At 37.2% G+C, this 72,089-nt stretch overlaps 1 long non-coding RNA gene across 1 annotated transcript; it reads left to right on the forward strand.

Annotated features, from left to right (window-relative positions):
* The first annotated feature begins 3,388 nt into the window (after window positions 1-3,388).
* LOC113974865 lies at window positions 3,389-35,777 on the forward strand. The gene is made up of 4 exons (XR_003536665.1): window positions 3,389-3,601; window positions 23,996-24,121; window positions 24,386-24,453; window positions 35,580-35,777. It is a non-coding gene; the product is annotated as an uncharacterized LOC113974865 (long non-coding RNA).
* Window positions 35,778-72,089: the final 36,312 nt, after the last annotated feature.

Consider the following 72,089-nt stretch of genomic DNA (forward strand, 5'->3'; position numbering starts at 1 on the left):
TTTGCAAGTGCATCCTGAGGAAGTCGATTAGCATTATTGAAAAGCAGTGCCTCGTGTTCTCTCTCTCTTCATGTTTTACTGTTTGCTGTGAACTGCAAACACTGTACTTAAGGACACTAAGATCAGACATGTCAATTGAACTTTGCATTCAGAAGTGTGGCTCAGCAGAATCTCTGGTTAATCTCCTTAAGACTCCAGATATTTTCTCCATAGGCTTTTTCAAATGGCTACATGAAAATGAAGGTGGTTGGTTTTAAAATGCTTTTAATTGAGAAATGAGCTATCCACTGCATTAACACTGCTTAACTGTATATATTGATTTCTAACCTCAATGTCATTGGTTGACTAAGTATACTAAGGTTACCAAATGTGAAACATTATTCATTTTTAATTACACAAGCATTACTTCTCAATGGCAAAAAGGACATAAAAGAATCACCTTTCATCCCTAATATTTAAAAGTAAGGCCTTTAAAGTAAGATGTATGGTTATCAAAGGTGAAAAATGTTTGACTTTTTTTTTGCATAAGACATCTAAAATATTAATTTGGTGCCAGAGCCGCCATCCAGCGGGAACATCAAAGGGAGCAGGTCTCATTAGCAGAGCTCTCCCGACTTTGAAACATGCCTCCAACATGCTGGGGAAACTTTCAGAGCAGTGTGAAGAGATTTATCATCCTGACTCCCAGAAATGGCAGTGTGAGCTACACAGCTAAATCACTGCAAACTGCTTTGAAATTCCTCTGTGTATTTAGGGAAGTTTAATTGGGATGGAAATATAGTTAGAGCAAACATGGGGATAAAGCTTTTCCTCCATCGCTTTTTGACAGGCTTCTTTCTTTTTTTTAATATCAAATACCTCTGATACCAGATACATGAAATGCTGCTGGTGGGTGCCTCCATGGTAAGGGCAGGTGTGCTGGCATAGATTCCACGGTCTAGTGGATTAGAATGCAGATTCCTGTGTATAGAGGTGTCCTTAGAGGATTACAGCATTATTACTTCTGCCATATTTTGAGCAGCTCTCCTAAGGAAGAAGTGAAAGTAATGTTTAATTTGGATAAATTAGTCCAAACCACGTTGTTTTTCTGAGGAATCTGGTCTGTGCTAAATTAGAGTTTGAACACATCATTTTTTCATAATGTACTTGTGAGGTAGGGGTGAGTGGTGGTGCCTTCATTTTAAAAACAGAAAAAAGAGGAATAAAAGGATTAAAGATGATTTCATTTTTTTCTTAGGGACACAGCTTCTTATTCACAACTGCTTTCATCAAGTTTGGTGATTGATTAATTTGTTAAAATTCCTGGATTTAAGATTAATGAAACATTAGACACAGCTTACTCTCAGTGGGAAAGCTGATCTTCTTCATGCTCTGTACTTCACACTTTCATAGCTTCTCTTTGACTCATTGCATTGGACTAGGAGTGGGGAACTGAAGGAAAGACACAGGTCAGGCTGAGTTTTCAGAGCTGTAGCTGGGAGAAGCAGACACAAAGCAGATAGGAAAGGCTTTAGCCCCTGAATTGTAGAAGGAAAGCTTCATAGACACCTTTTTTTAACTAGGACTGAAATGCCCTGTGAATGTTTTGGGGTTTTTTTTTTGTTTTCACTTTTACCTTTTTTTGCCTTTTTTTTTTTTCTTTTTTAGAGTTAAACTGCTCCGAACTGAAGCCCAAATATTTGTTTTAGAGAAAATATTTCATTTGATACCAATCAAGTTGTTATTTGTAAAGTTTTCATGCCCCACGAAAACCCAATTATTATTAATACAGACTTTTCTCAGCAGTGCTTGGTGACAGGATGAGGAGCAATGGGCACAAAAGGAAATGAAATGTTGATGTTTCAACATCAGGGAAAAAACTCATCCTCCTTGTTTTCCTGTGAGGGTGGTCAGACACTGGGCCAGGTTGTCTAGAGAGGATGAGTCGTCTCCCTCCTTGAAGATATTCAAAAGCCACCAGGAGGTGGTCCTGGGCAGCTGGCTGTAGGTGGGCCTACTTGAGCAGGGGGTTGGGCAAGGTGACCTCCAGAGGTTACTTCCAACCCCAACCATCCTGTGATTCTGTGAATAAATGTGTGTAGACCCTGTGCTGAAGGTACCACACTTTTTAATGACAGAAAAAATTGTGTGAGGTTTGCTCCTAGCAAGGTTGCTCATTACCTTTAGGAGTGATAAAGTAGTATCCCGTTGTTACTATAGGAACCCAAAGGTTTTACTGGGAATAAATGTGATTGTACAGTATTAGCAACATAAGGCTGCACATTTTTATATATGTGCGAATATCAAAACTGATCTGTGTTACTACTGCCTCAAAACTACTAAATTACATACTTTTAAATTAAAATAATTGGTCCTCTTTCTTTGCAAGTGCTAGTAAGAAGAGGGGTAGGCCAGAATAATTATTAGCTGAAAATAATAGTTGAGAACTGTCCACCCCAAGAAGCCTTGATTTGAGGGACACTCACCCTTTTGCACATAGTGGTAGAGTACCCTAATGTGGCAGTTCCTGTGCTTTGGATGTTCCATGAAACCCAAACTTTTCCTGCTTTTGTCAATCAAAAATTTCTTTAAAATTTTCTTATTCAGCTAGAAGTCTAGTCTTAAATTCCTGGTTAGAAACACCCGAAATTGTAACTGTGTTAAATCTATGCAACCAGGGTGTTAATTCGAGCTCTGGGTGAAAGCTGATGTATATATGCAAAAGCATAATTGCTCTGAAAATTGGTTGTTTACCTGCTGGATTCAGACTTCCTGTGGACTTTTCTATTTAAAACAGAAAACAACTTTCTGCAAATTCTTGCAAGTGTCAGCAGTTTCCATGCATTTAACTTTTCTCATTTCCTGGGAAGATGATGGGATTCACTTTCTAGAAGCCAAAGAGAATGTAATCATCTTCCTATATCCCAAGGCTGCTGCCAGGTCTCTTTGGATCCTCCAACTATACCTACTGAAGACAGTGAGAGCTCACCTTTAGCACAAGAGAGCTGCAAGATTTTCCCGAGTGATTGATTTAAAGAAATTGATATTAACCTTATACCAGCCCTTATGTCACATATTTCCAAGAGATAATTTAAATGCATTTGGTAGACTGCAGTGACTAGTGGGGATGAATGTCATGAACATGCCCCATGAAATCACCGATGTTTCCAGACATGGGGAGGATTCTGGGGAGACCGACAGCACTGGTCAGAGCTCATCAGCTCAAAAATACTTTCTGCAGCTGCATACTTCCAAGACACCTTGGAACAGCCAGGGAGACAGAGAAAAGTTTCCTAGGAAACTGGGGATGTAAGTCCAGCCACTGCTTTTGTGGCTTTTCAAGAAGTAGCTAATGTGAGCTGAAGTCTTGATATTGTTATAATATTCCCTGGCTTCTAATGCTGTTCCAGGCTGAATGGCTGCCACATACAGAAAATGTGCTTAGAGTTTCATCCCTGGCACGGTAACACCTCCTGCCTGTCTCACGCCCTGTACGTCAGTAAGGAACTATTAAAACATATCTCAAGTGTAAAATTTGCAACTTACTGTATCTCTTGAAAGATTTTAAATTCTGGACAGCTGTTAATGCAGCCTGGAGGCTTCTGAATTCATTCAGAGACAGGTAAATAGTGTGTTGCTTTGGTAAACCAATTTATGCACATCAACAACCTGCTGCAGCTGTTGCTAGAAAAGGAATAAAATATATTCAGAATATCGGGTGGATTGGTCTTTTATTATAATTTAGTGCTGTTTGTAACACAACACATATGTGATATAAGCAGGTGAAAATCAACTAAAATCAAAGGAAAATATTACAGGTTTGGGGTTTTTTTTACACTGCATTTTAGTTTCAAATATGCACACTGTGCTTATGTGAAGCCTTATGTACTGCCAAAAGAGAGGATGTTTCTCCAGATTAAATCAAGTGTCTATTAATAAAAATTTTAGTCCACCTCAGCTTTTCTGTGATACTGCCTATAACCATACCACTTATTGAATGTGGTCAGCTGTCAAGATATGAGACTGTTTTCTGTTCTCAGGGAGATGTAGCTTAGTTCCTTCCTATTGCAGCTATTAGCAGGACTCAAAATCAGTCAGTAGATCATAAAAAAGGTCCTTTGCTTCATAAACAAACAGAAATGAAGCATTTCTTATAATTTTGATGAAGTTGCTGCGTTTTCTTATTTTTCCAGTTGCTCGTGCATAGTATAAAATAGTCGTATCTGAAATTTGCCCGTATCTCATGTTTCAGTCACATCAGAGTTTGACCACAGGCAGTGTTGTGGAAAATATTGAAGAGGAGTCATATGTGAAGAGTAGTAGAAAATTGTATTATCAGTTACATATATATGTATGAAAAATTCTGTGTGTACCCAAGTCTCATTGCTGCTTCTCATTTTGTGAAATGTTTTAGCTTAGTGAACTGTTTTAGCTGGTTGAGGAAAATCTACATCCAGCAATCATACTGTGACTTGTGCATGTTATGCAAAAGGACTGGTCCCCTAAATATGTGTTCTGTGTGGATTTATCACTCCTGTGGTCACCCAGAGTTGCCTGCACAGATACAAAGCAAGGGTTTGCAGAAAAAGCAGGCACATGAGGGGAATGAATATGCAAAATAAATACAAGCTCTTTTGTGCAAACTGTTTGTACGCAAGTAGTTTTGAAAAGTGTGGAACTGCTAAAGTTCACCATCTTTTTAAAGGGTTTTTTAGCTTTTGTGTGATAAACTTTGCATCCATTTTTTAAACTGGCAGTAATATCGTTCTGGTTTTGATATGCTGCTATATATTATGAATGTTCCTAATAATCTCTTCAGATGGAGTTTCAACTTTATCTGCTTCAGCTATTAAAATGGGAGATCAAACAGAATTTTGAAGGCCAGGATCACTTTGTAAAAAATATCCTTGTCCATGTGGCATATTCAGACATTGTAGTAGCGACTGGTGGAGCAGTAGGTGTTTAAACTTCAGCACACTTAGCTAAAACAGTATCTTTTGCTAAGAAAAACATTCTTCCTCTAGAACTGTCTTACATTGTGCATTCTACAATTGAATAGAATAGAAATTGGAAAAAAGGCTATTAAGTCAATCCAGCCCATCATTCCACGGAGGCAGTATTGTTTGCTGCATTGAAGTTTTTAGCTCTAATTGGAGCTAGTTTTCAATTTCCCATACAATGGGGTTTCAGCTGCATCCCTTGGGAGATTATTTCACAGTACAATAACTCTGCTGCAATGTTTTGCTGATATCTGGCCTAAATCTTCCCTCTTAATTTCATCCCATTTTTTGCTGTTATAGCCCTAGGTATTGGACTAAACAATTCCCCTTCTTCCTCAGCAGTTAGCTCGTCAAATATTTCTGGACAACTGCATTCCTACTTAGTTGTTGCTTGTTTAGTCTCTAATCTTAACATTTCTGTAAAGATTTATGCTCAGTCCCCTTAAGCTTTCTGTTGTTGATCCTTTTTCACATTTTTTTTTTCTTATTTTTTTTTAATCTCTTGTCCCACCACCTCTGGCACCCTTTTTTGGCAGCTATTGGGCTGTAGCATCACCTGGCGTGTTGCAGAACCTTATGGATTGGTGCTCTCACCCCGCTCACAGAGCTGGCCATAAGTGCACCAGCTCTATCTTTGTTGCCCTACCACATCACCATTTAGGCTGAACTGAATCTAAGATTCTTTTTCTCAGGTTTACTGCTTCCCAAATCTTACTTTCCACTTGCAGTTCTGGATTTTTTCTTATTAGGGAATTCGGGAAATACACGCAGTTAAATGAACAAGTATTTGTTGAATTTTGTCCTTTTCAATTTTTTTTCTGATGTCTTGCTGCAACATGGATGAATAAATTAACATTTGTCACTTTACTGCTCTTCAGTACTGCTAAAATACTGTTTAGGATTCTCACATCAGTTGAGATAGTAAATAAAACAGTCTTGTTATGCCACTAGACAGATAAAATAAGTACTGCATGGTAATGAAAACTGTCTTGAAAATATCAGTGAGACTGATACTTTTTTATCTTTTGAAATAATTCCCCTCTAGAAAATTGTGGCTTTTGGAAGAATAGGAATACAATTGAGCCTGTGAATGGAATTTATAGAAGTCTCACATCTCTTGTAATTTCCTATCAAATGAATCTTTAGGAATTTTTTTTTCATGAGTCTTGCAATATTTCTTCACTTGCTAGAGGCACTTGATGATGTAAGAATCTCAGCTTTCATTTTTAAAAGTATTTCCCTTTCAGGCTTAATTGACTGCTGAGGAAAGCCGAAAATATGATTCAGGTCTTTCCAAAAGCAGAAACAAAAATGCAGATAAGAGGAACTGAAGCCTTCTTTCCCTCTTAATTTACTGCTACTTAAGCAAGTTTCAGATAATTTAGATCGACCTAAATTCTTCCATGTGGCTTCATAACTACATGAGTGTTTGTGTTCCTCTTCTAGCTTGGTTTAGAAATAGGTAGTTGCTTTCATATCCTTGTGTGGTGTGACCCTCTTTAGTCACAAATAACGACCAAATTCTTATACTGAAAGCAAAAGTAATCAAACAGGAGACACTGTTTTGTCCCCAGCACAGCTTCCTGACTCTTTGATTTCTCGGTCCCAAAGACTTATTTATCAGGATTCATTCCCGGTCCTTACTCAAACTCCTCAGGCTCCTTCATTGTATCTTCCTGTTGTTTCTCAACACCATTCCTCTTAAATAGATATAGAAAGTGTGTAAAGGGGTCACCACAATGGGATGATAGCAGTGTTTGAGAAAGGTTTGTGTCTCAGTGTATCTTAGAGCTGACCCACTCTATCCTTCCTGTCCCATGAAAGTCTCACGTATTTTTATTTGTTAACTAAGTTTGCTTCCTATACTTTACCTCTGAGATGAATCATCTCCTACCATGGCAATTTTCTCTGGCATTGGGATTAGGTGCATAACTAAACAATTTAGTAGGCTAGAGGAGCATGTCTTTTCATCTTTGTATAATACATTTGAATATGCACTCTCTCTTTGCAAGATGTTTTATCCTGAGTGGTAAGCTGAAGTAAAGTGCTTTGCACATGTCATAAAATGAGATTATAGCGCTTAATGATCCTATAATGTACATATTCCTTCACACACTGTTGTGTATTTTACACACAAACTGGGACTTGTATTTGTATGCAGTACTAAGTAAATGACATACTTGTTGCGTTAGGAAAATCCTGCATTGTATTTATAGCTCACATTTATAGCTTGTATTATGCATTGCAATTTTCTCAGCTGTTTTATGGATTTTCTGCAGTAAAGGACAAACTTATTGTGGTAGACATAATTCTCTAAGTCTGTGTTTACCAGATCACTAAATACCCAGCGATAAACCATACTTAGGGATGTCACCTTCAACCCCTGAAGCTATGGGGCTGTCAGCTAGACACGGGAAAAAAAGACATGTTGTTACAGTCATGATCTAGTTCAAAAGACACAGGAAACCAAACATCAAAAGAGGAGTGGCTTATGAATTAAGACGTTGGCAATGTTGCTTATGTAGCTTTGAAAGCAACTTCAAAAGTTTCCAGAAGATTCATTATATCATCTGCAAGCTGTAGCAGGGATCACGGAAATCAGTTTTATTCACCTCACATTTGATCAGAGCTGCTCAAACCCACCAACAGCTGCAGCTTCAAATAAAAAGATCGTGGGCTCGTGATGTTTCGCAGGCACAGGGAAGGTACCTGGGCTCTGAACACAGACATTGCTGGTTACTAAATGAATAGAAGTGAAAACTACTGAGAGATCTCGACATCAGAACCTCTTTATTGTATTTCATTGTCTTGGATTAGTTATCATGGTGTAAAATTCATCAAGGTAGAGATGGCTTTTATTCGTGGTGGCCTGTCAAAATCGGCTGTGTACCCCATCAGCTACGATTTCTTTTTGCTAGTTAAAAATCATGCAGAAATGATATTGCAGGATTTTATCATGTAAAAAAATAGCTGTTTGCTGTAAAGATATGGCTGAAAAGATTACTCACTCTGGCTTTGATGGCATCTGGTGGTTAGTAGAATGAATGCATTGTGCAGCTATGAATTAGAGTAGTCAAATACTTTGTTTCAACCTAGACAGGTTTTGGATAAATTTGTTCTTGAATAGCTGACTCCTCTGTCTATGTGGGGTAGCATGTACTGCAAATCTGCAAATCAATTCTATATCAGTAACATTTCTACTATATCAAGCTGTTCTGTTATCAGATGTACTTATCTTTCCCAAATTGCATTATTTGTTGTTTATTAATGGTAAGAACTGTAACAGTATGAAATGGTGATCATTCATATTTGTATCAATAAATCAGGCTTTCAGAGAACTTTTGAAACAGAGATAGGAGGACAAAACAAAAATATAAGACTATCCGTGGGAGAAAACCAAATGACTAAGAAACAGTAAATGCCTGAAGCTACTGGAAGAACAGCCATTGTTAGTAACAAAGTTTATTAATAGAGAAAAAATGGCTAAGAAAAACACAAAAAAGCATAAACCTAAGTCTTAGAAAATAAGCATTTAGTAAAAGACTAAATTGTTCCATGAAACAATATTTGAAAATAAATAGTGAATTGAGATCAAATTTGAAATTACCATTATTTGAGGAGTCTGTTAATAATATATACACCAAATCAAGGACCCCAATATCATGAAGTACTCTAGATTTGGGTTTCTATTGCTCTCCAGGTATAACTGGTGACAGAAAAAGCACATTTATGCAAGTACACGTCTACTACTACAAAACAATGTTGGAAATAATCCAAATTTATACTTGTTTTCGCGTTTTATATAAAATCACCATGGGATTTGAGAACCTGATCATGCCTGGAAAAGGTGCTTTTCACATCCAATATGACTGACTGCCTGCTTGGTGCATCCTGGCAGGGGCATTTTTGACGTCTGGGGTTTAAAGAGGCCAATCTGTTTTAGTGTTGGGAGTGCTGCTGATAGTTACATCAGAACTAAACGTAAACACTTCGTTTTCCTCTTGTTGTGAAGTTAATCCTGCATTATTGAGATCAGAAATACCTTTGTGTCTCTGGATAAAACGTATGAGGAGCTGTGAAGGCTGTAATTTGTATTGGCAGCTGCAGAAGATCATGTCGGGGTAGGGACAAAACAGATCTTCTGATTAAAATATGGATGGTTACATGATGGTGATAATGGCAGTTACCTGTACAGATGGGTAAAGCAGCAGAGCAATGTCATGAAATAAAGAAATTAAGCTGTAAATAGTGAGGGTGTTATGTATAAAATCCTAATGAATATTCATATAATAACTAAAGTGACTGCTGGCACTGAGTGCTAATCCTTTTGCAAATAACAATTAGCAGAGAGGTTGTAAAATGGATGCTAATTTGCACATAGTATCCAGAGTTAAGAAATATCCTGGCTAAACACAGGCTTTTGAATCTGCAGGAAAAATTCTGCACTGTGGATCAGATTGAAAAATGATGGTCTGAATCACATCACAGTTCCTAAATAGGTTCTTGCAGAGGCCCAGTCATTTGGGTGCAAATATGAACAATCCTGCTAAGTACTAGCTAAGAAATTGTCTATTATCTAAGTATTACCTATCTGTTATCTAAATATCTATAGAGAAATCATCAGTAAGAACACATTGCTACAGGATTCAACTCATTTGCTGAATTGACCTGTAATGGAAGTAGCATAAAGAAACAAATACAATTTTCTTTCTTTCTGTAGCAGTGTTTGGGAATGACAAAAATGGCATTTTTGTACTAAATCTGATGTATAGATTACAATTATTAATGTTTAGTGCATGGTTTGTGCTGTTGCTGTTGGTGGCTTGACCTTGGTTGGCTGCCAGGTGCCCACCAAAGCCACTCTGTCACTCACCTCCGCAATTGGACAGAGGAGAGGAGATAAAACAAAAGGCTCATGAGTGGAGATAGGGACAGGGAGAGATCACTGATTGAATACCATCATGGGCAAAATGGATTTGGCTGAGGGAAATTGGTTGAATTTAATACCGATCAAAATCAGAGCAGGATAATGAGAAGTAGAACAAATCCTAAAAACATCTTTGCTCCACCTCTCCCTCCTTCACAGGCTTAGCTTTATTCCTGATTCTCTGCTTCTTTCCCCTCAGGGAATGGGGGTTATGGTCAGTTCATCACATGTTGTTTCTGCTGCTGCTTCCTCCTTAGGGAGAGGAGTCCTTTCCCTACTCCAGTGGGGATTTCCTCCCATGGGAGACAGTTCTCCACGAACTTCTCCAACTTGTGTCCTTCCTGTGGGCTACAGTTCTACACAAACTGCTTCAATGTGGGTCCCTTCCACGGTGTGCTGTCTTTCAAGAACAAGATGCTTTAGTGTGGGTCACAAGTCCTGCCAGCAAACCTGCTCCAACGTGGCCTCCTCTCCTCACAGGTCCACAGGTCTGCCAGGAGCTTGCTCCAGTGGGGGCTTCTCCGTGGAGTTACAGCCTTCTTTTAGACATCCACCTGCTTGAGTGTGGGGCTCTTCCATGGGCTGCAGGTGGATCTTTGCATCCCCTTGGACCTTCATGGGTTGCAAGGGCACAGGTGCCTCACCATGGTCTGCAAAGGAATCTCTGCTCCGGCACCTGGAGCACTTCCTCCTTCTCCTTCCTCACTGACCTTGGTGTTGGCAGGGCTGTCTCTCTCACTCTCACTCCTCTCTTCTCTGGCCACAATTACAGCTGCACAGTAACTTTTTTTCCCCACTCTTCTTAAATCTGTTATCCCAGAGGTGTCACCACTGTCTCTGATGGGCTTAGCAGCAGGTCCATCCTGGAGCCAGCTGGCACTGGCTCTACCAGACATGGGGGAAGCTTCCAGCAACTTCTCAGAGAAGCCACCCCTGTAGCCCTCCACCATTGCAACCTTCCTGTGCAAACCTGATACGGTATGTTTTGAACTGAGGAGATTTTAACAAAAGCTAGTACATGTATGTGACGTGCTTCGTTTCTGTGAAGCACATTTCTATGATGCAAATCCAAAGTATTTTGAACCAAAGAATAAATGGCTTTCTTAACATAAGAATGTTGAGACTATGCATGCATGACTGCTGAATATAGCTGGATATACTGGTTGAGGATGTGGACCAGATTTACAGAGCTACAAAGATATGTTAACAGTTGAATTGACATTTAAAATTGTCATGTAGAGGCATTTAAGTAAAAATTATGTGCCTGACATCAACTAAAATTCAAGAGATATCCCAGATTTTAATGAGTTCACTCCTTTTATAACACTTACTATCTGTGCAGATATGCCCCTAAATACTTTTAAGAAGTAGTACTCATGGCAGTAACAATTGTTTATTTATGGAGCTGATATGGAAAGTTAAGATAAAGCACAATGCAATGTATTACATTATGAAGATACACTTTTAAGCTGCCAGTTGTAGATGAAACATGTCCTTTGGAGTAGGTCTAAATCTAAACAAGATTGACCCCAAAGGACACTTGGTGTGTCCCATGTCAAACTCTTGCCAAAAAAGGGAGATAGGGAGTGTAAGAGACAGCAAATGTAAAATGCTGTGGTTTCTTCTGAATAATACATCAGTTTAGTGGCTCATCATGCTTAATAGCCACTAAGGGATGAGATCTCTTTTCCATAAATTTATCTAATCCCTTTTTGAGCTCCCTTCAATAATAACACTGCAGTAATATGGTGTGTTCCGTGTGCATGTAGTCTGTTAGCATTATTAGCAGTACAATATGTTCAGCAGTGTCTGGAACTAGTATCTCAAACTTTTTAATGTGTTTGTGTTTGTTTCCTTTGTTTTCCACTGGCTTTTGTGTGTGTGTGTGTGTGTGTGTGTGTGTGTGTGAATAAATGAGTTAAACCAGTTTATGCAGTTTGTGCATAAATTAGTTGAAACACCAAGGAATCACTATATTCATGGTGTTTTAGTGATTCACTAGAGCGTAGGTGTGCTGCAAGGAGAGCAAAAACTCTTGTTGTCTTTAGAGAAATATCTATAGAAACAGATATTAATTCTATTATCTTCCCTTCATTTCTCTGTCCCCCTCCCCCTGCCCCAAAATACATATATGGTTTTTCTCTTGCCCCTGTGAAATTAGTCCAGTTATCTATTGATGATTGAAACTAGTGGTTCATGTTCTGACATGCTGCAGACTACTAATTTTTAGCAGCATGTAATCAGTGTGCTGGCAAAATTTGACAACAGAATATGAACCTTCTGAGAAACTATTTGTCCACGAGAAATGAAGTTTTGAGGCAACTGAAAAGTATCACTTTGAAACTAAAGTACCACTTACAAAAATGAGACCAAAGATATAATATCATCGTACCTGACATTGGGAAAGTTGCCTGATTTGTACCTGCCAGGTTTGTACCTGCTACTCACACAATTAGGGACTCAGAGTAGCATTTATATTCCTAGTTTGAGCTATGATTTTTTTAGCTGTTGTCAGATTATTAATCAATTTTATTGACAACTTCTGGCATTAAATCAGCATAAAATGTGCACATTATGTATTATTTTAGTATGGTCCATTGGTAGTCGTACTACTCTACTTCCTGGATGAAAGAATTTTTGACAAGTGGTCTCAAATTATCTTGTCTTCACCAACGAATTTTAAAGAAATAAAAAGCCAGTGAGTATTTTAAAAGTAAACACATATGCCAAAATAGCTAGAAATTTTCATGTTCGGTCCAAAACTGTCCCCGTATAAGGTAGTTCCTGATTAATTGGAATGCAAGGCCCTAATTAGCTGGGTGCTACAGATGGGGTGCTTACAGCCACATCCGTTTAAAAATGAGAAATTAGGATTTCAGATGCGTGCTTGAAAAATTTTACTGTAAATTTTATTATGATGTTTTTCTTAAATTTAAAGGTTGAAGAAAAAAGAATATCCAAAGCCAGATTTTTCTTTAAAAGAGAAATTGATTCATTGCATTTAAATGTAATATTCATTCTCTGCAGATAATGAATAAAATTTGAGATTTCATTTTCTCTTCTATGCAGAAAGTTGGACACTTCGGAAATTCTTTGAAGAAGTTTTCCAAGTGAAGGAGGATTCAAAGTAAACCTCAAGTCTCACTTGCAAAGCCTCGAGTCTCACTTGCAAAGGAACCTCAAGGAACAGCATGTTTGCCAACTTTATTTCTAGGTATTGTTAACATAACCACTTTTCCAGTGGCTTATATTAAATTGATTATCCTTGATTCAAATAAAATAAGATAGGAAGCGCTATCCAGTAATTTTCATGTAAGAAATAAAAAGCTGAAAAGTTTTGGTATACCGGTAAAAATATTTATTTAAATTACAAAATTGACAAGTTTTTTAATCCTTCTGTTAGGCCAGAGCTTAAGCCAAGTTCCTTAAAAAAATCCTGAACATGCTGTGTTTTAATACTACCTGTGTAAATCAAAACTGGGGGGAATATTTTGACTAACATCTTGAAACAGAAGCTACATGTCTGCTATCTTTATGGCACGAATTTATGACAATTTGTGTTATAGGCTTCAGCTCAGCAGTGATACAAAAATCCTCCTTTCATCTTATCCAGATGAAGAGTAAAATTGCCTAGACGTATTTAAATGAAAAAAGGCTGGAATTGCCTTGAGAAAGTTAATTTCAAGATACGAGTAAAATGTTTAAGTCAAATTTGCTCTGTGCTATCAGTAGGGTTGAAATAGTGGAGAGACATGAAGTAAGAAATTCAATATTTCAAGAACTAATATCGTAAGGAAAACAAAGCATATATAGAAGTAATCTTTCAATCGGAAATTTTATTTGCTGAGATGTATCACCTTATGCAGACATACAGGAAAAGATTGCTCTTGTTAAAATACAATGATGTTTATGAAGTACTTACTGGACACAACATAATATATCTGACAACTTCCAGGCAGAATATAAATGTGAAATATGATGTGCAGATAAGCATACATCTACACAGAGGGCACTGCCCCTTTTCACTGCAGTGCCGAGAATACATTTAACTCACATTTATGATAAGCACAGCTAAAACACTGTCAAGTTATTAGTTAAAATGGGATGGAAATTAATTAACAGAGCGAAAGTGAAAAAAACAGATTTCAAAAATAACAAGTATGTTATTACTTCCCAGTGAGATTTCAGGACGTGTGGAAACAGGCCAGCATGATACTGTTTATTGTGCCTGTTCAGGGAAATACATAGTCTCACCATGCTTTTCTCAACTGGCTCTTTTGTTCCACTTACGAGCACTGAAGTAAGTACATAGAAAAATGAAAACAAGAACAAACAGCAGTTATTTCCTTTGCACAAGTAGCTCTGTGTGGTGTGCTGTTGGACAGCATCAACCAAAAAGACAAAGACAGAGTGCAGCTCAAATTGAGCCTTGGAAGAAATGACTGATAGTGCTCGAATTCCGTGTGCAAAGAACAGACATTTTCTCAGGTAGCGCCGTGAACGCGGCACTAAATGGCTAAACCTGCTAATGAGGGGGTCTGAAAGGGATGGGACAAAGAGCTTCAGCAGTAGGAGCCAGACTGCTGTTCTGTCTGGCAGTTCAGATGACTCCTGGGTCTATGTTTTATGGATGTCTTGGCTATAAATAGGAGGAGAACTTTACTGGGACACAGCATGGCTGTGCCATGATGAGGAGCCACATTTGCAGAGACCTCGAAGCGTATCAAGTGCAGGAGTGCTGAAGGAAGTGATGTTCTGTAGATGGGTGTTATTCACTTGTATAGGCTGCAGCACGAGCATTTCAGATTTAGAAGGTGACATCCAGTTTTTCAGCATGTTTATTATTTTAGTGGGAAAAATGTGTGAAGTTCAGAGTCGTATCTCTTTTGTTTTGCCCACTTTGGTGGTCCACGTACATCACAGTGGTGGGAGCTCATGGCAAGGTGTCTTTTGCCAGACCTAGTCCATACAATATTTCAGTTCTGTAGCACAGTGTAGATACCTAAATGTTCTTTTTGAAGACTTTTGTAATGTGAAAATCCCCTTCACCTTGCCAAGACGTATTCTGGAACAGGATCTCTGACTGTATTTTCTCTCACCTCACTTTTGATGTCTGCTCTGCAATGTCTGTGTCTGATATCTATGTCTGAGCCACTTGCCTCAAGCTCCCTTCAAAGATAAGGAAAAGAAAAAACATTCTTAAGGTATGGTTAATTTAAGTGTTCCTTTCTTTCTGCTGCCTATGAATGGAATTTAAGATGAATAGCTGATGTAGAGGCTTTTTTTTTTCTAATGTAGAACTTTTTTTACAGTTGCTGTCCACCGTTGGCCAGATGAATCTTTAAGTGCAAGATGACAGCAGTGTCTATTCTTTTTTCATTTTTAAAAAATTTTTGGATTGGAAATGTTAGCCTTCAGTAATGATAATGTGTATTAATCCAACTGTTTGATATTCTTAATATGTAGTGAATTATTCATTTAGTGGATAAGTTCTTTCAGAGAATTCTATCACCACTGAGTAAGGTATTCGAGAATTTCCTGTTGATATTCCATAACTATATTTTTGCACAATTTAGTCAGAAGTACAGAGCATTCAGTGCTGATAGTATCTCTTTTAATAGCTTTCTGTAAGCATTACATTAACTTAGGCAATAGAAATGCCTTGTATTTTGGAACTGATCTGCTAAACAAACAGGCAAACAATATGAAACTCTTTAATTTATTAGGTTAAATCCACAATATTGCCACAGTTATGAAATTTAAGCGTTGGTCTGTGAACATATATGCTCAATAACATACCAAGTGATATAAGCTGATTCTTTTTCTGGCACAGAGAGAAAACAAACTGGTTGATGTGTAGCACACACCTAATCTGTGCAATGCACAACTCTGAGCCACACAGTTTGATAATGATCTGATAAAAATAGTATAGGCTAAAGGCAGTTTAGAGAGGACTGTTGCTGTCCCAGTCATCTGCTTTTCAACAGCAGACGTGGAACACAGTTTCTTGTGTGTGTCAAAGTGCTGGTATTGTAGTGGGGCTGTTCTGTTCGTATGGATTGCAACCCAAATCTGATATGAATTTGATTTATGTTTTACAAAATATAAACGTAAGTTGAAATACGGTTTAATGACAATTGGGGACTGTGATTGTATTTATTTCTAGGGAGAAGGAGCAAGAAACTCAGAGCAGAGCCTTGAACAACTTAATAATAACCATCAAAATAGCAATAAGGAAATGTAAATGCAGAAGCTTTCCATGATGTTCAACCATAAGGTGAGCTACCGATGCAGTTTATAAAACTGATGGAGCACAAAGGATGACAGTGGAATGCAGATGTGGAGAGTGTTTCCAAGCCCAGAGGGTTTCATAAGCAATGCATATTAAAGATGCAAGGCTTTTCTTCTAAGGAAATACATGCGAAGTGTTCTAGTTTTTATCTTCTTTCTTTTTTTTTTTTTATAACCTCCCATAATTATAATTTAGCATGTCTATAATTTGACATTTTCAAAACACTTTCTTGGAATGACATATATCACTAGGACTTAGGTCTACTAATTCTGAATTACATACGTGAATAAAAATTTGATTTGAATTTCAAGTGATCTGAAGAGTCCTATGGATATAGAAATGTCTGTATAAATATAAAACGTAGAATATGCTTTGAAAATAAAGCAGTTCTAGTGATGTCTTGTATTTCCCAAAGAATCTTTGGATGTAATTGGATGTTTCCGTATTTCTGTCCTTTTTGATTGTGGGAATGCCTCTTATGGAGACCTTTGCATGCTTGCCCCTGGGCATGAAATAGGGTCCATTTAGATCCATTTAGAATTTTGCCCTCTGTGTTCCTTACTCTAGTAAATCAAGGCTGGCAGGACTTTTCAGAACCTCTGAAGCAACAGGTTTAGCATTTTCTTTTAGCTTCTGGATGCAGTCTTGGTTGAATCATGGATCAGTGACCTGGAACAGCTACTTTTTTGTCCATGATTCCAGGAACAAGCTTTCCCAGCCACTCTTTCTCATCATGCTAAGGATTTATTCCCATTTCACATTGTTATTTTGTGTTTGGGACTGCCATAAGTACGCCAGTTCTCTTTAAAATTGCTTAATATATTTGTTCACTGTACACAGGCGTCAAAATTGCAGAGCTGTAAATTGGCTTGAAAGAGGGTCAGACGTGAAACAAAGACTTTTGAGTGGATGTAACGTGATGATAATGTTCCACAAAATAAAGGAAGTCGTAAGTTTATGCCTATTTTTCATGAGTTTTCAGAAAGAGATTGGAGCTTTCTGAGACATGTGTAGTTCAGCACAGTGGTTGGGTGTGGCAGCACTCATCGATGGAAGGTAGAAAATTCCTTCACTACACAAGTTACTGTGTGATATTTTATTGCTTGAACCACTGAGTAAGCCAGACATAGAATTATGGTGTTACCTTTTCTTAAAAATTACCACACCTGAATGAGTCCCCTGCTGCTTCTGTCTCCCCGTAGTTTAGGTCTGAACTTTGAAGCCTTCGTTGCTTCAGTGGAATTTTACACGCCAAAGGTAAAAATTTGAAATTGGGTTACAAGATTGCCAGAGCTGCCAGAAGAGGGTATTTTTTTTCTCGCGTCTTTTTATTCTTACCTGTGTATGCTGAATTAGCATTGCAGTAAATGTGAGCACATATTTGAAAGCTAACTTGATTTTTAGATTCAGAGCTCTGAGCTGTATTGAGTTTGGGTCTCTTCCTCCTAAAAGAATCACAGAGTAAGCTGAGACACTGAGAACTTCAAGCAGATCTAAGCCAGTGAAGCTGCTGAATGCTTTTAACACCATATTAAGGATGGGAACTGATAGAGAAGACTTCAGTTAAGTTTTAAGTGAATGAAATGCATCTGCAAAAGAAAGAGTGAATATTGCTTTTCAGAATCATAATGACCAGAAAAGAAGCAATCATCCTTAAACTGTTACAAAAGCAATTTAGAAAGTTTAGGCATCTAATTCCCCTTAAATACAGCAACTTAATGTCTACATTTATTTTTTAAATTGACTTATTAATAAAGAGGAACTGGAAACTGTTGGAAGTGTGCAATACCCCCTGGAACGTGATTTAGAATACTTCCACAATTTAAAGAACCGAGTTCTAATTTTATCTGCTTGTGAATTGACAACAGAAAAGCGTTGACATTTTATGCTATTTCATCTTTTGGGGATCTCTGTTAAACCTATAGGTCTGTTGGTTGCACACCTAAATTATTTTTTTTTAAAGTAAGGGTAGATTCTTAGACATATTGGATCGTTTACCCTATTTGTGATCAATTCTGTATTTAAGTCTCATCTATCCTAGATAATTCTGTTTCCCCAAAGAGATTGTCTTTTACAGGTCTGTGTGGATCGGGAGAGTGATGAATTGCTTCTCTTTCCCTTATCCATGAATAGTTATATTTAATATTTAAATTGCACGAGGTAATAATGTTGTGAAAGATCAGCATATTTCAATACTTATTTTCAAGACTGAATAGCCATACCTGAACCAATAATATCTATCAGTTATGTCTGGTAGTGTAGCAGAATTCCATATCTGTGACTTTGTCAGGGACAGTGTTGGTGGTATCCATTGTAAATTACTGACTATGAACCAGCTGGATACCTTTGCTTCGTGGTTCACTTATGGTTTTGTGGTTTTTAATGCTACTTAGTAGAAAGCAGAGACATTTCTACATAGAAATATTGAACTAAAGAGTGTGCAAGAGCAAACAGAATATTCTATTTCTCCTGCTTCTATCCTCATTTAGTAAAATAAATTGATTTTTTACCATTGTTGCATGAACTACTTTTTTTTTTTTGTGAAGAGTCTACATTTCTCCTGAGTAGTATTAAACATCTCTGCTGAGGAGAAGGCACATCAGATTGCAATTAAAATAATAGCAATCTTCCAACTGGAACATTAATAACTTTTTCTTCAAAGTGCTACATTTAATGTTCCAGAACAGGAAGTCATGTAACATAACCGAGTTCAACAAACAGTACAGAAGGCATAATGTTTATTATTAGCATCACATCACCATATGACAGTGACAGGTGGTGATCCACAAATGGCATCACAGTCATCAGTAACTATGTGGGGAAATGAAGGGCTTCAAAAAGTGCAATTTTGTGGCAGTACAAAACAATTCAGACCTGTTATTGTTAGATAACTGAAAGATAAATTTCAAAGTTAATATTTATAGTGTCTGAAAACACGCTTTGTGGATTATTGGCTGTGTAGGATGCTGTATCCTGTATTTATATTGATTTGCAAGAGCACTGGTGCTGCAAGCAGACCTAGCAGTCATGTATTCCAGTTTCCTAAAATAACCCTGTGTCCTAATTTTTCAAGAGGTGGGAGGGAAGAAATTTATATTAGAGGGTCTCAATTAGAAAATGTAAAATTATGTTTAAATAGAATTCCCTTTCACAATTTCCCATTAATTTTACTATTTTGTTGAGCTGTAGTTAGCTATTTTAATTAATATTATTTTCAAAATAAAAATGCCTCTTGACTTTATTTTTTGATATATGAAATTACACATTCATAGTGTTTACTTCTAAAATAAAATATTATGTGAATGTGGTGATGATAAACACAAAAAAATTTTCAACTTCTGTGTATCCATCAGAATGAGGAATTAGTATTTGTCACTGAGAAAGAAAGTGTTTTAGATTTAAATGTGAGTCATTTTGTGTTTGGAATATGGTTTTCTTTTTAGGATGTCTCAAATGGGAAGATGGTTAATATCAAATTTTGCCCGCTTCCCTTCATACTTCGCTTTCTTTTTTTTTAAGTTGAGGCATGCTACAGGTACTTTAAGCTAAAGAACATAAAATTAGGATTAAGGCAATGCTTTTATCCACCAATGGTGGGTGTGAATATGTTGGGAAAAGAAGAAATGACAGCAGTAGGTGCTCTGCCACCTCCTCATCTCTTTTGGTCATTGTGCTGTATCTTCTGTGACATTTAGGGCTCAGCTCCATCCCTTGGCTAGAGATTGCATTAAATCCTGAACTAAAAAAATAGAGTTATAACTTCAATAATGGTACCTGTACATCAACTAATATTTTGTTGTGATGCTTATCTCTTATTGCATTTGGTTGGTAAAGTTCTTTAAAGCTTCCTCTGATGTAAAGGAGAGTAAATTTGGAACCGGCCTCAGTGTTTCTGTTCACCTTCAGAACCTTGACGTGTTGGCAGATTTACTATCAACGTATAAAAACTAATGAACCACTTTAAGCCCTGTCATAAAACTGGAATTCTTTTGTACTTAATTAGATGGCCTGGAAGAGAGGAAATTGGATCCAAACCCTATAAAATTAGCTTCATCAAAAGAAAGTGGAAACAGATGAGCAACCCACAGTAATTCTACAAGAATGATGCCACAATCCTTACAACCCTGTCTTGGCTTACTTGGGTTGCTTACTCAAGGCCCTGTTTAAGTCTTTCCCAACATAATTAATTTGTATATTATGGATGGAACTGGTGGTGATGCTTGTGGTCAGGATCGTGTTATGCTCATAGCCTCGTCAGAGAGTAATTTTTTGGACAGATACTTTTCCCCCCTTTCCCAAGGTGTTTTCTTCAAAAATTATTTTATTTTTGAGAACAAGGTTGATCAAACCCAACCTTTTGTACCTTTTGTACATTTTAAAATATCATTGGTAACAAGTTGCAGAGAAATTTGGGATGTTAATAATTTGGAGCAGAGTTTGAAATTGGACAGGGAATCAGGAATGTGACATTTGCTGAAAATAGCCCGATTTTAACCAACTTACAAGGTTTCAAAAATTGCAGTTTGCACACGTGCAGTAAAGGTGTGTTAGATGGGCAGCTTAAATCTTTTAAGTCTTTTCATCTGTACTGGGCGTGTTCGAGGCTGTAGCTGCAGAACCTGAGCAGGAGTTTCCCTCAATCAGTCCCAGATGGTGGGAACTGAGGATGAGAAGCTTCCTGTCCACGTTCCTGGTACAAGTGCCTTGGCATCACAGGGATGCCAGGGATGACTGACTTGAAGTGGATGACTTTGGACTATCAAGTTTGGCAAGTTCTAGCTTAATGTACATGCCTGTCAAAGCTCACAAAATGAAGCCAACCAAAAAAAAAAAAAAATGAAAATCCATTCTATAGGATGTTTTTGATAGCTCACAAAGTGCTATTAACAAAGAAATTACAACTTTGTGTTATTAGAACTCTCTAATTATGGTCTTTGTGGTTTAGTGACCTATTTGCAAAGTACTGAATGTTCCTAATGGCAACAGAGGCAACGGAAATGCTCCAGTGTAGTGTTTTATATGATAAGAGTTGCTCTCAAAAATCCAATGGGAGGCCTTCAAATTGGATCCACAAATTAAAAGGCATTTTTGATCACAACTTCTGCAGATGTCAGCTCCCCATTTTCAAACTGGCTCTGCTGTCCCCTTGCCTCCTGGTAGCTGTGAAACTACATTAGGGCTTGTGAAAACTATCTTATAAAATCCCATGAGCAAGTGAATAATTTTATCATCAAAGTTTGAATAGTGTTTAGCAAGTAGATTATGGAGCTGGTTACTAGTAAAAAAAAAATACTGAAAATACTTAATGGCTTCTAGCTTAATGAGAACAATCCATCTGTAAATGGAATTAGCCAATGATTCAGTGGGAAAACGTGACCATAACACTATTACAGCAATAAACACAGGTTTTATGCTGGGGCTTGATGGCTTTAGCATGATTGACGTTTGCCACTTCAGTATTCTTCCAGTATTCCTTTTTGAGTGATGATTTAATAACTATCAAAGTGAGACTTTGATTCTGTACATGGACTTGCTCTTGCATATTTATGAAGATATGCTTGCATATTTGTAAATTTGATTATTCACTTGAGGAGAACTCATGTGTATAAATGACTTGAACGGCATCGTCCACAAGCAATTTGTTAAAAAATAATCTACTCTAATTTCATCTCCTAGGAATATTTTTAGGGTCAAATATTATTTGTAGTCAAGAAATTAATGATTAAGCCTCTTAACATTCTGAACTTGTGTTTCCACTCCGGCTTTTTAGACAGTGCTAATGATGCTTGATATCAGTTCTTGGTCTTGCTCTCACCAGAGCCTTAAACATATTCCAAAGAATGAAAATGCCTTTTGGAAGCCTTCTTAATTCCTGCCTTAGTGAATGCAATGGACAGATGATGACGAACTGTAAATATGTTTTGAGCTCTCTGGGTGGCCCAAAGCAGATCTGTCCTGCTGAAAATGTCCTCTGCATATTGATTCCGTCGTGGGTGAAGAACTAATTTAAACACCTTCTTATTACCCTCTTAGCACTTTTATGGAGGCCATACATATGCACTATTTTCAGAGAAGGTGGTGTGGCAAAATTATTGCAGCAATCTTGGAACCCCCATCTGCTAGAATGTCCCTGGCCTCCCCTCCATAAAAATATCACTGCTGTTCGAGTCAGCACCTCTGTGTGTTTATTATCTTACCAGAACCTTGGAAATTGCTTTTGTTTCTAGTAGAAAAATCAGAATAGGAGAGGTAATAGGATAAGCCATAAATGGAAAAGCAATTTTGAGATAAATTTTAGATTAGAATCAATGAGACTGAAATTGTATTTTTCAAGAGTTTTGATTTCTTCCCTCAGAGCAACTCATCTTTCATTTTCTCCTATTTTCTTCTCTACTTTGTTTTTCTTGGGAAGACAATAAACTGAGTATCTTGAGGGTTCCCTTTCTTTACTTTTCTTATCCATTTTAATTTTTCTGAATATTAACAGTTCAGGAATGTTAGTGATTAAATGTGAAAGATTGATGCTTTTAGACTCTTCTTTGGTTTCAAAGGTTTTGAAGAATTAGAGTGAAAAATGAAAAGGGAAACTAATTACAGTGAAAAACACTGAATGATCTTAAACAAATATCATATGTTTTGGTTAAAGAATAAGAAAGAAGAGCCAAATAATTTGAAATGCTCCTTTTAAATAATATTCCTGGATCTTGAACAAGTGGAAGTATTTGCACTGAAACGAAGCACATAGTAAACAAAGAATAAAAAATAATGAGATGTACTTTAAAACTTTTCCCTGTTTATTTTTAATGAGATCCATCTGAATTTTTTTTTAAGGGGTAAAAAAATATTAAACCATCTAGGATAAAAACTGTGCATCCTTTTCAGTGTTTCTAGAGCCAAAATATACTTTGCTGAGTATAGTTCTATTAACATTTCTGTAAACCCAGTTATTTTGGGGTAGGTGCTAAGTGATGCAAGTAAAAATGTTTTGGCCAGTGTATTTATAATCTCCTAATTTTCCCTTTGCAGGCGTATCTCCAGGGAAGTGTGGTCATGACGACATTCATCCTTCTTAGGCTGCTAGAATTAAACCTGTCCATAAAATAGATGGGAAGGCACACTGAACCATTTCAAAAGATGGCAAAGTTCCCATGATAAATTAATGCCCAAATCAAACTGCCTGCTTTTAAGGACTCCACACTCTATGGCTCCTGCTCACTAACCATTAAATATATATGATGCCTTTAAATGCCCCAATAGAGCTAAAAACACATTCAGCCGAAATTTATTCTCTTTAATATTTATCTACATCTGGGTATTTGTACTGTCATATCCTTCTTAGGTATGAAAGTTTTATATTGTAGTTGTGAGGGAATGCCCACTATCATCACACTTATACCCATCCCTCCAAGCTACAATACATTATTTCTTACCAGCTCTGTCTCATGGAGCAGTTTCTCATAATTGCGACCTAAAAGTTTAATGTGACAGAAGTAAGGATGAATGGGAAAAGATCTAAGTGTGGAGCGTAAATTAGCTTGAAAAAGGTGACAATGGCTCTTGTCCTGATCCCTCCATGTGGTCTCTTGATCCTACAGAAAAAATTCTGGGAACACAATGAATTAAGTCTTGTCCTTGGTTTCCATCTCTTCTGTTGGATACTGGGGGGGTGGTTTTTGTTTGTTGTTTAAGATTAAGAATATGGCATTCAGAGAAAAAGGACAACTTGTTAATGGCTCAACCCTACTGAGCTGTTCATTTAAAGAGATAGAGTTTTTCTTTATTTTATATATTTCACAGAATATCCTGAGTTGGAAGGGACCCACAAGGATCATTGGGTCCAGCTCTTAAGTGAATGGCCCATACAGGGGTTGAACCTTAAGAAAATAAAGAAAACTTAAGATTTAAGAAAACCTTTTCTTGCAGGTCAACAATTACTTTCAAGTTGTTAGTTTATGTTTTCATAAACTTTTTCCTTTCTAAGTTCAGTAATTTTCTGCATAATAAGGTCTGATTCTAAGCAAATTGAAACAGCTTTTGGGGTTTTGTGTGTGTGTGTAATGCCACTTACTTGCCTAACCCTGTCATTCATTATGAATAATGCATTCCTAAAAAAATGGCTTTATTACAGTGAGGGTACAGCAGTTTTTTTAATAACCAACAGTTCCATTTTTTTATTTAAAAATGCAGGTTTTAGAGACTCCATTTAAGAAGATGGATACTGCAGTGCAGTTCAATTATGGATTTTGCCTTTATTGGTGAGTGAAAACCCCATTCCTTATGTGTGTAAGACAGCCTGCTTATAAATTCTCATATTGGTAACTAAGATACAGTACATGTATGTTTCTGTGAAATAATTCATTTATTGAGATTTCATAGATGTCCATGTAAACATGCAAATGAGAACAATTTGGAAGACTTTTTTGTTTTTCTAGTACCTCATATGCTATTTTGTATTTCTTTTGCCTTTATTCTGTCAGTATATTGTGACTGTGTTATTCCTCAGATTTTGGTGGAAAACATTCTGTTATTATCACTGTGGATCAGGAATACCATATGACCATAATTTTTAGGCTCTTTGCCATAGATCAAAACACATATTTGTTCAATATACTAGAATAACTGAAGTGCTGGTTTGGAGATATATGGATCCTAAAAAATTGTGATGTTTTGTTCTGGTTTGTTTTTTTTATTACTTTTATCTTACATTTCCTCAACTTTAATATTTTGGAAAATATAGAATAGTTTTATAGATGCATCTGAAATATCAAGAAGATCACTTTAAATTTAATAAAACTCTTCATAAAAATTAATTTTTCTTCTCTGGTAATATTAATCTTGGAGAGCATGTAATGCTGAAGCTGGGGCCTGCAATGATGACTCACTGCTCATACAGGTGTACACAGGGAACTCCCAATGGCAGCAATTAAATACATTCATAGAAATTACTACTTAAATTGTTTACTTTTTTCCTACCTGTGTTTGATAGCCAAGATATTAGGGTTTCTGAGCATGTAGCACCTTGTGCAGAAATTAAATAATTCAAATCAGGGAATATTTCCTGGTATGATGCACTTTACTAGTTTTCCCTGTGTGATCCAATACAGCAATTTGCTTTATACCTTTAAATTATTTTGGATCCAAACAGAAGTTGAAGGTGCTCAATAATCTCTCAACTTTTGAGTGTCTGACTTTGTTGTTATTAACCCAGGGCATTGAAGGTGGGTCTATATCTAACTTTTAATCAAAAACAAATCTGCTTCACCTTCACAGTGATAAGCTTATGTTTTGACTTTGTGTGAGCTCTGCAGTGATTTGTGAGTGATACACAAAATGAAAAACCCTTTTCCCAGAGAAAGGGCAGGAAGACTTCAGAGATTTGCTCAGTTTGTTAGATTTACTTGAATTTCAAACAGCCAGGAAGAATAACAACTGAGAAATCCTATTAAAAAGAGACTTCAGAAAATATTGAAATTAACATGTATTTAAGGCTCTGACTTAGCAGTTGGGGATATGCCTATTCATAATATAGATGTATAAATCTCCCTTCCTGCCCTACAACATCAATAAAAAATTGCATCCTGGTTCTAGGGCATCACCTGTATTCTGAGTTTCTCAGGTTATACAGTCATGCAAAATTAAATTTATGTACAAACATGTTCAAACCAAGGAGATACATCATTTGTCTCTTCCAGACACAATGTGAGATTCACTGTAGTAATAAATTGGCTTGATGAGCATGTGTGAGCCATCCTTTTTATGGTTATACAAGCCTGTCAGAAGTACAATGACAAACACCTCAAAAAGAGGTTTGTTCCAGCGAGTTTATTGCCCAAAGTATTTAGTCAGCATCCATTTTTTTCTCCCCTGTCACTATTTTAAGTACACAAGCAGCCAATAAAGCCTGTGGGAGATCCCTTCTTACACTAGGAGGAATCATATTGAAGCAATGACTGATTTCATCACTGAACTGTTCCATATAAACAAGTTTTAGCCAGTTTGTGCCTCATCTGAGGTGCGGGTAGGTTGATGTGAGGGTGGTATACCTGTGTGGGAAGTTCCTTCCTTTACAGTGGAGACATCAGTGAAAGATCACCATGAGTTTTGTTTGGAGAGGACTCAAGAACATTTTATCTTTGCTTGAGAAAACTGGGATCTTTTGCTCCAGAGCCAGTCTGTTTCTGGGACCTCTTTCAGGTGTGTTCCTGATTCCATGTGTTTTCTCGTGATCCCATGAGTGCTAGAAGGTAAGAAAGGAAGCCTCCAGGTTAATCTTATTTGCCCAGGCAGGAGTAAAATAGTTCTAGCTTGATTAATCATCACAGTTAGATCTTAATTAGGACACCCAGTCTCCTGTTCCTCTTGAGATTTTGGTAGCCTTTCCCCACCCTATTTCTGTGATTTCTTTCATCATGTGTTGTTGTTACACCCATTGCTTTCAAAGAATTTTTGTCTATGCGTGGAAAAGGAATACCCAGAACTGCAGATGATGAAGTATTTTGGATTTTTAATTCATTCATGGAGAGATCCATTTTAAAACTTCTCTTAAATTTGAGGAATACAGGTGCCTTTGGCAGCCCTATCAGTGCTTGTCTTCCACCTGTAGAAGATGTTTCAGTGTTGTCTTGTGCTGCTGCAGTGAATGTTTTGAGAGTCTTTCATTCTTGCTCCACCCCCTTGGTGGGATCTTATTTAAATGGTGGCCACCTCCCTGTTTCATCTTTCTGTGGCCTCCTGTTTTCTATTTCACCTGCGTAAATTACTTTTTTTGGTAACCCATTCTTTACTCAGAAGGGTTATATACTCATTGCTGAGGGTCTAAGAACTTTAAACTAGGTTCTGCTGAGAAAAGGCTCTACTTTAGACATGTTTACCCAGTTTACTTTTCACGTGTCTGAATGCTCCCAGCCTTCCTCCCCTAACCATTCCTGATCCCAGCAGAGACAGTGCTAAAGGTTCTGGGGGTTTTTCTTTTTTCTTTTTATTTTTTTAAGTGGGATTTTCCCATTCGAAATCCACTTGTGTTTTTAGTATCACAAGAAGAGCTGTTTTGGGGAAATTCCACACAGCTGTATAATGCAGTAATGCCTGAGCACCCTTTTAGCTGATCACTGAGGAAGTGTATCACACCTCCAGGTGCAAAGATGGAGGCAGAAGGATGGAGAAGGCTCAGGAGTTTCCCATGGAGCATTTTTGAGGACCATTTCTACTGCAAAGACTTGCCAGGTTCTGTTTGTGCTCTCACCAGGGACCTTGCCATAGCAGAGTTCTGTAAATAGAAAGAAGTTTTACACAGCCTGTACCAAGTGTTTGTACTTGGCAACAGTTGTTTATTAAAAGTTTAAAAAGGAAAAAAACCCACAAACCTGCTGAAAACAAACATTGAAATCAGAGTTTCTCACAGGTGATTTGAGAGTTCTGCCAGTTCCCAAGATACCTTAGAAAAAAACCCAACCCAATGGTTTTCTATCTATTTCAGAGAGAATTACCCAGGAAATTTAGATCCTTTTTAGGCAGTTATTAACAGCTGAAATTTAAAATTTATGTAATCATTAGTTTGAATTGCAAGTTAAGTTCACTAGACCTATTGTTTCCATTTGTAGTAGCAGTAGAGATGCCATCAGGTACTGAGGGTGACTTAGTTTTTGACCAGCTACAAAGGAGCACACACCATCACATAATGGCCTGCAAGGTCCCTTTTAGACCAAATGGGAGGGTTTGGGTATTTTTCAAATGGTCACTGCTTTCTCCTAACTGCTTATTTACTGGTTACTGATTGCTAAAGGAATATCAGGTCTGGGTATATAAAAGGTGGTATGAGGCTGAAATAACTTTGTTCTCAAAAAGTCCCTTTGGTTTTGATAATTTCATTACAGTAGCTAGTGTTACCTACTATAATTTTTTGGGGAAAAAATAGCTCTTAAATTGAAATAAACTTTCATCTGATTTTGTTTTTTTAAAGAAAAATTTCTGACTTTGCCACTACAGAAAATAGCTTGGAAATTAGAACTGAAAAAAAAAGAAATATTTTCAAAATTTATATCACAGTTTCAGAGGGGTTTTTTTCATATTCTATAATTGATAATTGCTGGAGGTGGCAAAACTGTGAGTCAAAGATATTAGCACAAAATGGTCAGTTTACAAAGGTGTACTGGCATTCATGGCTTAGCACATTTGTAGCTGACAAACTGTGCCTTCCTCCTGTGCAGTTTTCTCACAATTCCATCAGGAAAAGACCTGGATGTACCCACTTCCTCATTTTATTTCCAGGAGGGTTGACATAAAGTGGTCAGAGACAGAAAATCACAGGAGATGAAAGAGTTGAGGGTAGAGGTTTTAAAAGGTGTTTATGGGAGTAACTACTCAGTTCACATGGTTACATTAGCAAAAATAATTCATTTGCAAATTCTATTAGTGTCTCTTGAAGTTCTTAGCAAGGGAGATCAAGTGGTTTGACCTAAGGTGACAGCAGAAGTTCAGTAATTGAATCTGAATCTTCTTTACTGTCATCTAGCAGTTATCCTGGATGAGACAGTATTTATTGTTCTGCAGATTTAAGAGAAATTTAGAAATCGCCATTTTAAAATGTAATCCTGAAATTACTACTTAAAATGATTCTTCCAGTCCATGTAGGCTTATATGTCCAGTACTTCCTCTTGCACTATCTTTACACTGAATCACAGCTGCATTTTTGCCATTAGAACATTAAACAGGGCATTTCCCCTCAGTGCTGTTTATACCCATTTGTTTTGAGGTACCATCCTCCTACTGCAGAGTGTTATTTTGGCAATAAGTTACCAAAAAAAACCCCAGTTTTATTTTTTTTCCAAATGATTTTTATATGAATGTAATCTGCATTGCAAACCCACATTTCAAAGTAGTTTCTGCAAATATAACACTATAAAACAAAGCCTTCGTTTAAGTGAATACTTCATGTTGGGTTTTAGAGAGTTAAAATTTTTATCAAATCAATATATTTCCATTACAAACTACTGCATTTTGAAAACAACTTCCAAGGAATAAGAGGTGATGAAATCACACAATAAATAGCTATTCTGTATTCAATATCCATTAGCTGAGTACGTAATTTCAAATGTTCATTAGTCTCATGAAGCAGAGACCTTACCTCAGCAGGTTTTATAATTGAAGCTGTCTGTTGTGAGTGAAGGAAAGGGAGATTGCAGAACATCATATTAGATGGAGAATCTTGTAGCGTATCTTAAAGAACTAAGGGTCTGTTGAGGAGTTCTGTGGTCCCCTTTCGAATATAGGGGAACACCTGTGTGTAATTCATTGTGATCTTAAATACAGTATCCTACAAAAGTGATCCACAAAGCAAAGAAGAAATATCTTTTTCTCTCTCTCTCTTTTTTTTAATATATTAATTTAGAGCTGTACTTTTTGTTCCTTCCTGGTACACAAAAAGGACTGAAAAATTGAAGGTTTAGAATGTAAGGTACTTCATATTAGTAGTACAGGTGCTGCCTACTTGGACTTTTTTGGAAGCCTTGGTGTCCAAAGAAATAATGCAATGGAATTATCAGTGAAAATTTCTCACTGAAATCCAATGAGTCAAAAAGATTTTTAGTCATAATTTCAAATAATTATTGTTTAGTTTTGGCTGGTAGTTTACTGAAATCAGAAACAGAAGCCTTTAACAAAGCTTCTATATCTCTACTCCACTACAAATTAATTGGGGCACAAATCTGAGTACTTGAGTAGTTTGTATTGTGGAAGAAGGAGTGAACAGACTACCAAGTTCAGAAATATCTACACTTTTTTTAAAAAGTAATCTATTAAAAAATTTAAATATTTCCAACCCTGTTGCCTTCCATATGTATCAGAATAAAGAAGAGAGAAAAAACCTTATTTCTTACATACACACACACACACACACACAAAAACCTAACTCAAAAGCCTCCAGTAATATTTTTCAGTTCTATACTGGTCCCAGGTGATGCCTTTCTTTTAGATAGTCTTGCAGTGACAGCAAACCTTTAACTGAAACACATCTTTCACTGAAGGCTTCCTCATAAAAGGCTGAAAGAGATAACACAGAAAGAAGATGGGCTGTCAGGAAAATTGATGGTGGGAAGGAATCTCTCCTTTTTTCTTTCACTGAGCACAAACAAAGTGCCTGATCAGTAACTTAAACACTTCCTACTGTTCTAGTGCTCAAAAGTGGCCTGTGCAAGGTAAATCAAATTAATTACATCTAGCACTTCCCACAATGAAACAGCAACCCCACTCAAACAGAAATCAATGAATGGTGGTGCTGTAGTTGCAACACTGTTAGAAGGCATTTTAAAGTTTAGTTGTGTACAGCTGCAAGAAAGGGGTTTTCTTCTTCCCCTTCACAGGCAGAGTGAAGGCAATTATTCAGGTTTTCTCAGCTCAATGAAAATGGCACATATGTAGTGGATGGTAAAGCAATTTTAAGGACAGCAGTAGAAGTGATAGAAGCACAAAAAACCTGCTGTTTCATTGGGGGTGGAGCGAGGGGAGAGAAAGTGTGGACTTTTTTAGTGTATTTTTTGGTATAGACTGGGCTCTGTGCTGTGATTTTTGCTTACATAATATTTTAGTGTCCCCTTGTCACTCTTTTCTGAATAGGATCTGAACCCCATCTTGCCACGTGCTGTTAATATTAATGACCACATCCCTGCTGTGTGAGTAAAGTGAAAACAGCAAAGTTAACAGGCAGAATGCGTACAAACTAGTCTGAAAAGGCTCCAAATAAAGCTGCCTGCCTCCATTTGTATGTGTGTGCATGTGAGCACTCCATGTTCATTAAAAGCTGCTACTTTTAGAAAGAAAAAAAAAAAAAGAGTTATCCAGGGGAGTAATACTGAGATAAATTTACTTATAGTAAATATGGTCATGAGTTCCTGCTCGTTTCAGAGTGAGGTCTCATTTTCTGATGTACTCTCATATTTTTGAAAATACCTCTTAACAGTCAGAATGTGGGGTTTGCTGGTTATTTCCCTTGGAAAAGGCTGCAGAGAAAACTGAATCTACTGTGACTAAGAGATACAATTCTCATCTTTCCCTCCTTTTTAGTGTTATATCTTCAGACATTGGTAGAAACAATGTGCATCATGAGGAGTGGAGAGCAAGCTCTGTAGAGTTTCAGATTCTTGTAGTGGATCTCAGCTTCAGCACTCAGCAAGCTTGAACTGAATAAAATCCCTGTTGGTCAGGCACTGTGCCACAAATCATGCAAAAGCCAGGCTGCAGCAGTCACTGCAGGCAGGAAAGATTATCCTGAATCTAATTTCTCTTCCAGCTCCTACTGTCCTACTTAGAACACTGGGAAATTGATTTTCCAGCTTAGCCTCCAAGGGGAGGAACTTTTCCAAACTGATGTCTCCCAAGATAGAACAAAGTCAATTGATTAACGGGAATAATGCACTAATAAAAGTAGATCTACAGGGTGGCTTAAAGGCATGAGGTGTCTCCTTTCAGGCTCAGTCTTCTGCATGAGAAATAAGAAGCAGGGTGTGTGTGTGTATAGGCAGATGAGGTACAGATGGGGCTGTCTGGATGTTATCCAAGCCAGGTGTTCTGTCTCCTGCCTTCTCTGCCTTCCTCTTCTTATTGGGTTTATCCAGTCCACCCTACCAGCCTCAATATGCTGTTTATTTCTAGGGTATATCTCAGATATTTTCCTACAAATACCATTTTTTGGTAGTCCAGGCCTTCTGAGGTTTTTCTTTAGACCACATCTAGAAGTTTGATGTAACTGGAATAACATTTCTTCTTTACCTTAGGAGTAGCTTACTACATATTTACTATATATCCTTCCTAATAAGGATAGACAAACTGCTAAATTTGCATCTTTTTCAAGAGTGGTAACTCTGAGACATTTGCAACTTTTGTCTTATTTTGAGTGCATATGAGCATTTTAAAGGTGCTTGTGTGAGTAGCTTTTCCAGTCAGAGGAAAGGTTTCTCCAAAGACTAACTTTGATGCTTGGAGATCATGTCTGTAGTATAACTCTCCTCTCTGACTAAAACACAGAGCTAAGTCATGCATTAAAGAGAGCCCTTTTGAATACAGCTCTTCTTTTATATTTTACTGGATGTATAATCATTAAAAATTTATGTTATTAGTATTCCTCACCTGAGTAGCCACCTATCTCTCCTTTGTCTTTCTAGTGGTACAAAAACTCGATACAGTTTCTCCTACATTTTCTGGTTATTGTTTATTGGCTACTTACCCCTCACCCTAAACCAAAATCCATCTGAAATATACCTAGGGAAAAGCTCAGTTCTGTAGCACTACTTAGTAGAACTTTGCATCATCTCAGTGTAAGCATATATCCTGTGGGCATCACCACCTCTCCTGCAATATGCTAAATTAATTTTTTCTAGTCTCAGTGGACTAGATTCAGTTAAAGATTTGAATTGTTCTACTTTTTCGTAGACTATGTAATACTAGATGAGATAAAATATTTTGTGTTAGGTCCAAAAATGAAAAGACAGCAGGATTCCTGTCAGATCAATATTATCATTTCTGTTTGCTTGTCCTTTTTTTTATGGGGGAAAAAGGAAAGAAACAGAAAGCAAATCTTGTTCCACTCCTCCTATATATAATCTTATCTAAAGATGAAATAATTTTGTTTAGTTGGAAAAAGATGAGTAAAATACAGTTACAGGATAGACTTATTTACTTTTTTCCCCTCAAAAATGAAGGATTCCTCCTCTAGATGTTGATTTTTAAAGACTTTTACATGTTTTCTTGTTCTTGGTAGACCAATTTGTAAAACCCATTTTAGAGTCTCAAAGTTTTAATTTTTAAGAATAAAAATAACAAAATTACTTTGGTCTTCTCCTAGTTAATACTACAGAAGACTAAAGATATGAGTGTTTGGCTAATCCCAGCATTTGAAATTCTTACTCTTAGCTGAAGCCTGTTAATGGTGTAATAATGTTAATAAACTGTGCAAGAGAAAACTTAGTAAGACAGAATTCTGGTAGTTGCTGGCATCTTTGTCAGTTTAGATATGCTCAGCATCTTGTTTTGCTTTATCTAAACACAGTACTTTAACTGTAGATAATAGAATAAAATGCAATAATAAAGTTAATGGATAATTTTGTGGGAAAGATTTCTGTTTAACCACAACTCTTAAACACCGTTCTCTTTTTCAGCTCTGCCTAAGTGAAGAACACTTCTTAGTTAATTACTGTAAAAATTCATTTTTCTTTTCATTTTGTGCCATGTTCCATTTCAATAAAGTTTGTTTTATAGTTCAGGACTCCAGAAAAGGAACACTGCTGTCTGAAATGCAGGTTCTCAAATGTAGCTGAACTGATGATTCAATTCCAGCAACAAATCTTGGCCCAGTCACTGATCATTGACAGGTTTCATTTGCCAAGTGCAGTGTCTTCTGCAGTAATTCATAGTTCTTAGTTCTTCCCCATGTTTTCATAAGTTATGGAAAACAAGTGATGTATAAACAGAAGATGTCATATATCTCACAGGTCTGTTTCCTGCCTCTGTGCTGTGGTTATGAACCCAACACAAAATGCACTGACACATCCCCTGTTCTGTCCAGGGTGAAATGGGCCGCCCTCTGTAGCAACATGACTTTGGATCTTCCTCCACTGTTGAATCCTTTGGGGATGTATTCTCTGCAGAGCATGAATATATGCAGGTCTTACACTGTCTTTAACACAACATTTAATTCCTTCCATCTTCCTTGTTTACTCACGGGAAAAGAGCACAAGTGCTCTGAGGTTCCCTTTTTGCTGTTAAGCTTACAACCACTAAAAGTGATTTTCGTATTACTCCATGGTTGATTTATGTGTAGACCTTTTTATTGTGTAGCAGTGATTTTAGGGGCATGAGTCCTTGTGTAGAATCAGGGGCAGAAATGAGTGCATTGTATGTAAGAACAGCCCAGCACCCTTACAATTAAATCCGTGCCGACAGGACAGAGCAGCATTTAGGCAATGGCTGATCTGTAAGACCAGGAGGAGAGACTGTTCTTTCTGTTCTTTGTGTCAGAACAGGGGACATATTTTGACTTCAGTCAGAACATCTCACAGTGGCTGTCATAGCAAATTCAGCTGGGCATAGCAGTGAGGGGGGGTGTCTCATGATAATTTTGTCTTTGTGCAATTGCCAGTACATTAAAATTCCTCCAAGTCAGTTCTACCCATGACAGTAACTGCTAAGTAACTGCTAAGCTTCACCCACAAGGTTTTTCATCTTATTTTTTTCTCCTGTCCAGTTGAGGAGGGACACTGAGGGAGTGCTGAGTGGGTGTCTGACAGCCAGTGTGAAGCCCTAGCAGATGAGCAGGTTGAAAGTTGGCTTATATAAGACTAGTGATCCTTTGCTTTAACCTGAGATTGCCTTCGTACTTTTGACCATTTTAATATTTAAAAATATTTCAGTTACAGACGCCTCACTGCAAACGCCTGAACTTTAAAACTTTCCTTGTGAAAAGTTTCCACATATCCACAAATCTTGCCATTGCTGTCATACTTAATGTGTGAGTTTCCACAACTTCCCTGAGAGAATAAATGCTTCAGACAATTGGAAAGTGCCTATGCCCTGGTTCTTCAATTTTGTACTTTTTTGGACATGACAGACCATAACCATATGAGTCAGTGAGATAAAGATGTTCCAGTACATCCTATAGAGGAACTAGAGAAATAACACCGACTTGTCATTCCAAATAAATTGTCCTAAATGATTACTTAGGGGGTGAGAAGAAACAAGTTCACGCTATTTATTGGAAAAACAACAATATAAAGAAAGAGCACTGAAGGATCATTAGGTTGTGTCATACTGTGAAGGAAAACTAGGAACTGAGTTGTCTTCATATGTTCAGCATTTGGCAGATAATCGTTCTGTGATTCTGTGGTTCTTATGACAGCAGGGAAGTCATTGTATCTTGATTCCCATTCCCTTTTATTTGTGTGGATCTCTGCTAAGGAAACCCCTCTAAATCATGCTCATTCAGGAAACACTTTAGTCCAGTGGTCACCCTGGTATTGTATAGTCAGCTATACAGAGATGGATTTAAGCCTCTAATGCAGTGTTTTCCTGAATTCAGAACAGTCTCAAACCACTCTCAAAATGTGGAGTGAAAATATCTGACAGCAATGTGGTTTTCTGATTCAAATCCTCAATCAGAGGCTGTAACCTGATTTTTTTGAATTATTTTAAAATCTTAGTCTATTTCCATCATGACTTTAATGTTTCTTCCCCCTTTTAATCCAGATGGCATTCCAGTAATTTTGTGCTTTTTTTATATAAACATAATAATTGCGTGGCATATAATTTATAAATATTTTCTTATATGTATAGTTTTGCGTCTATATCAGACAGATATTTAAAAATAAACATGAATTGTTTATCCTTGTTTTTCCAGATGACATCAAGCATCTATAGAGTGAATGTTGCTCGTCATTGCTTGCTGAGTATGTGACAGAGTTGGACGGAGGAAGAACTGAGATCAGATTCCTGATCCTAGACCTGTTCCTAGGCCTTTTCATCTGAAAGTCCAAATTTACACTATTTCCTATGGTTTCTTTTGCTTGCAGCAGAACGGAGAGCTTGTTGAAAGTATTTTCTCATTATGGACTTTGAGTGCTATTCTCAAAATTAGTACTAATTTGAATATAAAAATAATTTTTGAAAATTGAAGTAATGATTTTAAAATTAATACTGATTTTGAGAATAGCACGTGCAAGGTGCTGTGAGTGGCAGTTCTGCAGCACAAAGGAGAATGGGGAAATAAACTGATTAGTAGCAGTTCTTCAGGAATGGATTTTGGTGTTACAGTGGTAAATTGAATGTGACTCTGCAGTTTTAAATTATTGCAAGAAGTATAGGAGCCATGCTGGGTTGTATTTGAAAATGACTGTAGCCTAGATGATGTGTAAAATAATGTCTGCTTTGCACAGCATTCTTAATGCCACAGTTATGTCTGTCTTACTGTATTTTAAAAAGAAAAAAAGAAAAAAAGGACCATCTGAAGAAAGCTAAAGAGCGAGCCAAAAAAGGTTAGAAATCCAGACAAGATATCATAGGCCTTAATGACCTGGAACTATTTAGCAGAAGGACAACATAATTTGTTCTCCATGTGGCTGAGAGAACAAGAATTATGATGCTTAAATTACAGCAAGACAGATACATGTAAATATTAACAACTTTCTAATGGTAAAACAGCAAAGCAGATTTTTGAATCCTAATTCTCAGAGGTTTTAAAGTCAAGTTAAATAAATACCAGTTTAGGAAGGACTTGGATATGACACGTATTTGCTTTGAAATGAGGCTGAAATAATAAATGACTTCTCAAGACCTTCTGTTTCAGACACATTTTCTATGACTGGAATTCAGCAGGAGCTCCACTGAAATGTAGCAGCTGAGTCAGTAACCCTTGAACAGAAAAAGATCCACTGTGTTCTATTACTTTCACTACCTTTGTCACCATATATCTGAAACTCTTCAGTTGTAATTTCTTTGCTTCCAGAGAAATAGTTAATCTTTGTAGCCAATATTACTTCACAGTGACATGAAACTGCAACAATATTGTGTTTTTGTTGCTAAGATGTAGAGACAGCTTGCTTTTTTTCTCAAACAAAAGCAAAAAGATTTAAAAATGGCAAATAAGTGTCAAATAATTCTGTCTCAGATCATTAAATGAAGATTCAAAGATAATAATCTTAATATCAAGACAAAAATTACATTTCATATCAGACTTCTTGCTCTTGAGAGCATGCTTAATATAGAGTTAAGTTAAAGTAATTGAGGAGAATAAAGTATTTGCATAATTATATTCTGGAAATTGTTGTTGATCAGTCCGTTGAAATCTCCTGGAACACACAAATACATTGCTTTGTGAACCTGCTATTCCCAATATTACCTGTTTCATCTAGAGCAAATCTCATTAATACTACCAGTAAGTATGGGAAATATTGTCTGATGTACTTTGAGATTAATTATACTTGTGGCAATCTCTCCTTTATAAGAGAAAGCAATTCATTCAAACAATAGCAATTCTTTCTGAATTCACTTCAAATGTCGTTATGATAGAATGCAATTTTGGGAATAATGCAAATGTTTCAGTAGCTGGAAGCTATTTTGTTTTAATGAGGTATGCTCTAACATACCTCATATGCTCTGCAGTTTCTACCATTGGCATGATAAAGTAATACAGAGACAATGAATATGTTTAAATTTAGTATTGGTGTAATTCATCTGATGCTAAAGCTAAATTTAGCTAGTTGCTGTATTTTATTTGTGCAGATGACTCAAAAATAGTTTTTTTCTGCCAAGTTGTACCTTATAAAGGTTCAGTATCTAATTTTAATTTTCTTATAGCCATAATCCCTATGTTTATTGTGAACAGGGAGAGCTTGATGTTGTATTTCAGGAAGGAGAAAGCACAGTTCAATTATGTATGTGATCCAAGCCAAAACCTATTTGCTTACCAGGAAGCTGAAAAAAGAGGAACTGGTAGCTGTAATAACAGCTTTAATTTTCAGAAGCTTCTTGTCTGTATGCTGAAATTTTTCCTGTTATGCCCTACTATTGAGGACTAACATGCCCTTCTTTTCCACATGTAGTGCAATCTTGTTTTTTCCTGCTGACTGGGGGATTTATGTGACAATACAAAAGAAACAATTTAGCTTAATTGTGGATGTGTATTTCACTGGTTTTCTCTTGGCTGATCGTACCCAGAGATGATGGGAGTTGTGGTATTCTAAGCAGGACTTGTTTGGGATGAACAAAACTATGTCATGGGTGTATGATCTTGAGGTCTTCTCTGGTGTTGCTGAGTCTCTGCTGGGAGGTAGAGGTGTCAATGACCTGTAAGGAGACCCCTGGAAACAAATAATATCACTGGGGGGTGGGGGGATGAGGCTGGGAGGTGGTGGTCTTAAGGTCAGCAATTCAGGGATTCAACCTGAGAATGAAGAATTGAAAAAGCAATGAGTTGAGTAGTGCAGAATTTGTAGTGCAATCCTGTCAATCAAGCGAGAGGGGAAGAGCAAGTGGCAAAGCTATAAAAGCAATAAGAGAAAGGTTGAAGAAAAAAAGAAATAAAGCTCATCAATAGCAAATGCCTATTAGAAAGGTATTTTCTCTGGTCCCTACAGAGCTCTACTGTGCAATTTAACAGATGCTTTGTTCTTGCAGATTATTTTTCACACAGCTTCAGCTTTACAGATAAAGCAAGGTCAGGAAGAAAAACATTCTTTTTCTCAGGAATGGTCAGTCCAATGGGAAATATCAAGCCAAGAAGCTATTAAAGTCAAGATATTAAGATTTCCATAAAGATCTTGAATGTATAGATTAAAAGCTGCAGAAAAAGAGTACCCATTTAAATATATGTCTTATCTGAACTTTTCTAAGCATATTAAAACAAGCAGGACAGGCAAAGAAATACTGTTAGACAAATCTAGGCCACATACTTAACTGGAATGAATCTCTGATCACTTTTCCCCTCTGTCATCCTGAGATTACAATTTCAGTTTGGCTCTTCGGAGAATTCTTTAATGCCTGTTGCAAGTTACTCTGGTTAAAGTGCTCTGATCTCCTGATACACCTGAAAAACCAATAGTGAGGAGAGGGTACAGAAGGCAATGTATAGCCAGAGTTCATATTACTATCATAAAATCTGGCTTTTTAAGTCTTTTTTTTTTTTTTTTTGGATACATAGTGCTCTGTCATCTTAATCAGTTGGTTTTGAGTGTTTAAACTTGTGCCTTCATCTGGTACCATTGATCGTGTATATCAACATGGTAACAACCTAGGCTTAGATTATTAAGTAGATAACTCTGTTGCAAACATTTGTTATTTCTTCTGTGTCTGAATTTTACTGTTATTCAGATAGACTCGTGTTGTGACCATGGGACTTGTGAAAGTGTAAATGTTCTGTATGTAGGCACAACCCAAAAATTCTGTTTTCTGGCAAAAAGCTTTATGAAAGAAAAGCCATCTTGCATTCAGGGAGGAAAAGTTTTTCAGCTGTAGAGAAACTGGAGATTTTTTCAGTTGTATGTCTTGGTTTCATAGGGACTGCAGATAAGACACAGAATATGTGTTTTAAGCATCCAGCCAAGTAGTGGGTCTGTGCTTGTTTCCCCTTCTGAAAACTGCCCAAACCCTCTGGAAAAGGATAACTATGTGAATAAAGATGACTGTGTCACATATTTTAAATATATGCTGTATATTCAAATTGTTAACCACAGAACCATTTACATCAGGAACACCTTTCAATCTCAGCACTATATTTATCAGAGACCGTGATCCCAAGTCCTGTGTGAACACTGGTCTGAATTTCTCATCTGCACAGCTGAGCTGGACTGTAATCCTTTAGGAACAGTTCCCTTGATTTCTTGGTTTGGGGCCCTGGTGTATGAATTCCTTTGACTTGAGTTCCTCTGAAGTTGTCTGAGAGAAAAGCAAGATAAACTCAATGTAATTGTGACTTCCTATTTTATCCCCAGCAGTTCGTGTTGAAGAACCCCCTTAGCTACTAGTGCTGCTGCCTATAAATTGCATTTTGTACCCCTCTACCAAAATTGATTTGCCTGGATACTGCACTCTCTTTGGGAATGGGATATGCTTACTCCTCTCTGGTAAAAGACTTCCTTTTAATAACAGGAAAAATCTGTCAGAGCTGATAGTGTTCCCTCTCATCCCGTCAGCCTCCCTCATTAAACAGTGTACTGTGTCAGCTCTGCAGAGGATGTTAAGTGGATTCTCTAACTTGTATTATTGGTGTTTCTCTGACAGCTCAGGCAATTTCAGTAACATGTGGTTTTCATCTCTAAGGTATTTTATATCTTCACCTGAAACTAAGAGATTTTTAACCAAGTTTTCTTACTGAAACTAGAACTTGTTTACCAACATTTTAAAGTGTCTCTTCTACATCTGGACCAAGTATGATGAGAGCTGATAAATGATTTCCTATTTTACTTTTACACCTGAGCATCCAGGGGACAGTTCAGAAGGAGGTTTATGGATATGAGGAAAAATTTCTTCACCAAAAGGGTTGTCAAGCACTGAAAAAGGCTGCCCAGAGTAGTGGTGGAGTCACCATCTCTGGATGTTTTTAAAAGAAGTGTAGATGTGGAGTCTGGAGACATGGTTTCATGGTGGTCTTGGCAGTGCTGGGTTAATGGTTGGACTCAATGATGTTTGAGGTCTTTGCCAGCCTCATTTATTCTAACTGCTTTCTTGAAAATATATCTTACACAAAAGAATCCTAAAAGTGAACAAGGGTATTGTTTTACTGAAGCTGAGTTAGTTGAATGCTATTTTCTGATGGCAGTCTTTGAATACCTGAATTTCATAAAATTACCTATGAACTGACATAAAAAAATTGAACAAATGGAACTTAGGTTGACAATCTGAACTGCTCACTGGTATATTTAGCAGAAATTACAAGTTTGTAGTGCCATCCAGAAAGGTCAGACTCTTTTAAAAAATTTTATAGTTATAAAACTAGCTGCCAGCTTTAATAGTCAAGACATTTTATAAAATGAAAGTTATGCTAAAATAGAGATGATCTAAATATAGCCATATAATATGCATAGCAGGAACCTGGCATGAATATTGTTTATTCAGAAACCCACTTACACTTCAATAACATGGCTGCCAGTGTTGCTAAATGCAACCAATAAGTGATTTGGGCCTCTTAATATACGTTGTGTGTGTGGTCTTTTTAATTTCTTTTTAGCAAACACCTTCATCATCTTTAGTGTAGGTCCAGGACTAAGGGGGAGGGATCCATGTGACTCAAACAAACAGCTCACAGATGTAGCTGCATTACCCTGTTGGCTTTTGGGAGCAGCAAGTATCAGTTGCTGGGCATATATTTCATTCAGTCTTCACAGAAATTATCAAACAGGACTCCTGCTGTTATGAAATAAATAATGTGAGAATAACAAGCTTGCTCCGGAAGCAGATGTCTCTGAGTGCAGTTGGTGATGGGATGAAGGAAAAAGGTGCTATTTATTACTAGTTATTATAAAATAGCTCTTCTGCTGCTATAACACCAACAGGTTCCTTGCTTTTATGGAATAAAGCGAAACACTACAATTTGGGGAAGATTCTTTAGTGTGGGTTTGGATCTTTGCTTCATAATAATCTGTAAAGCTTGTAGGGAGCCATCATTTGGAACATTTAATAAAAACACATTTTTAAACCAGTGGAGTTATCACCTTCAAGTCTGACTGTAAGATGTATGAAATGATTGATGCTACAAGAAAATACAAGGATTTCTTTCCGGAAGATGTGTTTTTACACATGTTGCTATGTGTTCTGACACTAAGTGATGAGTTGAAAGAACTGTTGGGCATGAAGCAGCAAGGCAGAGTGAAGAGAAGCCTTTGCATTTGAATAATGTGTTACTAAAACAGCTGACACTGAGGAGGCCTGACTTTCTGACTAAAAGAAAACCCAAAAAAGTAATGAAAGGAATAACCGTAAGTTTAAATATTATCAAACTTTTTTTCTGAAACCACAGATTGCTTTGTTTATTTCTTTTAGCTCTTGAGTTTTAAGGGTTTGGAACCAAGATGATTGTTTAAAATGAATAGCAAATAGAAAGCACGTTTTAAATCCTATGTTCTGTAAGACACTGTATCTTCCTCACTGTGTCTCTAATATCAAGCTCTACATCAGTGAAATCTGGCACCATCTGGAAGCCAATCCTGCTTCCACTGGAGCTAAAGATAAATTTCTTCCTTAATGGAAATGAAACATAATCTTTTCATAGAATATTTCATTTTCATATTAAACCTGTAGCTTTTTCTGTTCATTCTTCATTAGCCATAAATTTCAGCCCGGGCTCAGAAATTGCATGAGCTAAAGAAACCATATGTTTGAGATTATATGTTAGTAAAACTTTTCTGATTTGTCACAACTCCTTTGAACTAGGTTTCTGGCATGTTCCTCTGTAAATATTTGAAATGAGATATTTGTGTGCCAGAGAACTGAAGGAATTCAGTTTACTGTGGAATATGTGAAATATCTCTTGAATAATTTATGATGAAGCAACCTAATTAGAGGTTTATTAAGCTTTAATTTGATGCTTTAAAATTAAACAACAGGAATGGTGAAGTAAAATGGTTTTAATACCATGTGTAGTGGAGAGTATATGAGTTACCCTATGTACCCATACCTTCCAGGATCAGATCAAGTACTGACAGTTTAGTTCTATGAGCTCTTAGGTGTGCTTAGCTTGGTACGACAGTGGGGTTTTTTTCTTCTATATAATTTCAACTTGCTTGAAAATCTTAGTAGGGCATTACCATGTAGAGTGCACATATAAAAAGAGGATTTTGGAGGGAGAGTATCCCTACCTGCAAGAAGGAAAGTTTCTACAGTAAACTGTAGAACTACTTGAAGCATTTGTGGGGAGATGTGTGCCTTAAATAAGAAAAAGCCACATAGAATTTTTTTATTTAGTCCATTATCCTAAACAGGTATCCACACCCCTCTAAGAAATGCTGCTTTTCCAAGAAGCAGAACCATCTACCCAAAATGGGATGCTAATTACAGATGCAGTCTAGGAACTCTCTGTGTCCATATAGAACATGGTGTGGAAAGTATTCCTGTCACTGGGAGGTGTCCCACAGAAACAGCACAAGGTTTTAACTTGCATTGTGCTTCATAACCGGAACAGTGATTTAAATATAAGGATTTATTATACAAAAATGTATGTGTATTCTCAAACCTGAATCCACCAATTTGAAATGCCTTAAATTACGACAGAAATCCAGGCAGCAGGTCTTCAGCTTCAAGGAAGAGACACAATCTTTCATTAGAAAGTATTTAAGGTGTTGCCTGTTGTCTTGCTCTCCTCCATGTTTCATTAAATGCTTGTTTCTTTCATTTACAGCTGGGTAGACCGTGTTCTTCCTCAAAAATGTAGGCTGTTCCCACAGGCAACTAGGAAAGTTGGGAAATCAATAATTATCAAAATATTTTGAATGAGAGTTTGACAGCTGCTGAAAGAACTTGGGAGCATAGATCATTTGCATGGGACATACTCAGAATTGCAATTTTGAGGATATGTTTTTGAGGACAGTACTTTCCTGCAGTCACATATTTACAATCAATTAGACAAAATGCAAGACGTTATTCCAAATCCATGCAAAACAGGCTTTATATTATAATTATCATGTTCTTTAAATTTTTGAATTGGATAGTTGGCACACTTTCAAATGCCAGATCTGCCTTAATTGTTTGTCTGGCTTGCCTACACATGGATTATCTATATTGTGTCCTGTTTCTTAATGTGTTTCTCTACAGGCTTCAAGATCTCTCTGGTCCAGCGATTCTTTTATGGTTTGTTTTGCTTAGACAGCTGGAGACTAAATTCTGGTTTTAAGGGAGAACACAAAACTGTGCAAATATATGTTTTCAAAATATCTAGGAATAAACACATTGTCTAGCAAAGCCAATAAGCATGTTTTGCACACTTACTGTTTAATGAAAAACAATGTGTGTTTATAGAGAAATCAGTTTATAGAGAAAACAGCTATAAATTTATTTCCTGTAACAGAACAGGAGAAAGAAAAAAGCTCAGAAAAATGTAGCCAGTAGTAAAAGATACCTGATTAAAAAAAAAAAATTACAACATGCCTACCAATTGGTTTTGTGAAAGTTAAGAACAAATGCTTCAAACCGAGGTAGCTCAGAGAATTGCCACAATCCTCTGGATTTTTAAGTGCATATATAATCTTTATAAAGCCTTTGAGATCTTCTTATTAGTGGAAAAAAACCCCACTGTTCCAAATTACAGCTTCTAAGAAGATGGTATGCTGCCAGGACTTCACACGGGAAAATAACTAGTCCTGGAATTGAAACAGAGCTTCTTTTTCAATGAGCCTAAAAACCTGAACAGCCTGTGCTCATTCACTTTGTGAAGATCCACCCTTGTGACCTAAGCAGGCTCTGTTAGCCATATGCTGATAGATATTATGCAAGTGCTGTATGTTCTCTCATTTGATGACTTGAATGCCTTCAGCTGTGTGTAAGATTTATCTGAAGCTCAAAATAGAGAGCAAATTTGTCTTCTGCTGGCAGAAGTGCTGCACTTGCTTTTGAAACACCGTTAATCCTGAGCAGAGACTACCCAACTGAGAACATTTGTGAAACTATCTTTTCAAACACTTGCCTTTAGTTAGGAGAGAAGTTGAAGACTGAGACTTGCTGGATCTTTGGTATGCAAAACCTTGAGATGAGAGCAGGTGGGATGACATGCAAGAGCCTGAATGTTAAAAGGAAAAGACCTAAATCTCGAGGGAAACAAGATATTCAGTCAGGATTGAGAGAAGATTAGCTGTCAAAGTGAAAGAAGTAAGTCTGGTTGTTTCACTCGCTGTGTACACTTCCCACATATTAAGCCCTCAGAATTCTGCTTTTCAAAATTAGAGTTGAATTGTGTTGAACTGCTGTCCTACAGCTTTTTAAACACCATAGATATTACACACAATAAGTAGAAGGGACAACAGCTGCTCAGTATGAAATGGTATAAGACATTCTTCACACTCAGAGTTGCAAGTGGCCTCCCCAAGGGCCAAATGAGGTGCTTTTGGGCGGGAAAACTTGAACTTGAGCTCTGAGCTGTGTCATGGATGATATCCAGGCTAATCTGCTTAAAATTAGCTTGCATATCTCATTATCCCTTGGTAACTCATCTTGTATGCAGCATAGGCATATTCATAGTAGCTGCCTGAGGGTATTCATTAGGAAATGCAGATTTTTTCAATATTCAAAATATTCTTTTTATTTACAGTTTTCCAGCTCTTGTAATTGCAACTCTCAAACTTAGCTGTACACCGTTAGACCACGAGACTTTTTTTTCCACTACCTTTATTCTGGAATCAGTCATTTAAAATTATCACTTGACTGGAAAGACAAGAAAGAAAACACAGTTGAAGTTTTTTCCTAACGGATGATTCAAGGATAAAAAAACCTAAACACTTCAACACAACATCTAAGAGAGAATGAATTTGGATTTGAAGAATATTGGCACTTTTTCCAAAGTTTTGGGAGCATGGGGAACAATTGAAATTTGAAGATGGGCCTAATGTTCAGAGACAGGGAGACGCTCAGAAGGTTATGAGAATAACCTCCCTGTATACACCATGAGGGTGATTAGCAATATGGAAATTTCTTAATCTAACTTAGTAGAATCAAAATTTACACAGACTTCTGTGCTTGATTTCCCCCAAAACGTTTACTATTTTTTTTGTCTGTTTGGACAAATTCACATTTTTCTGTTTAGACAAAATCACTTATCATCCTAGGTGTTGCTCCCTTCTAACTTTGCCTTCAAAGAAAATCATACAACTACAGCTGTGGTATGATTTGGAGTCCTATAACTGTGTGCTGTTATTCTTCGTGCAGACACTTCCGAGAATGCTGGTAATGGTTTAGCTTTGAAGAGTCTCAGCTAAACTGGATGAAAGTACTCCTATTGCAAGAAGTTATATTGAGGTAAATGATAAAGATTCCCATTTAGAAACAAGCTTGTATAGAAAATGCTTGATGGTTTGATAATGTTTGCAAAGCATATAAAGTACTAATAATCATCAAATTATTAACAGTGTTTTGCACTCTACTTACAAACTGAGTGACATTCCCTTTAAAATTGTTATTGTTGTGGTAACTTCAAATTTCACTGGAGCAGTTAGAGAAAAATCCATATAGTAACTTATCTTAATACTGTCTGGATATGTGTGAAAACTATTTCCTATAATTTAAGTATGTTTGAATTTGAGAATATCAGTACTTACTGTAAATGCGGCTTTCAGTTCTCTTTTAAAAGCAGATTTTTAATTTTAAAAGTGTTTGCTTATTTTTAGTTAGTCTGTTTTGACATTACAATTGACAAGAAAGATAAGAGCAAAGATCAGCTAAGGAGGAAAAAGGGATTTTGTGTCTTTGTACACTTGGGGCAACTCAAAGAAATTGGAGCAGATGCAGTGTACTTGGAAGTGAAAAGAATAAGTTGATTAGGAATGTTTGTTCTCTCCAACTCTGATTGTGTAACCCTGAGGAGACTCAGCTGTATACTGGCCTTGGCATACACATAATCCAAGCTTCCATAGTCTAATGTTGATTTAAGGAGTGAAATGTTTAATGATTTATTTTTTTTCAATAAAAATTGCAGTAGGCAGCTAATGGCAGCCATGAACCCCCTACACAGGCACGAGATAGTTCTCCACAGTGGAATCACATATATCTGAAATACATCGGTCCTCAGGCTTTCCACTGGTATATTGGCTCCCACATGTTTACTTAAAAATAGCATATATTAGAATAGCTTGACAGAAATTGTGACTAGACTAGTAGTCAGTAACCTCAGGAAAAGGAGACTAAATGTATGCCAAGTTGACACTTTCTTACAGTGTACTGTAAACACTGGAAATAGTCATTTGCTGCTGAAGTCCAATAGTGTGAAAGAAAAACACTTAAAAAGATATCAGTATATAGTCGGCAGTTATAAAAAAACCTAATCTGAAATGAAAAAGACTCTTGTTCTGGTCTCTGTTTACCACAGTGATGTTGCAGAGTAGCACCAATGAATCATGAATTGTAACCTGCCAGTGTTATTGCTACCACTGAAGTCGTCAGACTTGGTAGGAACTGGAAATCTCCGAAGCCAGGTAGGAGACAGCAAAGAAATATGATGTCTCTATTACTGCCTCTCCTTCATAACAAGTTAACTTCATAAACACCAGAATTAGGAAGCTGTTTGCCCGTGTATGTGTGCTTTATGTCTGCTTGCATGTTTTGTCTCAAGTTTTCTCTCTGATTAGAACATAAGTTCTCTTTCCTGGAAATACTCAGAATTTTAAGAAAGCATAAGTATGTTCTGAAGCTTTTCTCTCAGTGGAATATGTAATGTGATTACATAAAGATCTCTCTCTTCCCATCTGTTTAGTGTCACAGAACTTGTGGGAACATAATATCTCTGAGGCCATGTCCCTCTGTCAAATTTTGTTAAAATTGAGGAATATGTTCCAAAGCTATTGAAGGAGACAAACAGTGTGAAGTTCTAATCCACATTTCCTTAGGATCGGGGGAAAAAAATCAGTGTTCCATATCTCTATGACAGAAAAACAATTTAACTTCATTACAAAATTTCACTGCTAGGTTTATAGTATCTGTGAATTATGTTATTGCTGAGTTTGCCTTACTGCCCTTTTGTTTAGATGGAACAACGTAGTTATTTGCTACTTGGGCTTCAGGAGCTGTTTTTGGACACTGTGGGTGAGGCACTGTACAGCTCATGTCACGTCATTGGCATCAGGGGAAAAAAGGAACCTTTGCAAACAAAACCTTGATTAATACTGAACACCAGTCTTACTTTTCTAGTCTCTGATGGTTAAACTGGAGATGCCACCATAAGCACTTACTGAGGAAAAAAATCTTGCTTATTTGGTTTTCGTTTTCCAGGTAAAATGTTGCATCTGAGAATGCAGTCAGTGAGGAGAGTCACTCAGTCAAAACAGATACAAATATGAATTCTGTCTGTTAATTGTTTTTGTCTCTCTGTTTTTTAATCATAGATTTTGCTTTCAAACCTAAAATTTTAAAATCTTGACCTAGGAAATTATTAGGTCAAGAAAATATTGAGTTAAGAAATTATTGCACCATAAGAATGGGTTGGCTGCCAGGGAAAACGAATAAATGAAGATAACTTAAGACATTGCATTGAACATAATTTCCAACTTCCACATTTTTGGTTTAGCTTGGTGCTGCTATGTCTCAGCTTTACTAAGTTTGTGGAGACAATATCTGTTCTCCGTTAAATTGTGGCATTTTCTTTCTTATTATCTTTTTTACAATTCAGCACTTGAGATACTTTCCTTTTCTGTCCTTGTTCACGCTATCGGTAAGTTCTTCAGAAAACTAAATTAGGTAGTTGATAAAGTCACGTATTAGATTATGCTCCTCATTAAATTTCACACAGTGAAGGTTTCCCTTTGTCCATGAATCCAAAGTGATGATGCGTGGCTGCTTTGCCTGTGCTAATGGAATATCTAACTTTGTTTTACATTGGTGGAAATGATCCATTGCTCTGTTGAGGGAGTGGAAATGTTTTGCCAGATACAATTTTCCTGTTCTTACTAAGGCAACAACAATTGCTTTTTAACAATGCAAATGAAGAGCATCAGCATAATGATAGTTCTCTCAGTATTTGAAAAATTACATATGTTTGACTTTTTACAGTTATAATGAAAGTATTAGTAGAACTTAATAACACTAAATAACTGTTCTTTCTATATTTCCATCCAAAAAAACAACCTGAGTATTTTATAGGTGTTTTTTTTTCTTCTGGAGTCTAAATCTCCTAAAGATAATAATTTAAAAAAAATATGACATTGTATACTTTAATTGTTTTCTTTTTGCCTCTTTCATCATGTGAGTTCTATGAAAGATGGCTAAATAATCTTGGCAGTTGTTTTGGAACTTGAGTTTTGTAAACTACTGGGGCTCAGAGTCAGTCATCATCTATACGAGGGCTCAGAGTCAGTCATCATCTATACGAAGGCTCAGTTTTAGAAAATACTTCATTGTAAGGTGTTTTTCCTTTAAAAAAAAGCCACTGAAGACACATAATAAGTTTTAAATTGATTGCTGTATGTTTCCAGGGTCTCTGGACTGAGGACTGTTGGCCAGCACATTTTAGTTTATCATATTTCATAAAACCAAAAGACAAATCCTTCCCAATAGCTAAGCAATCCCTGTTGTAATTAATGAGCAAATACTTGAAGAATATTAAAGAACAAAACTCAAAACAACACTCTAAAGCCGGAGGTGACTATGCATTTAAGGAAATAGTGGTGCACCAGCCACTGATACAAAGGTACTGATATATTTATTTAAAAATAAAACTGTGTTGATAATTTTCTTAGGTATTATCTCTGCTTTGTGCTTTCTTACATTAGCTGCTTCTATCTGCATAGCAGCATTCTCAGCAGCATAAAATGCTTTTGTATAATAAACTCTTCTCTCCTTTAAGGGACTGCAATGTTTCTCTTATCCTTTTTTTTTTGGAGAGTGCAAGTAAATGTTTGTCTTTTCTAATGGCTAATGCTACTTATTATTTGGCTCTTACCTTTTTCTTTTTTTTTTTTTTGAGATTTTGTGGTGGGTTGGCCCTGGCTGCACATCAGGTGCCCAGAAAGCTGCTCTTTCACTCCCTTCCTCAGCTGGACAGGGGAGAAAAAACATGAAAGGCTTATGGGTCAAGATAAGGGCAGGGGGAGATCCCTCAGCATTTAGCAATACAGGCAAAACAGACTCAACTTGGGGAAATTAGTTTTATTTATTAACACTGAAATCAGAGTAGAATACTGAGAAATTAAATATTAAAACACCTTCCCTCCACCTCTTCCTTCTTCCTAGGTTTAAGCTCTGATTTTCTCTACTTCCTCCCCCCCAGTGGTGCAGAGGGCTGGAGAATGGGGGCTCTGGTCAGTTCATCACACATTGGCTCTGCTGCTCCTTCCTCCTCATGGGAGAACTCCTCACACTCTTCCCCCCCTCCAGTGTGGGATCTCTCCCACAGGAGACAGTTCTTCATGAACTTCTCCAGTGTGAGTCCTTCCCACCTGCTGCAGTTCTTCCCAAACTGCTCCAGTGTGAGCCCCTTCCATGGAGTGCAGTCCTTCAGGAAGAGGCTGCTCTAGTGTGGGTTCCCCACTGGGTCACAAGTCCTGACAGCAGACCTGCTCCTGCTTGAGCTCTTCTCTCCACGGGGCCACAGGTGCTGCCAGAACTCTGCTCCAGTGTGGGATTTCTGAGGGGTCACATCCACCTGCTCTGGTGTGAGATCCTCCATGGGCTGCAGGTGGATCTCTGCTACCTCTTGGACCTCCATGGTCTGCAGGGGCACAGCTGCCTCACCATGGGCTACACCACGGGCTGCACCACAGACTGCAGGGGAACCTCAGCTCCAGAGCCTGGAGAACCTCCTCCTCCTCCTTCTGCCCTGACCTGGGTGTCTGCAGGGCTGTTCCTCTCATGTATTCTCACTCCTCTCTTTGGCTGCAGCAGTACAGTTTTCTTGTCCTCCATCCATCCATCCATCCATCCATCCATCCATCCATCCATGTTGTCCCAGAGGCACTACCACAGTCACAGATGGACTCAGCCTTGGGCAATGGTAAGTCTGTCTTGGAGTCACCTGAAACTTGGGCTATCAGACACGGGGGAAGCTTCTAGCAGTTTGTCATAGCAGCTGCCTCCATAGCTGCTCTGCAGCCCCCCTGCTACCAAAACCTTGCCATGCAAACCCAATACAGATTTCCAGAACAGAATTCCAAACTTATAGGAGCTGTTGCTCAAAAAACTTTCAGCCTTTGCTACGAAAGAAATTACAAAAATGTCTAAGAGGTCACAAGTTTTGGGTTAGCTTCACTTTTTTGGTACTTGGCCTGTTCTTTGGAATACACTGTCACACTCTTAATTTTTTCAGTTCTCTGCACCTAATGACATCTAGCAATGGACTTGAGGGTATGTCACATTTTTAACTCATTAGCAAGTGGCCTTTTCTCCTGTGCTGTTAAATTGTGTGGGCTCGTGTGAGTTCACCTCATTACAGTATTTGCATATTCTCTAATAAGGATAATTTTCCTCCGCACATCCTTCTCTTTATTGTTTATCATCTGCAGTCTGTGACTTTTCTAATCACTAATCAGAGTTAGCAGAGGTTTGGTAATGTGTGGGATTTTATGGCACTGTCAGAGCTGCATTCAGCTGCTGCAGTCAGTGATTTATTGGAGCGGGTGGTGCCAATTTCTCTGTTGTTTGTACCTACAAACAATTGGAAATCAACTGCACGTCTCAAACCCTTTGGTGGATAACACTGATGGTCTTGTCTGTAACGGCTGGTCCATGTGCTACCTTTGTTTGACTCTGCCTTGGAACTAGATAGGCCGTTCTGCCTCAGATGTTTGCGTTTGCCTTTTTTCAGGCATTTTAGACTCAATCTTCCAGTGTCCAAGGATCCTTTTTATGCAATATCATTGTGCAATACCATTATTTTTATCCCTAACCTTTTCATTATACTTAGCAGAGTACCCAAAGAGCCTAACCTAAAACACCTTTTCTTGTGCTCTGATAGACAACTCCTTTGCACCCAGGCTGTAGGACTGATTGTATAATCTGAGATTAGTCACAAAATTCTCTTGAATCTTTACTTTGCTTTATGTTTTACTGGAAAACATCTTTCTCATGTCCCATGTGTGTATCAAGGTCAGTAGTCCTCAGATTTCTTCAGCACAGTCTGGGTTAATTCATGCAGTGGCAAACAGCTAAGAAAATGCTTCAGCATAGCAGCTACTTCTAAATCAGCTGTTGTCAGAAACTGGGTACCAACAAAAAGGTAACTTTTGCAGTTAAACAGAGAAGCCATCTGCAGCTGTTTTCCTTATACATGCTCAGTTTTGTGTCTGCTGGCAAACTTTGATTTATCAGTTCTTCCTAGATTGTTCTTACATTTTTAAAATAAACCCAAGTAGTGTCATGCTGGAGCTGAACGTGCTTACACAAATTTAACTTTGTTCTGTCTCTGGTTGTTTATAACAGAAAGTTTCACAGCTTTACCTATTCTGCAGGAAAATCAATTAAAAACAAAAGGGGGGTGTGTGTGAGTGGAAGTAAACTTGTGGTGAAGCATGGGGAGGAAAAATGAATTATAAACGAACAAGATGTTTGTAATTTCAGTGTTCATTTTAGATGAGCAGGGTTAACAAAGCTCTGTGTGATCCAGCTTTCCTAAACAGCTTTTCATAATGCTGAAACGTGCTGGATGTTGATGGATTGATCAGAATGTGCTCTTTCACAAAGTGCACAGTAAAAGGTCCACAGAGTGAGTTGAATTGCAAAAGCTGACAAATTGTTTCTAGCATGTTTGCTGCTGAGACACAAGACTTTTGCCGCTTGCTTTAAATGGAAGAACAAACAAGTGGACGGGCTCTCTGTTGTACACGGTCGGCATTTGGGGAAAGATGTCGCCTTAGAACTGTGCTGATGGCTGTGATTGCATCCCAGGGAGGAAGATGAAGTGTGTTTAGCTGGCTGTTTTAACAGGAACATGAAACCTTGTCTGGGTGAAAAATGCTGATGCTTTTATCGATAGGGCTCAGTAAACTGTAAAGTATATGCTGCCATCCATTTTAAATGCAATAAATGTAAGTGCTACCATAATTAGTTGTGGTACACTCACTTGTATTTCATTTTCCCAAGCTTGTTTCAGCTAGTTTTAGTTTTTCAACTGCTTCCCTCAGACGTTTGTGGCAATTGAGAGAACTTTAATATTATTCATTATTTTAATTTTTGCGAGTAGGTTAAATATTGATTTTAGTATTAAAAACACAGAACCGGAATTGCTGAAGGAATATTCTGCAAAGATACTCTTTCAGAGCAATTTATCTTACACACAGGGTTTGTGTTGAGAGGTCATGGTCAATGAAACAAAAAGGTGCCAGCAAAATCCCAGGCAGTGAATTCAATTGTATTGTAATTGTTGTCTTTGCAACATGACACTGTAGAGATCAAAAGTATCAGTGGGTTCAAGAAGAGATTAAGTAAATTAGTTAGGGATGGGATTCCTAAACTGTGCCCTGAGCTCTGGGAAATAGATTTTGTTAGCACTTCTGTCTGTGGATGTTTCTATATCCGGAGAAGCTGCACACAACCTTTTGGATAGTCCTGAAAACGTGGTAAAATTTGTTTGGACCTGCAAAAAAATGTAGATAACTGAAGCTGTCAGCAACAGCAAACTCATTTTACTGAAATGATTTTGTGTCTGACACACCTGACCTTTATTTGTCAGAATATTGACTTGGGTACAAAAGAGTTTCAAGCTCTGGTCAAAAGCTCAGTGTGATTTTATTTATACATGATCATATATTTCAAAGAAAAAGAGACATTATTTTGGCAAAAAAGACTTAAAATTTTAATTACTATGTTAATTAAATAAACAATAATTAAAATTAGGAAAAAATGACCCATCTATTTTGAAGCATTATGGATTACTGTAATAGTAAAAAGCAGATAAAGAGCTAAAATGAAATCTTCAATCACTGGGGTTTTTTAGGTTTTTCATAACATCAAACAGCTTATATATAGAAATTCAGATTTATGGTGAAAGAAAAGAGGCTTATCACAGCTAGTATAAGAGAGAAATAATAGAATATAATGGGCATTTATACCAAAATCTTTAATCAGCATTGTAATTGTTATTGTTATTATAATCCTATTTTATTATTTTCAGGGTTAGGTTTACTGTGTTTCTTCACAGAACAAAATTCCTTTAGCTGCTGGATTTGGCTGAATAGGTCTAGTGCTTTTTCTAGAATCATTTTTCTCAAATTGTTTCTGGAAAGTGCTCTAACCCTTTTGGCAGGAGCTCTCTCTCTCTCTCTCTTATTGCAGCTGTTCAATTTTGTATAAATAATTAAATATTCATTTGAAAAGGTATTGGCACTCAGGTGTTGCCCCTGCCAGCTGAGTGCCCTAACCCCAAAGCTATAGACTCGTTTTCAATGCTCTCTATTTGTCCCAATGAATATTTCAGTGTTTCATGTAAAATTGAACAACGTGAAGAGGACCGACTTTGGGAGATCTGTTGCAGCATGGTAAAAACATTCTTGCTGTCATGTAAAAGAAGAAGAATGAAGTTAATCATGGAGACATTAGATATGAGCTGTATTTGAACAAGAGTCATCTCACACCTCATAGAAGAGTCATAACTGTTGTAAATTCAAGTGTAAGGGAGTTGCAAAGTTCTCTCGTGATTACTTTTTTCTTTCAAAAAGAACGAAATGAAATATTTATTGATTTGTTGGAAGCTTGAAAACATTTTAGTGCTAGTTCTTTTATTTGGAGACTATAATTCTTACATTATGGATTGATGTGCTGTTGCCTTCTAACCTGCTGTTGAAAACTGTCCCCAGCCAAGCATCAAGTGCAGGAGAGATGGGAGTTTATCTGTTCATCTGTCCACTATATGAATTCAGAACTGCAGGGGGGTTATTCACACACCAAATAATATCTTGTGAGTGTGAAATTAAAAAAGGAAATTAAGTACGAGAAAATACTATTGAAAGTTTCAGGTGTTACCACAGAAACATGGGATAAAACATTCAGGTGTTTTTCAGTAAATTTTCTGTTTCCAGTGTTTTGCCAAAGCTGTCCACTGTGTTTTGTTCCTGTGGTACATAGGAAAATAGAGGCAAAAGGATTAACAGTTGACAAAATAAACCACATTAGCTGAGTATCAAGGAATATCATTTAGGAAAATTGGGTAGGAGGTGTTATTCAAATTTTGAATTTAAAAACCCCATCAAATCTTTATGTCATCTGTAGTTTAACACTACCTGTTGGTGTGTATGCCTATACATAGACAGATATGTCTACAGATATAAACAACTTTCAGGGTATTTTTTCCTGTTAGTGTCTCCAATTTTGAAAAATCTCCATTTTCAGTTTTCTAAGCTTTTTATCTTCTTTTACTTTCAAGTTAGTTAAGTGCATTCTTCTAAGAAAAAAAGGCAAATTTACCAAAAAAAATCCTACTTGTAGGAACTAAGAATACTAAGGTTGTACTTGAAAATGTATTTTGGATGGGGACTTCATTTCAACAAGATAATTTGCATCATGAGTGCATGTTCCCTCTCTTGGAGTACACTGACACTTTCTTTTTTCTCCTTGTGAACAATTTCTTAAAGAAGAAATGCCAGAAGCTAAGTACTCTGGTTTTTAGTTTAAAATGTCTCATGATGCCTCTTTTATGGGCTTCTGAGGTCTGTGAGGCAGAGTCTCTGATATCTTAGAACCTTGCAAAGTGTGAATAAAACAGCATGGCTAATTCCAAAGAGTCTGTTTTGATGTGATACCACTTTTCTAAAATGTAAATGGTAAAACATGTAAGGTAATCGACGTTCAGACTCAATATTTGAAACTGTTTACATCTGCACTTGTTTGCCTTTCCTCAGGCAATTTTAGCTGATGGCATGAAACCTATTGGATGCTTAACCTTGACAATCAGTCGTCATCTCTCTTAGGAAATCTGTTTTGAGGAGCCGGATGTTCTATACCCAAATTCTGTAGGTGTTCTTTTCCTTCAAGTAGAAAGAAGACTTGCAACCAGTTTCTGAGATCTGCTTTATCTTTATCTTTTATCCTTGGTGGGCTTCAGTTTACCTATTTCCTAATAATTTGTACTTGTAATACTGTAAAAGATTTGATGAAGTTTACCCTCAACACTTTGAAATTAGCAGAGGCAAAGATGTGTATTAGAGTGCTGCACTAGTATTGCAAGATAGAACTATCTTTATTTAAAAACAATCAGCATGTATCAGTGTCTCCAGATCCTATCTGCAGTTCAGTATGAAAGCTTGTTGATTGTGGTACTGCAGGGAAGTGAAACCTCTCTGTTTACATCTGCGAGGAACTAATAAATGCTTGTCTTTCTCACTTCTGTCCAGTTAAATCCAGCTCACTGCTTTCTCATCTTCCCTGGAGAAATCTAAGGAAGGAAAGTGTATTCTTTCTCTGAAATGCCCCTCCCAACCCTGGTTAGCTGGAGGTGAGAAAGTCTGAACATCCCAAGAGTTGAGTTACCAGGTAGCAGTTTGCTTTTACTGCAATATTATGTGTTTGAAATGGACTTTCCAGCTCTTCATATTCACAAGTCGCTGCATACAACACTCAGAGATGGATTTTTTTCATTCCTTTGAACTCCTTGTAGTCCTTTCCCCTGGGAAAAGGGGTATAAAAACCTAATGATGTCACTTTACACACGAATGTGGGCCGGATGGCACTTTTTAAACAAATGTCTAAAGTGTTTGCTTTAATTTTGTCTCCTGAATGTAATAAAGTGCACGGGCACAGTGACAAATTTCTAGGATGTTTATCAGTAAGACTGGGTACATTGCCTGATTCTTAAAAGCAATTAGGCCACAATTAGTTTTCTTTAAATATTGCACTGACCTCTGCACGCAAGCTTAAGGTCCACAAACATATTGAGTATTTTTTCATTAATCAAGGAAAAGCATTATTGAAAAGGTTCTAATTTAGAAATATTTATAAATAATTCAGATCTAAGTCAATCTGACTAATTTCCTTGGGGTATTTTTGTGGTTTCTTGCTTTGTTCTTTAATTGAACATAGTTATAGGAGAGGAAACTCCAGACTTCTTTACCTCCATCTTTGTTTTGCCTTTTAAAATCTTCTTCTAAAGCAAGTAGAGTCCAAGAGTGAGGAGGGGTACTGAGAGTACTGAAAAGTGTGCGGGTTTTTTAAGTTGTAATGTTTGTGAATGCTAAAGGAGCAACATTGTCATTTTACTCTGATGCTGGAATGTTGTTGGTATCTGTAAAGCACAGTCCAGTCATCTGTATTTAGGTCCATTAGTTACCCAAGCACTCGTCTATTTGCATTACAAACTGTAGGCAAGTTAACTCTTGGTGCTAGAAATGCTTTGGTCTATTCCGACAATTTCAGAGGGATATGAGGCCCGTTCAGCCCAGCTGGCTGCAGCAGCTCCTACTTCAAAGTCTGGAAAACCATGAGGCGAAATATTTTCTATTCAACAGATTTTTCTGCCCATTAACAGCCAATTTAGTTGAATCTGCTGTGTGCTACTTGAAGTGCCAGCTACCAGGAACAGGTAGCATGTGTATTTCAGGGAAAAGAAGGAAACTTTAAAAGCAAAGTCTGTTTTCATCTCCTGTGAATGTTTCACCCACGAGCTTAGGTTTGCAACTAAGTGAGCACAGCTTTTCTTCAATGTAGTCTTAGATGGTTTCTTCTGAAATATGACAACTACACCTAGAAGAGCTAGAATTACTATTTCATATCCCTTAGAACCTGTCCTAGTTTAGCTCTGCTTTGCTAGTGTAAGTTCCTGTTCAACTCCTCAAAAAACTGGAAGTAGAATTTGGTCCTTCTGCCCGATATCAGACGGGATTTGTGCAGTGGTGACACCTACAACATGAATGCCTGATATTTGAAAAATGTCTAGGTTTACTATACTTTTAAAGGTATTTGTCAATAATAAGTCTAATACTTTACTGAGCTAAAGATCAGCATTTGAACGGGTGAATGCTGCAGAACCTTGGAAAAGACTGTGCATAACGTAAACCACTTACAGGTGAGGAACGGGATGTGTAATATCAAATGATATTTTCTGCAATATTTTGCCCATGAAACTGCTTTAAAACTACTCACTGATAGAGTATGTCTCAAGATGCCAGTGTTATTCCTGAATTTAACCACTTCTGCAGCAAGTCCATCCCTTTTCATGATAGATACTGTACGGGTTTATGTGTGTTGACCTCTTAGGAGGGATACACACTGAAGTAAACATCCGTCTACTTATCATTTACTAAAATGATGAGATGTCTTCATAGTGTTCTTCCCCTGTATGTTCTGAAGAGAACATCTAAGTTTAGTAGACACTAGACTTCGTAAATTTTCTTCCCAGCTATATTTTTATACCATGTCAAAACATGTACATTTTAAGTAGGTTCATTACCAAGAGTTCAACATTCAAGAGCAGTCTCAAAATAAAAGAATACTGTGCATGCAAAAGAAAAATGAGAGGATGCAATACAACATATATAGTGTACATGAAGATTTAAAATGAAATAATTGCTCTTCTTTTATTTTATATGCAAGAAATGTAAAGACAGTTCTTTTGAGCTTGTCAATTAGTGTATTATATCTTTTTGTGTGTGTGTCTGCTTGTAGAACAGTAAGATGCAGCAATTCCTGATCAGTTTTATGATGCTTTGAATCATAGAGCACAGTTGATCTTAGTGTTGCTAATCATAGGAATAAACAGAGACCTCTCTAGGCACAGCAGAGTAGGGAAGCAAAATGACTGTGGGCTGAATGTCCTCATCACCTCCGTACAAAGACAGAGAGGAAATTCTCTCATAATCAAAATTTTTTTTTATTATGAGCCACTTTCCCTCTTCTCTCATTAACCAAGGCCCTCCATCTAGCTCTCCTTTTTCTCTTTTCTGGGATAGGCACAGTGTGATTATACCTTGTTTTCTCACTGGTTCTTGTTTTTGAATTGGCAAAATTCAGTTTTGTTTGCATCAATGAGAACTGTTGAACTGGCTTTGAAAATTACCTCACTTGATTCCTGTATATACATGTGCATTTAAAATACATTAGATTAAACTGTTTTTAGCCTTTTTTCTCTATAGGATCTGATGTAAGTCAGTACAGGTAATAGTCTGATTAACAGTGTGCCTAGAAAGTGTTGTTAGGCTCAGTTACATACTAAATTCAAACCAAAAAAATCTGGCTCAAGAAACCTTTGTAACTATTTAAACAAAGATATGTGATTAATGCCATTTCTTGTTCCCCCAGTGTTCAACTCTGCAAAGGTTATTTATGGGATTAATTAAATCAGCAATGTACTATTTGCCATGTGTCTGCCATAAAAATAAACTCCTTAAAAGCTCCAAAGAGCACAGAATGCCTGTGGCAAAACCTCAATCTGAACATAGAGCCTGATCTTATTTTCAAGTGATCTTTCCAGCCTTCTGAAAAATAATGTGGAGGTCCATTGCACAGTAAGTTCTGTCCCAGCTTCTAGGGTTTGAAAATGAATCAACACGCAGTTCGGGGTGTCAAATGAGCATAAATTAAATTGAGTTGTTCGAAGGTTTTCGTTGAGAGGAAAATTTAAATTCTAATTTAAGTTTATCAGCTAACTGGGCTCTTCATTTTTCCTGGACAGTACTTCAGATACGTTCAAGCCCTTTGCCTGAGAGCACACTGCAGTGTGCTCCTGCACTTGTAATGAAAAGCACTTGTAATTAGTACGGTTACTTTCTTATGCAAACTATTCTCGAGTACTGGAGAAGCTTTAATATTCATATTTTTTGCTTTGTACTTCACAGGTTTTAATCTGATAGCAGCACATCAATGGCAACAAGATTTGAGGGTTGTTAGAGAATCAGGTGTGTCTTCTTTACAAACTTTATGGACAATAAATCTGTTCATACGCTAGATTTTTGTTCAGGCATTCCATAAACAAAGACCTCTCTGGTGTATATAAAATTATTTTGAATTTTAACTTCCGATACTCTCTTTTTGATAAAGCATTAAGATTGTACACTCCTTGTGAGTAGCAATTTACAGTGACATTCTGGCCTGTGGGAGAGGACAGAAAGCTGTCACAATCCTGTCATGCATTGAGATCGTGCTTTTATTCTAAAATGGCTTAAAATCTCATTCAGAATGATGAGTGTTAGCATCAGAATAAATTTATTTCCTCACATCCATCAAGCACCTAAGGCTCTTGCAAGGCCTTAGCAGAATAGTTTGGGCTCAAGATACAGATTGTTCAAGCTTTTAGTTCTTCTGTCTTTCATCTTCGTGTAATGAGACTCACCATTATTCCTGGAGTTTTACAAGACTTTGGGGGACTTAAACAGTATTTGTTCTATTAGCTTTCTCTGATGTAGCTGGGAAAAGGCTTTGTGTGTTGAGCAGAGTAATAAATGCATTCTGTGGAAAGAATGAAGCGGAAGAGGAAAGAATAAAATAGATAAGTAGAACAGTGTATAGAATTGGCAGTTCTTAATTCCCCTCATGTGGAGACTGTGCTGCATGATACTGAAGGTAGAAATCAATTAAATGCTTAAGACTGATAAAATTCTCATTAGCAGAATCTCAAAACTCTGAATCAACAGGGGTACCAGGGCTTGAAGATAGGAAAGATGAAGAAAGGGGAAAGGGAAATTCCTTTGGAAAGACAGTAGTTCCTTGGAGTATCCTGATTATTGGTCTGTACCAATTTATTTCTATTTCTTCCTCTTCCTATTGATCCCTGTAAAAATCGTGAAGGACTCAAGGGAATTTGTGATAAGTTCAAGTTTCTATTGCACTTCTCCATTCTCCAATTTAGGCAATTGCCTTCCACAAGAAAGGACTTTGATCGGAAACTTAATTTCATTTTTTAGTTCAGCAATTGTATATAGAGAAATAAAAACTGATTGACAAAACCCGTATTCTTTATATTGTCCCAGAGGAGACTGTCAAAAAAATGACTTATAATTTCTCTGACACGTGAAAAAAGCATCGTTTTTGCCTCTCTGCCTCTCTCCAGTTCTTGGTGCTTCTGCCAGAATCTGGCTTTCTAGTTTTGTCTCTGTAGGATCATCCCCATTCCAAAATGCTATTTATCAGAAAATGGATTTGTGACCATATTTCACAAGTGTGCTGTCATCCTAACTGATCATTACAGGGAGTAGCCAATTCCAAGTTGCTCCTGCTGATGGGAATGAGAGGAGAGGAAAAGCGGGTGCAATTGGGCAGAACTATTGAGTACCTGCACATTCCTCCATATATCCAGGGAAGAAAAATTAACCTGAGAAAGAACTTTTGGAGCCAGTGGCTTTTCTATAGAAAACTGAGCGTCAGGGACATGTTAAATGAAACCAAGTGCGTGGCACAAGCTTAAGGAGAGAGTATTAAGTCCAGAACAAAGCTCTGATCAGCTATTAACATTTTATATGACTAGTCTCCTAACTTCTGTGCTTCCAATATGGGCAAGAAAAAAATCTTCTTACCATCAAAGCCAATGAAATAATGTGTATTTAACATGCTAATATGCCTCTGTCTCCTGTTACTGTGATGTTCTATTTCTGAAAAATGTGACGTTCAAGCAATATAGGTCATAGTATAAATGGAAGTAAAAATTGCTCTTCTTCCGGTAATATTCATTGCTACAAAGACAGATTAATAAAATTATAATTTAAATTCATAATTTAAGTAATCTTTCTTTTAACTGGAAAAATGTGGGATTAAACCCCTATTTTTCTTCTCTCTGTCATCTTCCCTTAAGTCCCTTAGCAGATGTCAGAATATATTGCACTGTATAAGTTTTCCTTTAATATTTCACTCTGATTCTGAGGATATGTATTTTAAGAAGCAATCCTCCTCGATTAATCTGGGAGAGAGATGATTTTTTTAAAGTCTTAACCGGCACCTGACCTTAAAAGGAAGGCAGCTGTGCCATCTTTAGAGAGAAACTGCTGTGTTTTGCCAGATGGCAAAGCTGATAGTTTTTGGTGGTTGCTTTTATTTGGAGGAGAAGCTGTAGGGATATTTTAGTTCTTTCGTGTCTGTCCCCCATTGTGTCCATCTGTCCCCCCCCGCACTTCCCTTCATTTTGGTATTACTTGTCTTTTTCTTTATCTCTCTCTCTTAACAGAATCCCTCTGAACTCTTGGTTATCCCATGGCTGTCAGCAATCCTTTGGGAGGGAGCTGTACAAGTGGGTGGAACGACTTGGACCGAAATAAATACAGATTATAACATTACTAGGAAGATATTCTGGCAGGATTAAAGTCTTCAGTGGAATTACTGCGAGTTTCCACCAATTTAAGTGAGATCAAAATCTTGATCTGAAACTGCTGAGAGATTCTTTTTCCTAATATGATGAAAACTGTCAAGTGCAAGGGAGTTTCTGTCAGTTCATAGTGTGACTTCAATGCTGGCTATACAGTATCAAAACTTGTTTTCCTCAGCAATCAAAATGTTTTCTCATTTTTTGATCTTCAGACTGTAAAATAAATCTTATCTTCTTCAATAACAAGAAGGAGAAAAAATCTGTCACAAATGCTGGTAATGCTTTTATAGTTCGTTCTTCGGTGTTTGTGCCAAATAAAAGCTTTAGAAACGTGAGAGAAGAAAATAGCAATTGTGTGGCTTAGGAATTTGGAGCTTCTAGAGTTAACAGCTAGTTTATTACTGTCTACAGAATTATAGTTTTCTAAATAAAGAAATGAAGTGCTTATTAATAGAGTTTATTTCAAGTGGTAACAATTTTCTGTGATCCTTTCACCTCTCACTTTATGTAGTATTTATGTAGGTTTGGTTTCTGTGTTTTATGTATTTCAGGCTCCTTAACATTTCAAACAATGGAAATTACATGGATAGAAGAAAAGCTATAGGTTTTATCTACTAAATGTGGTGGTGAAGAAAACTAAAGCTCCATAAAAGATCAGATTGCAAAATATGAGAAAAAAAATTATTAGAAAGGATTTTTTATGAGTCAGTAGTATTTACTGAAAAATGATACTCCTTCATCCACTAGTTGAAAGCAATACAAGATCACTCGTCTCATAACAAAGGCAAATTATTTTAATGTGAAATACGTTATTTTCATTTGTTACTTTTGAGACAACTGTTGCTTTTTAGTTAGAAAGTTGGCAAAATATTAGAACACATATATAAAAACCAAAATTGGCTTCTTTCTTTGAATTTGCAAGTTTTTAATGAACAAAAGTAGGTAAGAAGGAACACTGAGAAAACAGGATTTCATGAGGTTTTGTGACTTGGGTTGGCAGGGGGAGATACTTGATTCTTATTCAGTATTGCTCCTGCTTTCTCTTGTAGCTGATCAATGCAATAGAGATGTTGACACCATTTATTTTTAGTATAATCTAGATAAAATTAGCTAATAATTACTTTGTTTTATTCTGTTGCCAATGAAAAATTGCAGTGTCTCTTCTTAGCCTCTTGTTTGAAGTCCAGTGAAGCTTTTTTGTGAATTTTGTGATCATGAACATTATTACCTCTCGAAGGCTGATAAAATATTTTGTCTGGTAGAATGAGAGCACTGTCTCAGTATTTTGTAGTACAGGTTGTGCACCTTATTCCTGGTAAAGTTCTTGCAAGAGATAGGTTGGTGCTGTGAAGTAACGGGGCATCTGAACTTCATTTTGGGTCCAGGCAAAGAACAGGTGGACTATATTCGGGTTATTTTTTTAATTCAATATGGGCAATATTTGGGTATTGTGACTTGATATAAATCATGGACCTCGGTGAATTGTAAAATAAGAGCACGCCTTTATAACTCACAGGTTTTCTGTGCATTTAATATCTGTATTTTGAATATCTGGAAGGGAAGTGTTGTATGTATTGGGAAAATTGAGTGTAGGATTTACTTTATGCTGTTTATATCATGTGAGTGGGTGTCATGTACTCTCATTCACGCTGTTGAGAAGAGCAGGTTTCCACTGCTCCAACAGAGATGCAATTGAAAATGTGGAATCACAATTGTTTTCCTGCTGCTTTCTTAGAAGAAAAAGCTGAGGCACGAACACTTGTGTTGTGCAGTAAAAGATGTATCAAAAGCAATCCATGGTTATGTGGAGGGGGGTGTGATGGATTCTGCTGTTGTTCTTTGGTTGGCTTGGGTGGTTTTTTTCTTGGTCAGGAAACCGAAGTTGCTCAGTGCTGGCTTGTTTTTCCTTGTTTGTGTCTTTTGAGAGGCTTTCACTTAATGTCTTACAGCTGAAATTTAAAGCAAGATATATTTTGGCAGTCTGTTTTATCCTTCTTACTTAATTTCACCGAGTTACCTTTGAGCTACCCACTGGAAGTGGTGAGATTTTCATTCTTTTTTTATCTTAGTAAGTGGAGTATCCAAAGGATTAGCCTTTTTAGACCCATTTCTTACTTCTTAAAGCTTTTTGTATAAATCTAGACTGCTTTATGAAATGTCCATGAGAGGGCCTATTCATCAGAAGTATTATGATTTAAATGTATTTGTAATATTCTCCCCATATAAAGAGATTGCATCAATTTTAATATTTTATATTTTAAGTTAAAAATGTTTTCTTATTGTACATATAGAACTAGAGTAATAACTCTCATGTTACCAATTAAAGCAGGCAAACAATAACCCTGCCATTCAGACCATATGTTCAGATGTGATGTTGAGGGACCTGCTTGTTCACTGAGTCCCCCCAACTGCCCTCGATTTTCTGTGTCTGTCGGAGGAACAACACTTTTGAAAAAGTATAGTTCACACATGCAACAAAACAGCATGCAGGAGGTTTTCTGGGGCAACACGACTACAATAGCTCGTGTGATCACTCCCTCATGTGCAGCTGCTTTGCTCCACACCAAAACCTGAACTGGCAGAAAAATTAAAAAAAAAACCCCAACCTTTAAATTCTTAGTTTCCTCATGGAGGGTTTAGAAGCCTGCTACCCTCTAATGGGCAAGGCATTAGCAATGGACATTGTGCCACAGGATTGTTACTGTGGAAGTTGGATTCCCCCACTGCCAAATTGTTGGAAGTTAGAACTCAAAACAAATGGTCACTGTGAATTGTTGGAAGTAGGAACTTGAGATAAAGGGCACCGTGAATTGACAGACATATATTGCTTTGAAAAGACTTGCTGAGTTATTTTATGGAGAAAACAGGAATTGGGCAATGATGTCGTACTAAAGCTTGTTTCCAGCTCTGCTCTGAGGGCTGTGAGCAGATAAATAGTGTTCTTTAATGGCTGGGTCACTGAACTAAGCACCATGATTTTATATCTGAATTTCTCTGTGCCCAGTAATTTGTGTATTTGTAAGCAAATAACTGCATATACTGTGCTGTATTCTGACACCGAACAAGATGATGTGCAGCCTGATGCTCAGGAGGTGTTCTAGAACAGCTGAATCTTACTGCTTCTGTAGAAATACTTAAATTCTGGAAGAGTGCTAAACAACAATAGTAATCTTTTTCACTTCATTCACACCCAAAAATCACTAAAACTCTCAAATGTAATAGGATTAATGGTTTTGGAAAGCATCCAGGAAAGTTCCAGCAACTCAACCATTGCTCAGGTTGTGTACTACTACATGACTAGTCTGGATCAAATTCTGCCTCTTCTGACCTGATTTGTGAATGGAGTTTCTCCATTGTGTAGTAGATGAAAGCCACCAACACAAACTACCTGCCACTTCTTTTCATGCAGGTGACCTCAGTTTTGGGGGGGTTACATTTCAATTATTTTTTTCTTAAAGGATAATAAGTATTCCAGTTGCATTTCCAGGGAAAGCCAAATTATTTAGTAGTTACTAAGTACAGATCAGCTTCTGTCATTCAAGGTTAATTCTTATGCTGATGTCCTCTCTGGATAAAGTTATTTTTGCTGCATTAGCAAGCTGAATCTGTATATTATTAACAACTGAATAAATGAGGCATAGAGGGGAATGCTGAATATCTTAAAATAATGCCTAAAATCACAAGTGAAACATGGAATCTTAAAAATCGTCATTTTCTCTTTGTAATAAACATGTTTCAACTTTATTTCTTGATTTCTCATGGCAATGTTTGAAATCCTGCACTATTGCTTCTAAAATTGCTATACACTGCTTTTGTAATCTTCATATATTGTCAATGGCTCTTGAAATTCAGTGAGAGGAAACAGAAAAAGCAATCAGGCCCTGGATGGCTATACATGTATCCATGAAGAAAAGATTACTAGCCATTGTTCTAAAATCAAATTAATTTTTTTTCCTTTCTGCCCCTGAGAGTTCCAGCAATGTTTCCACTGAATTTAAAGGGACACAGACAGGGTCCTTCAGATTCTGCTCATCTGTCTCTCCTATGAATGGTTTTAAACCAGAATATATAACATAGGTAACACCAAGAAATAATCTTCAGAGAGGAAGAAAAAAAGAAAAAGGCCTCAACAGGCTGACTTTTTTCACCATTACATTTAGCAAATATTATGAAACAAAACCCCTGCTTGTGGCCACAAACTTACAGATTTGGCACAGCTGTCTTTGTATACCTTACTAAATATTTTCAAATCTTCTGTCTTTTGTGACAAGGATGTCCCTGCTTTCCTGCTACTCATGGAAATTATGGCATTGGTGGGAGGCAGGGGGCGGGTGGATTGGTATTATCCCCTGTTTTTTATGAACTTATAATTTTCTATCCCTTTTTGATTCAAGTATTCCACTCCTCTCTCATGAGTCGGGCAGTTGAAGCTGTAAATAATTTACAAATAATTTAGGTTGATTTGGCTGATTCATTAGCAGAAGCAAAGCCTGTTTAAAGTAACATTTTTTAGTTGAAAGGGTAGAAGAGGGTTTACATTCTATTTCATATAGATATAATGCTTAATGGACTGTGCTGGATGTGTTATGCTGAACCTTTATTTCAGTATTATGTGAAGACGAGAAAAAAGCCATGCATGCCTATGGAGGGATTTGTGTGGGAATAACTACCAGTGGCAATTAGCCAGTGACAGAACATCTTGTGTGCAATGACTAGAGAAATGTAAGAGGAGGGAGAAATAAGGTACTTGCTTTCCTTTGGTGTGGAAACCTGTGTCTATGAATCTTGGGTGGCTGATGTGGAACAGTAAAATATGTAGTGAAATAATCCTTTATATTGCATTGGGGGAGACAGCTTGTTTTCTCTGGAGGCCTGGAAGTACTGTTTGCTGTAAAATGTAACGTTTGTAATGGTAAAAAAGAAAACAAAAAATCTCAGGGCATCCGTTCCTCAAAGTTCTGGGGAAACAGATTTATATTCAGTGTCTGAAGGAGACTGGGAAAAACCTGGATTTAATTGGAGCACGTGTGAATGCAATGCTGACAGCTCTCTCTTGTACTGGAGAGTTTCCAGTTCGGATGTTTCCACTCATCTAATTCAGTAGTAGGTTTTGGAAAGAGCAAAGATTAGTCTGGTCCCACACTAGAGAGGAAAAATCCCGCCCCCACCCCTCCCATCTCCTGTATTGCCGAAATGAAACTTGCCGTAGTGATCAGGGAGAAACATTTAACTTGTGTAGACTGTCTAATCACCCTTAAAAGTGTGAATTGCACTGACTGGTGTTGATGAGGGTTACTCAGCCAGGACTTTAAAACTCTCTGCTTTAGTTACACTTGAAAATAAAGCGGTAATTATTTAAAATATTTTCAATTATTTCTAACCCCTCCCCCCCCCCCAAAAAAAAAACAAACCAAAAAACCCAACCAAAACTCCAACAAACCCAAGAACCCAAACTTTACTTTTTGTTTTGTTGTTTTTCCTAAGCTACAAATCAGGTTCTGTCTATAGCTGATGCTCTGCAATACACTTCAGTTATTTCAGTTGCTGTTCTCATTGACTCATTATTTATGTTAGAAGAGTGTTATCCTCCAGGGAAAAATATTTAGCTGATGATTTGTGCCAAAGTGAGTCACTGATACATTTTGTTTGTTTGTTTGTGGTTTGTTTTATTTAACAAACTAAAAAAAGGGGCAAAGTCATCCATTTCTGGCTCTTATTACTTTAGCACAAGTTTAGGGTAACCACTACAGGTTTTGCAAGTGTTTACAAAACATATAGGAAATGCGTGAAATTACATGTACATACACACATGTTAACACTTCAATGCTGACTTATACTTTGTTAAGCTTTTGAAGACCATTTTGTATGTGCAAGGCTTTCCTTTCATTAAAGAATAGTTGTTAAGTAGCAGGAAATTTGGTTTTGTGTTTGTTTTGATTTTAGATTTCTAGATATTTTGCAGCCTCAGAAGGGAACACATCAGGCTTAAAAGAATATTTCAAGTCTATGCAATCAATGTTTGTTTGTTCACTCTGTGTAAGATGTTCCTTTTTAAGTACTGTGACCTTTGATTTGCCTCATGACAGTACATTGAAGAAGAGTTATGTTAAGTGTAGCTTCTTCATAACATATTTCTTACCTGTTTCTATGTCCAACACAAAGATATGTGTATATATAAAGATATATTTTCACTATAAACCCACAGAAAACTTGAACAAGAAATCTCATAGGCAGAAGTCTGTGGAAAAAATAACTCTAAAAAGTATTTGTGTTCTTCATTACTGATTATTCAAGTAGTATGTCTTATAGGTCATATTCATTTCCTAGTAAGTTCAGCAGTGCAATGCACAAGAGTTCATACCACATAATCTTTTATACAAAAAATCATGATCCAACTATTTTCCTTAGTAGGAAAAGAGAAGGAGTAAATTGATATATGAAGGCAGGTCAGTTAAATAAGCCACAAATATAGCTGAAGTACTATTTTAGGCTGGTTTATTTGTTTTTGAAACTATTGAAGAAGTTCATGTAATCATGGAGTGGTTTGGGTTGGAAGGGACCTTCAAAGGTCCTTTCACTAAATCAGGTTGCTCAGAGCCCTGTCCAGTGTGACTGTCAACAGTCCCAGAGAGGAGGCATCACAACTTCTCTGGACAACCTGTCCCAGTATTTCACCACCCTCCTAGTTAAAAATTTGTACCGTTAAAAAGTGCTCAAAAACGTTGTGCTGTAAAGAAACTGCAGCATATATGAACAATTATTTTTTTGCAAGTTTTTAGTTAGATATTTCCTAATTTCTGAAAATATTTTGTATTATCAGGGCAGAAATGATGTCTTATTGTAAAAATATTCTTTAAAATATAGGTGTGCTCTAAAAATAAAAATGCATAACAAGCACATCTGATCCTTGGCTTGTTGATGGGCCCTTAGCTCAGGAAAAAGAATTATAATGGATTAAATAATTCAGAAAAAATTAAGTGCTTCTGGTAGGTAATTGCCATTGTTAAAATATAAAGTCTTCTCTGAGCATGGTATGTTTACTCCTTCCCCCTGCAGAAAACAGAGGCAAAGCATCTTCTCCCTATTTGGATGAGGTAAATAAGAAAGTAAAACCAGAGAAAGACAGTTTTGTCCAAATGCTTGGGTCTCTCTCTGGGAGGGAGAAAGAAAACATTAATTTCTATATTGTTCTGACATGTTTTCTAACCAGAACAGGTGATGTGTCCTAAGGGCTCAAAGTATGAGAACAAATAAACCCCAAGTTCGTCATATTTATAGGGTAATATAGACCAGGCTTGGTGGATTTTTGTCATTAGCTTTTGCTTACTAGAAGATATTTTTCAGGATTGCTAAACCAAAAGAACAACAAAAAATTTAAGTGTTCAGCTAATTGATGGCATTTCAAATAATATCTTGCATTATACCTTGGTCTTAGTGATTCTTGTTGAGAGCTGGAGGAGATATTAAAAAAATCTCTATTCACTGTTCGGAAAGTTACTGTCACATTGCAGCAGGAAAAGCTGCCATCTTCTGTGAGACTGTGGCTTTTCCATTGCTTGCTCTATGCCCCTCTCAAAGGTACTTTCATGTGGATTTTGCATCACTTGAATCTGTGTGGTCTTAAAAAGTACAATGAAATGAAGCTCCTGTTGCCCAGGAAGTGCAAAATAGTCAATATGTCTTCACTGCTCTGTAATGGAGAGAAATAAAAAAGAAAGGCATTGGCAGAGAGAAATTAATGAAGATATATTTTCAATCATTACAAAAAAATTCACCCAGAGAAATGAACTTATTGTTAGCTAGAGTCCAAATGAGTGTTAAATTGATCATTTATTTATGGAAATTTCTAATTAACTTTTTTCACAACTTATTAAATTTATCAGAAACAATTTCTTTTTCCAGACAGAATCCATGCACAATAATAATTGTTATGGGTTTTATATATCTCCTTCTGCCAAAAGATTATTTGTCCAGTATAGGATGGCAGAGTCGACTAGAATAATTTACTGTATCATATTGTGCAGTAACTAAACTACTCCAGAATGGAGCAGCTGAGGGGCACTTGCCAGCTGTTTGTGCTCATCTTGCCTAATAAAGGCTTTTTACTTTTAATTTGCTGGAATTATAGCATTATTTAGGTTGGAAAAAACCTTTAAGATCATCAAATCCAACCAGTAACCCAGCAATGTCAAGTTGACCCCTAAATCATGGCCCTAAGTGCCACATCTATGTCTTTTAAATACCCCCAGGGACAGTGACTCCACCACTGCTTTGGGCAGCCTGTTCCAGTGCTTGACAACTCTTTTGGTGAAGAAATTTTTCCTAACATTCAATTTAATGGGGTTGTCATCCCTGTCTTACCTTAGATACCGTGTGTCTGTGCCCAAGGGGGAGGATGAACTTAGAAGTTCAGACTACAGAACAGGTAGTCAATACTTTCCTGTTTTTTACAAAAGAGCTGTTTCAGGTCAAGAATTTGCATTGTACTCTGTGTTGCTATTGTGATACAAAATACAGAGTGGCTGGAGAGCAACCAGGCAGAAAAGGACCTGGGAGTTTGGATTGACAGGAAGCTGAACAGTGTGCCCAGGTGGCCAAGAAGGCCGATGGCATCCTGGCCTGGATCAGGAACAGTGTGGCCAGGAGGACCAGGGAAGTGATTCTTCCCCTGTACTCAGCGCTGGTGAGACCAAACCTGGAGTGCTGTGTCCAGTTCTGGGGCCTTCAGTTCAGGAAGGATATTGAGAGGCTGGAGCAGGTCCAGCGAAGAGCAATGAGGCTGGTGAAGGGACTCGAACACAGGTCCTGTGAGGAGAGGCTGAGGGAGCTCGGGCTGTTCAGCCTGGAGAAGAGGAGGCTCAGGGGAGACCTCATCACTCTCTGCAACTACCTGACAGGAGGTTGTAGCCGGGTGGGGATTAGTCTCTTCTCCCAGGCATTATCAATAAGACAAGAGGGCATGTTCTTAAGCTCTGCCAGGGGAAATTTAGGTTGGATATCAGGAAGAAATTCTTTACAGAGAGAGTAATCCGGCATTGGAATGGGCTGCCCAGGGAAGTGGTGGATTCTCTGTCCCTGGAGGTTTTTAACATGAGACTGGATGTGGCACTTAGTGCCACGGTGGTGTTGGGTCAAGGGTTGGACTTGATGATCTCGAAGGTCTTTTCCAACCTGGCTGATTCTATGATTCCATGAAGTTCTTGAAGCTGACTCATCTGAGTCAAAGTTACTTAAAATAAATTAAACCCAGCCTATTGCTGACCTAAGTGTTATTAGGCAGTTAGTTCTTGACTCCGGAAGGGTGGCAAAAAAACAAAGCAAAGGAGGAAGAACTTAAAAAAGACCCCAAATATGTGAGCACTTGCTTCAGGTACGTGAACAGTCAAACACAATTAATATTTGATTGAACTGGGCCCTGGTTTGAAGGGCATGGATGAGCTGTCTTTGTGATCAGATACTGAATGGTTGCTATACAGCACTGACTCACATTTGGCAGTAGTTGAAGTGTCCAGGTGTTGGTAAAGTTTAATTGAATGTTGAGTTCATTGTTCTGTTGACTTTTAAGGCAGTGGGGCAATGACTTCGTAAAACAACATCTGTCTCTGTGAGCACACAGTCTTCAAGATGAGTTGAATTTGTGGTTTGACATCTGAGTTTCTGGCTTTTCTCTGAACTCCACAGATTTTGGCACTGCCTTCAGATATGTTAGTACAGTGCACACATAGGAGCTTCAAAATACACCATTTGCAAATATGCACGGGTCTTTAATTTCACACCAATTTTTGCTCTGCTTATTGTGTCATTTTGTAAGCTGATATGTTTTGGTGACGATGTTAACAGCATACCACTCTTTCAAAGATATGGGGTGCCTTCAGTTTGAGGACACAGAACTGTCATATGTTACATCCTATTTCTAAAGCATTGCTTTTTCAGTTAAAGGGTATTCAGACATGTGTTGTGTAGACAAGAACATAATTATTTCATCATCAGATAACATGTTTGCTGGAACATATAGTATTGCCTTGTGTTACTCATTGTTCAGCATATGCCAGAGATGTTTAATTTTTTTGCCCTGGCTTATGTCAGGTATTTTAAAATACATATTTGTTTTAACATCTCCACATGCTCAACATTTCATTTCCTGAAGTTAACACTATACTAATTGAGTAGAAAAAAACCAGTAGAGGCTGGTTTCTGTGCTTTTCTTTTGGATGAACAGTGCAAATGAGACATCTTGACATATTCAGTAGAAATCACTAACTATATCCTCAATGAAAGAACAAGCTGCAGAAACGTAAAATGACGTGTGATAATTTCTCAGGAATTTTTATGACAGAATATAAAGTAGATTTCCTTATATCTTTTCCAACTTTTTTATCCCTGTGTTTTTCGGTTGGGTTTTTTTTTAGCTAGTGATGTACTCAAAAAGAATGTCCTTTGAAATAACAAGATGACAAAAAACAAATGAAGGAAATCTTTCTTTTAAACATGGAGAGCTTTCTGGCCTGCTCTCAA

The sequence above is a fragment of the Neopelma chrysocephalum genome, unplaced genomic scaffold (assembly GCF_003984885.1).
Source record: "Neopelma chrysocephalum unplaced genomic scaffold, ASM398488v2 Primary Assembly neopelma1_24, whole genome shotgun sequence".
NCBI classification, from domain to species: Eukaryota; Metazoa; Chordata; class Aves; order Passeriformes; family Pipridae; genus Neopelma; species Neopelma chrysocephalum.